Source organism: Sapajus apella, unplaced genomic scaffold (assembly GCF_009761245.1).
Source record: "Sapajus apella isolate SASKATOON/1434 unplaced genomic scaffold, GSC_monkey_1.0 scaffold11, whole genome shotgun sequence".
Classification (NCBI taxonomy): Eukaryota; Metazoa; Chordata; class Mammalia; order Primates; family Cebidae; genus Sapajus; species Sapajus apella.
The window spans coordinates 9,538,965-9,599,912 of record NW_022436951.1 but is presented as its reverse complement, the minus strand read 5'-3'; the positions used below and the strand labels follow the sequence as shown (position 1 = coordinate 9,599,912).

General features: G+C 39.4%; 1 long non-coding RNA gene across 1 annotated transcript; it reads right to left on the bottom strand.

Moving 5' to 3' along the window:
- Nucleotides 1–6,512: 6,512 nt before the first annotated feature.
- On the bottom strand, nucleotides 6,513–34,198 carry LOC116552302. Its single transcript, XR_004269316.1, has 2 exons — nucleotides 33,445–34,198; nucleotides 6,513–7,159 (listed from the first exon to the last, which is right to left on the bottom strand). It is a non-coding gene; the product is annotated as an uncharacterized LOC116552302 (long non-coding RNA).
- Between the last annotated feature and the right edge of the window lie 26,750 nt (nucleotides 34,199–60,948).

Here is a 60,948-nt window from a genome sequence, read left to right as displayed (position 1 = left end):
CCCACTTTTAATTCTTTTTGATATCTATCCAGAAATGGGAGTCCTGGGTCACATGATAGTTCTATTTTTAATGTTTTCAGGAAGCTTAGTACTATTTTCCATAGCAGTTGCACTATTTTATGATCTTATTGACAGTACACAAGGGTTCCAATTTCCTCACATCCTTGCCAACGCTTATTATTTTCTGTTATTGTTACTATTTTGATAGTAGCCATCCTAATGAGTATGAGAGGGCAATGTCTTTCTAATACTTCTTTATGAGATTCCTGGAATTATGGATGTTTTGAAACTATTTGATTAATTAACTTTAGATCTCTCAGTTCAACTTTCAAAGGCAGATGGAGATTCACATGCTCTTCAAAATGCAAAGCAGTTTTGACAAATTAAGGCTTTTCTGATCAAGAGTGGAAAACATTCAGAACATTCATGTTTGGTTTTCATCCAAAATTGTCACTCAGTTAACATTCACCACCAAATTCCACCTGATTTCATTATGTAAACTTTATAGAGCTCTCCTTATAGGTCTTCTGTCTATTTTGCTAATGACGGAAAGACCACTTCATCTTGGCTTCTGCTTTTCTTCTGTGAGCTCATCAGAGGGTCATTGTGTCACATCTTTCATACTCTTGGATTCAACTAGAGCTGCAGTAGTCTACTCCCTCCTGATCTAATTTTGGTCTTTCCTTAAACTGAAACATCTGGCATTTTTTTTTTGAGGTCACAAAGGTTACTTTGGCTACCTTTAAGGAATGACCACAAGCAACATATTGTTTTCACCCCAAATTACTTTCTTGTTCATCAGATTTTGTTTGCAGTTGATATTGAATCAGAACCTGCTGTATTTAGCTTAGCAACCTTGTGCTTCTGTTGGCATCATGCCATTCCCAAGGAGGGAAAGAGGGACACACCTTTGGATGTCTCATGTTGCCTTTTGGTCCAGTGTGACTCTCTTCTAATACATGACTCTAAATTTTTAAGTCATAATTCTTATATTTCCTTTTATTCATTATCTCAAGTTGTAGCCCTGCAGCTGTTCAACACAGCAAAGTACATAGCAAGGAGAGAATGTATCACTCGTAATTGATGAATATTTTATTTTTTGGAGAGATAGCCCAAAGGCAACATAGTGTGCCAACATATGCTTGACCAAACACAATTAAACATTTTAGTTCAACACAACTGAATGCTTCTTGCCTTGCAGCTCATTGGTTGCTGGTACTTTGTGAATAAGTTGGTATGAGATCATGTTAAGATTTGGCTGTGTCCCCATCCAAATCTCCACTTGAATTTTATCTTCCAGAATTCTTACATGTTGTGGGAGGAACTCAGGGGGAGATAATTGAATCATGGGGATTGGTCTTTCCCATGCTATTCTCATGATCCTGAATAAGTCTCATGAGATCTGATCTGCTTTTGCTTCTTCCTCATTTTCTCTTGCTGTCACCATGTAAGAAGTGCCTTTCACCTCCCTCCATGATTCCGAGGCCTCCTCAGCCATGTGGAACTGTAAGTCCATTTAAATCTCTTTTTCTTCCCAACCTTGGATGTGTCTTTATCAGCTTCATGAAAACAGACTAATACAGTAAATTGGTGCCAGTGGAGTGGGCATTGCTGAAAAGCTACCCAAAAATGTGAAAGCAACTTCGGAACTGGGTAACAGGCAGAGATTGGAACAGGTTGAAGGACTTAGAAGAAGACATGAAAGTGTGGGAAAGTTCGGAACTTCCTAGAGACTTGTTGAATGGCTTTGTCCAAAATGCTGATAGCACTATGGACAATAAAATCCAGCCTGAGATGGTCTCAGATGGAGATGAAGAACTCGTTAGGAACTGGAGTAAAGGTGACTCTTGTTATGTTTCAGCAAAGAGACTGGTGGCATTTTGCCCTTGCCCTAGAGGTATGTGGAACTTTGAACTTGAGAGAGATGATTTAGGATATCTGGTGGAAAAAAATTTTAAGCAGTGAAACATTAAAGAGTTGACTTGGGTGCTGTTAAAGGCATCTAGTTTTATAAGGGAAACAGAGCATAAAAGTTTGGAAAATTTGCAGCCTAAGTATGTGATAGAAAGGAAAAACAAAACAAAAGAAAACGTTTTCTCGGGAGACATTCAAGCCAGCTGCAGAAATTTGTGTAAGTAGAAAGGAGCCTAATATTAATCCCTAAGACCATGGGGAAAATATCCCCAGGCCGTGTCAAGGACCTTCATGGCAGTGCTCCCCATCACACCCCCAGAGGCCTAGGAGGAAAAAGTGGTTCTGTGGGCCAAGCCCTGGGTCTTTGTGCTGTGGGCAGCCAAGGAACTTGGTGCCCTGTGTCCTAGCTGCTCTAGCCGTGGCTGAAAGGGGCCAATGTACAGCTCAGGCTGTGACTTCAGAGGGTGCAAGCCCCAAGCCTTGGCAGCTTCCATGTGCTATTAAGCCTGCAAATGCACAGAAGTCAAGAATCGAGGTTTGGAAACCTCCGTCTGAATTTCAGAAGATGTATGGAAACACCTGGACACCCAGGCAAAACTTTGCTGCGAGGGCAGGGTCCCCAAGCAGAACCTCTGCTGGTGCAGTGAGGAAAGGAAATGTGGGATTGGCACCCCCACACAGAGCCCCGACTGGGGCACTGCCTAGTGGAGCTGTGAGAAGAGGGTCACCATTCTCCAGACCCCAGAATGGTAGATACACCAGCATCTTGCACAGTGTGCCTGGAAAAGTTGCAGACACTCAATGCCAGCCCATGAAAGTAGCCAGGAGGGAGGCTATACCCTGCAAAGCTGCAGGGGCAGAGCTGCCCAAGACCATGGACATTAAGTATGACTTGGATGTGAGACATGGAGTCAAAGGAGATCATTCTGGAGCTTTAAAATTTGACTGCCCCACTGGGTTTTGGACTTGCATGGGGCCTGTAACTCCTCTGATTTAGCCAATTTCTCTCATTTGGAACAGCTGTATTTACCTAATACCCACACCCCCATTGTATCTAGGAAGTAACTAGCTTGCTTTTGATTTTATAGGCTCATAGGTGAAACGGACTTGCCTTGTCTCAGATGAGACTTTGGACTGTAGACTTTTGGGTTAATGCTGAAATGAGCTAAGACTTTAGGGGACTGTTGGGAAGGCATAATTGGTTTTGAAATGTGAGGACATGAGATTTGGAGGGCCAGAGGTGGAATGATATGGTTTGGCTGTGTCCCATCCAAATCACAACTTGAAATGTATCTCCCAGAATTCCCACATGTTGTAGGGGGAACCCAGGGGAAGGTAATTGAATTGTGGGGCCAGACTTTCCCATGCTATTTTTGTGATGATGAGTAAGTCTCACGAGATTTGAAGGGTTCCTCAGGGGTTTCCGCTTTTGCGTCTTCCTCATTTTCTCTTACCACCACCATGTAAGAAGTGCCTTTTGCCTCTTGCCATGATCCTGAGGCCTCTCAGCCACGTGGCATTATAAGTCCAATTAAACCTCTTTTTATTCCCTGTCTCAGATATGTCACAAGAGCAGGGTGGTAGTTCTTAAAACTGCACCCTGGTGAGGCCAAAGACTCACACTTGACAATGCCTTGCAAAAATACCTTCACTATAATGACAGGACAAAAGAAGGGCACTTGGTAACGGTTTAGTAAGGAATTGATATGGAAAGAAAATATTTCCTTCATGACTACAACCATGGTGAGCACAAACCAGAAATCTTTAAGCAAAATTCAGTGACAACAAGAAAGAAGGAAGGAAATGGGGCTTTTGGAGATGTGAATGATCCATCCGAAGCCATCATTTTTAAGGACAGCTTGTTAAGTGACACCATTGTTATTGAAATCAGTTGAGTGAGTGATTCTGTTATTTGCAGCCAAAAAAAAAAAAAAAAAAAAAGATTTAAAACCATGCAGCCCATGTGTAGAATTTAGTCTCTAGCAAACAACGGAGAGCTGCTAAAGTGTTTTAGAAAAAGTATAATATTGTGAGATGTGGGTTAAAGAAAAACATGCTCCCGGGTATGGAGATTGGGTTGTAGGGATTTAAGAACCGGATGCAGGGGTAGGGAGACATGTATTAAAGAGGACCGGTTGTGAAGGGGCAGATTAGGAGGTAGATCTTGGATATGTTAAGTGGAAGCTGCCTTTAAGTTTTCTTAGTGGACAGGCCAAGGAGTTAGTGAAATATTTGCATCTGGAACTTAGAAATGAAATCCAGGCTGGAGAGAGATTATGTGTCATGAGGGAGAAAGAGAGAGAGAGAGAGAAAAAGAGAGAGAGAGAGAGTTACTGAAGTCATGGATGTGGATAGATGGGCCTGTGGTTAATCCTTGAGGAACTTTCATACTTAATGGCAAGGTAGATGGTGTGTCCTCAAAGGAAATAGAATGAAAGGCAATGTAGAGGACCTGAACACCCATAGACTTAAAGCAAGTCCGTGGATTTCCACTTTAGAACCCATGGGAGAGAGAACGGGACTTGATGATTCCTCAGAATTCTAATTCTGAAATACTTGCTTCTTAGATGATTCTGATTGTTCCACATTGTGATATCAATGATAAAACCATTGAATTGTTTTTTGACTCCTGCCAATCGCAAATAATCCCTTCTGCCTTTGAACTCATATTGCATATTATGTACATAAGATTAATATGCCATTCGTCTTATGGCATATTCTACCTTGTAATGTGCTTATGTGTAAATATGTCTCATTTATCCTATATGTTCTTAGAGGCCAGGAATTAGGTCTTATTTATTTCTCTGCCTCTTTTCCCAGACTACTCTCCTTAATTGGCAAAGTGTTTTTGTATGCTCTTGGAAATTAATACATTCTTTGGTGAATGAGTGCTTGGTAAGTAAATAAAAATACTTAGTGAAATTGTTAAAAACTTTCTTATGTTGAATTCTTGAATGTAAACTAGAACATCTGATTGAACTCCAAGGTAAATAAAAAGCCTACCCTGAAGTGATCTAAAGGTCACAGAACATGCCCCTGAAGTTCCCCAAGTTCCCCACCTGGTGAAAGTCCAGGTGTCTGTGTCAGGTTGTAAGGTTACTTACTACTAATCACTAACTTCCATATTTCTGATTAAATTTAATGATTAAAGCACACAGAAGATAAAATGGTCCTTATTCAAATCACGCATTCTTATGCCCCCAGAGTTGATCACTTTCCTATCATCTATAGATGTCCTGACTGACAGTGGTTTGACTTAATGATTTTTTAAAGAACGATATGCATTCAGTAGAAACTGTATTTTGAGTAGCCATACAATCATTCTGCTTTTTGCTTTTAGTACAGTAGTCAATTAATTACATGAGCTATTCGACATTTTATTACAAAATGGCCTTTACATTAGATGATTTTGACCAACTGTAGGTATTTAAAGTAGGCTAGGCTAAACTATGATTAGGATAAGTATATTAAATGCATATTCATCTTATGATATTTTCCATTTATGATGACCTTATTGGGAATTGAGGAGCATCTGTACTGCCAAATTGCATGCTTCTTTGGCTGAGGAATAAAACAATGTTGCAGTTGGCCAAAGCAGGCTCCAAATATGGGTCTGACATCAGAGGCTCATATAGTCTTGAAGATAGCAAATATTATCAGCTTGATCTTACTACAGTACTGTTCTGTGACTGTTTTTTAACTATCCATCCAAAACAACACATTTAACATTCAGCTAAATTAATTACAAATCCAAGAGTTGGCAAACAATTGATACATTATTCCTTTGGGCCAATTAAATAAAGCACAGAATGGAAGACAAAGACTAAATTTATTGAAACCCATTTGCTGGGCTTTTTAATATACCTATTTCTTTTAATAAGAGTATAAATATATGTGTATACATGCTTTTTGGTTTTGCCTACATATCCCTAAGTAATTAGAATTTGAATATTATTTGACTATTTATAGTCATTAATTTAAGGTTAGAAAAAAATTAAATTAAATGATTTAAAATCCCAGGTTTTTAAGAAATTTAGATTGGCTCTTCTGATTTTACATATTCAACAGTCCCTCAAAATTCCCTTTCTTAAGCCAGCAACCATTAAGTTACTCTTAAACCCACACTAAGTACTGTTTAACACAGGGGACAGCCAGCCAGATAGGTCTGGTTTTTAGTATCAGTAGTGTCTTTGTTGTGGAGAGATGTCAGTTCCCAAATTCTCACTACACTGTACAGACCTGTGTACCTCAGGCAACTTTATAGCTCAAACCCCATTCCTTGGGGACTTATAGCAACTTGTAAATCCATGAGGAATTTTTCAGCAAAGTTCTATTTCTTAGTTTATTCATGGATTAGGCTTGTAAGAGTAGATTCATTCTAAGCCTCTAATGAGCAGGGTTTTTTTTTTTTTTTTTTCACACTGGAAAGAACACTTGCTTCTCTTTTTCCAGCATTCAGCTTATGATGGTTTTAGAATTTATGTTCTCAGTTATATCCCCCATTGACTTTGAAATCTTAGAAAATACACACCACGCTTCTTTCCAGGATCCAGCACCATTCAAAGCTTTTCTTTATATAGCATTAAAATGATTTCACATGAGTTTTTTGGTATGCTTTACTTCTAAGATCATTGGTTCTGCTCTTCCAACCATCCAGAGGTCAAGACAGCAGTTGAATAACTGAGCAATGTCTGTTATTAGGAGCGATGAAGATAAGAGGATTTTCATGCTAAGTTTCTCAGATTAGGCTGGAGATACATTCTTTATTCTTTTAATGGAAAAACTTGAGTTACTTTTTTTTCTTTTAAAAAAACTAATAGATGCCTTCAGAAAAATGTCCATAAGAACAAGCTGGGATGCGCTAAAGGCTTCATTGACCACTCGGCTGAATACGCCAGCATCATGTCTCTGACTGGTTGGGTCATTTCATTTCATTGACTTCTATGGGGCTATCAGTTTATGGGCTTTTTTATTGTATACTCAAAGCTGACTTTTTTTTGTCTTCAATACTTGCTAATTTCTGTTCCATTATTTCCAAGCTTCATCCCTTTCTGTTTTACCTCAGTACAAATGAATTTCAAGGATACCTTCTTTTTGGACCATAGGACATAAACTCTCTTAGCTGAAAGGTCTCTTAGACTTCCCCAAGTACCATGTTCTCATTTTACAGATGAGAAAATGTAGGCACAGAGAAGGGAAGGGAATTGTCTTAGTTCCTAGGTCTTTGGAGTACTGATTCCATTACCTGCAAAAAAAGGCAGTACAATATGAAGTAGAGATTAGAAAAAAGGCACATGTCTGATCAGTTCATCCCACCACTGGATGAGCCTGTATTAGTTTTCTATGCTACATGACAAATCATCACAAACATAGCCTCTAAAAACAATGTATGTTTACTATCCCACAATGTCTGTGGGTCAGCAATCTGATCAAGGCTTAGGTGGAGTCTCTGAATTCAGGCTGCAATAATTAAAGTATCAGCCAGGCTGTGTTCTCATCTGAAGGCCTGACTGGAGAAGTTTACACTTCCAAGCTCCTTCAGGTTATGGCAGCATTTATATCCTGTGGCTATAAAACTGCAGGATCCAGCTTCCTTCTGGCTGCAGACTAGAGGCCATTTTCAGCTCCTAGACATCTTCCTCACTTCCTTGCTATCTGTACCTCCTAATGTTCCCACTTACTTCTTTAAAGCTACAAGGGAGAAAGTATCTAGCAAGATGGAGTCTTATAATGATGGTGGAATCACCTTATAAATCACCTTATAAAATGGTGAATCACCTTTGCCATATTTTATCAGTTAGAAGCAGCCCAAGTAGCACCCAAACTTGAGAAGAGATTATATGGGGGCATAAATACTAGAAGATGAGGATCTTAGGGTCTCTACACCATGATACCAAGCAAGTGATTTAAGTGATTTACGTGGGCTGACAGGTATAAATTTCAGGCAAACAGAATTTTCACTGTGAATTACTATTAATTTGCAAATAAGTTTTTAGTCATGTTTCTCTGGGCTCTATCCACTATGTCATTCATTAATAGTATCCATTTTATCAATGACTCCATGAAGATATAAAAGACACGTTTTTCAAATTTATGGATGAATCAGAATCTCAGCAAATAATTTGGATGACACAATTAGATTCCAATTTTATTTCCTTGCTAATGTAATGGGGATGCTATTTTTGATGTATATTAAAATGATCTTTGCATTTGAACTTACCTGTATGTAACCTTCTTCTTTTCAGCTAGAGTTATCCATTTGCTTTGGAGGAAACTGGAATTATTGCAGTAGAATGCCAAAAAAGGCAAAGCCTATATTTTAAATTTCAAAATGGAAGTTTTGAGCTCACAGACAGTATTCTGAAAGGCAGGCTATGGTGGGAAAGAATCGATTTTCTAAACTTTAGTTCTCAACAACATTTTTGATCACTGAGTTTCAGTTTAAGTAACAGGGAAGAGGGAATTTAGGCATGATGTCACAGAAGCCTCTGCTATTAAGGAATGAAGGTAAGTTTACCCCTTGGGATCCCAGTGGACTGTGGAAAGAAAAAAAATGAGATAGCGAGCGTATGGAGATCAGATGCTAGGGTCCTCAGAAACCTTATTTAAGATCAAAAGTCCAAGGGCTGTGGAAATATCCAGATGGGTACATGGAAATCCAGTCATACTGGGGCTGATTGGCCTTTGTTCTTAGGTGTTGCCTGAAGAAACCTGCAAACTTCTGGAACTGGCCTTGCAAGTGGCTGGGCAGCCATAGTTTCCAACATGTTGTATCAGACAGGTGGAGAGACAGAACTGAGGTACCACTCCCACCCTCCTATGATCTGTCTGTGTCATTCTTGGAATCCCACATGACCCAGGGAGGGTGTGAGGTACTGAGAGAGCTTGGAGTTAAAACAAAGGTTCATAGAGGCAATGTTGAAACTTACCTAAGCCCTGTGATCAATCGGAGGTTAAAAAAAAAACCCTCACACTCTGGTGTTCTGGCAAAGGGCTCACTGCCAAGAACCATCCTTCCCTTTAGGACACAGATAAGACTCACAGATACCCTCTACTTACCTGTGACAAGACCACCCACAGATCCTTCAAATTCCCATCCTTTGCATCATAAATAATTAGCCAAACTGCCTGTGTCTAACTGATAACTGGAACAAGAAACTTGTTCATTGCACTTTGGCTGGGATTCTCTCTGTTCCCCAGGCCTCTGAACTTTATCCCATGATCAGCTTGAAGCAGCATACAGCCCCTCCTAAGAGTAGGCTGCCCTGAGGTAAAATCTTATCTTCTGACCCATCACACCGCCCTTTCATCCCACTTGCCTTGTTCATTTGAGCCTTGTTTACTCCTCTGTGGAAAAGAAAACCTGCCTTTTACCTAACTCTTGAGAGGCTTGTAGAATGTGTAATCACTGTCCTCCCCCTATTACCACAGGATACCTTCCCTACTGCAACAGTGCCTTTACCCCTTTTGCAGTAATTATTTTGAATAAAGTCTCTTCTTACTAATCTCGATTTGCTTTTATTTGACAACAGCATGTGGTGAGTTTGTGACCAGAGGCAAATGGCCAGGACCACTGACTCCAACTGTGGATGCTAGGAGGATGCCCCAAGGCTCAGATGAGGCCCTCTGCACCTCAGGGACAAGATCAGATGAATTGCTCCATGGTATAGGCCAGTGAGGATCAGAGGATGTTGATTAGACTTGGAGCTCCTTTTCCATAGTCATGAGGTCTCATCATTCCCCCCTTCAACCAGTTGATGTTTTGGAGAACAGGGCTGCAGTGCTCCTGAGGACTGACAACTCAGAAGAAATAAATTGTTTCTTCTAGCTTAAAAGTCTGTTTGAATGTGATATTGTTACTGAAAAGTGTGTGTGTGTGTGTGTGTGTGTGTGTGTGTGTGTTACCAGCAAGGACTTATGAGTGTGACTAACTGTTAAAAAATTGACAAAAGCCACATTTTCTTAGTGCAGTTGACAGTAGTGTGTGCAAATTTGCCACCAGCTATACTAGAATTACGAATCAAAGAAAACAAAATAATATTCCACAGCAGTAAATGTAGGATCCTGACTTTGGGTTCAAAAACGTGTAAGTACAGGATGAGAATATTTGGTTTAGGAACGGCACAGCAGTACTTAGGAAGAAAAAATTAGGGGTTGTATTAGTCAGGAAGTGTTTGGTTGCAACTTACAGAAACCCAGCTGGGATTAGGCAAAAGGGCAAAAAGGGGATTTATTGGCTCTCAGAATCCAAGAACAACCAGACTAAGGGAAGGGCAGGGAAGGCTGCTGGGTTTCAGGGACAAATGGGCAAGGGACACAAAAGCCCCGGGCTCCCTCCACTTCTCATCTGGGCTGGCCTCTCTTTGGGTGGCATTCTCTCTTCTGTGTTTTATTCCTTCTAGCTACAGACCATCTTTCTGCATAGGGCAGGATTATGGCCCCTAAATACTTCTGAGTGTCATCTCTTCTAACTTTTGCTAGTGAACTTAGAAGAGGCTGGCTCTTTCAGATACAACCAGACAAGACCTGAGGAAGAATTCTGATAGGAAACCTGGTAAGGGCTCTCCTTGCAGCCAGGGAGATGGAATCATGTCAAAAAATGGTGGTTCTCAAGATAGCCATTTACGTGTGCTTACAGGGAGAGAGGAAAAGGAAGAGCTGTTTGAAATTTTCAAGAAGTAAGAGGAGTTTCTGGATAAATAACTCCATAAGGTGCAAGTATAAGTGGGTGGTCATGGTTAATATGAAGCCGGATACAGGGTGTGCTTTACAGAGACACTGGTACACTGGAGGGTGCGTCTGTGGACATAAAGATTAGGCTGCATCAGGTAGTGCACCTGGGGCTGGGCTTTTGTTTTGGGGGTCATGTTTAGAGGAGATGACGGAGGTTGTTGTGAGAAAAGCAATTGGACTGGTGGGATAATTCAAACTATTCCAAATTATTTGCTAATGCTTCCATCTTGAGGAAACCCTGAAAGAACCAGGAACGTTTAGACGGCAGAGGAGAAGGTCTGGGGACTGTCATCAGTGGCTTGCATTCTTTATGAACTAATATATAGAGGCTTCAGAGCCACAGACTTTCATGCCATATAAAGACATTCTCACCATCGAAATCATCCAGAGTGGATGGGCCTGTATAATGGAACAGTGAGAGAACAATATATGGCAGCACAGGATTCATTTATGCACTCCTTCATCCCTTCATTCATTCAGCAAATATTTATTCATTAACAAATAGACAACATTGGCAAACAGGCAAGTTCTACAAGAGCAGCTCATCACGGTACTCTCTACACCTAGCACAATGTCTAGTATAGACTAGCCCTGTATTGATATTTGCCATGTGAATTGAGAATATATGAATGAATGATGGGGTGTGGCCACTGTGCTGGGTACTGGAAATGACCACAGGACTCTCAAGGAACTGATAATCTAATACCATAGGCAGCTGATCAACCAATGATGATGCCTTGTATGCAGGGCTCTGAGGGACACGTGCACAGCTTGCTTTGAAAGGATGTATATTAGTCCATTTTCATGCTGCTGATAAAGACATGCTTGAGACTGGGTAATTTATAAAGAAAAGAAGGTACAATGGACTCACAGTTCCATGTGGCTGGGAGGTTCACAATCATGGTGCAGTGGCAAGAGAGAATGAGAGCCAAGCAAAAGGGGAAACCCTAATAAAACCATCAAATCTCATGAGACTTATTCACTACCATGAGAACAGTATGGGGGAAACCACCCCCATGATTCAATTATCTCCCACCGGGTTTCTCCCACAACAGGTGGGAATTATGGGAGCTACAATTCAAGATGAGATTTGGGTGGGGACACAGCCAAACTGTTTCAGGTTGGTGTTGGCTAGAATAGCTTTTGCCTTGTGGTGGGTTCTAAGAATATTTTTATTTTTTGTGTGTCCCATATCAGATGAGTGGAAGTCTCTCAGTTTTTCAAGTCTTTGCAGAAAGCAAAACAAAATGAAGTTATAACAATTGCTTCCTACTTACCTAAGAAAATGCTTTTTGCTTGTGATTTCCCCAGGACTATTCTAGGAAAGGAAGACTTGATCTGTGTTTCTAGAGTAGTTAATAATGCATATCTGACATTCACAAAAGCAAACGTGTACTTCCTACTGGAGTTTTCCATTTGCTGAAAACAGGAGAACCAACATGGCTTGCTTAAATTAAATACGGTCACTGTTTGAAGAATCAATCTTGAGGAAGAGAGACAAGAGCCACTAGTAGTATTGTAAAGCATAACCCTGTTCCCAAAGACACGCTAAACCTTTGAGACCAGGGCACATGATGAAGGAGCTGAAGAATGCTCAGAACTGTTCTCAATAATTATTCCATTTTGGGGCAAATGTACTTGAAAATGGTAGTACCAGAGAAACAGCTGTATGCCAGAAAAGCCCCAGCTCTGAAGAGAGGCACGCATAATTCGATTTCACTGAGTCAAGAGGATGACTGAAAATGCCAAGAGTGTAGGCTCAAGTGAAATAGATACCACTGGAAGTTCGGAAGGACGGACGTGAGAGTTTCTACCCTAGGGAAACCACCCAGAATTGTAAACTGGGTGTTTACATGATGAAATTGGCCTTGAGCCTGTGCCACCCAGATGCAAAAACAAAACAAAAGGAAACAAAAAGGCCCCAAAACTCAAAACAGTTCTTTGGCCAAATTGATAATGAGTAATGACTAACAAAATGTTCTTTTCCTTGGGGAGACGCCTGGAAGAAAGACTGTATTTCCTAGGTGGCTTAAAGAGGCCTGTGTGTTCTCATGTCCTAGGGAGGTGAAGGCAGAGCTAATACCTCTCCTACTGGTGAACTCCCTGGCTTAGGTAGTTGTTACGGGTCAGGCTGCCTCCTAATTACATTGTGATTATTTTAAAAGTGAAAAGAAAGCAGTGGCGCAGTGAGCAATTCCTCCCACGTCTCAGAGCCCTCAGACCCGTGCCAGTCGGTGGTGCTTTCATGATATAATATTCCCAGAGCTTCAGAACATATCACTGATGCTACCCCTGCCCCCCAAATTCCACATTACTTAGCCCCAACTAGAATACAACACACAGGAAGAAGCCACTTCTAAGCCTTATCCATTATCGAAATTTTAGTATGAAAGATTCTTACTTACGGAGGAGACAGTGGGGAAGGCTGGGAATACCAAATGTTATCAACATTTCTCTTGCCTTTGGCCCCAGGCAATTCAAGCTGACTTGTTCATGGTTTAATACACAAATAAGGCTCTATAAAGAAGCAGTGAAATTAAAAGTGGCAAGCAGGGTCCCAGTAGCTGCTATTTTAGGAAGATTCCAACCACGCTGATTATTGGGAGGAGGAAGGGTGACGCCGTTGGCCTTGACGACATTGATGGAGAAATGGCAAGCATAATCTTGTAAACAGAGACCTTTGCTTAGAAATGAATGGCCCGTCTCAGATTCTCACAGTTGCAGGAATTACACCAAATATGATCCAAGTTTCACTGGAAACAGTTTATGGATCAGAGAAGCATGTTTGGGGAGACAGTGGTAGAAAATTCAGTAAAAGGTATAAAATGTAAACGAAGCCTAAGAGGCTGGAGCTTTCCATGAATGCCTGCAAGGAGTCTTTCCCAACCAGAATTCTTTTGGAAAGGTGATTTTGGATTTCAGTGTCACCATTCGCAGCTGAGATGTGCGTCTCTCCTGTGTGGGTGCTGGGCGTGCATATCCGTAACATCTCTCAGTGTTCCGTGCTGCTTAGCAGAATGCATGAGTTTCTCAGATAAATGTCTGAAGGAAGAAAGGAAAATCTAAAGAGAAAGAAAAGGAAATGATTCAAGGGGGAAAATGGAAGAAAGTAAAAGAAAGAAAGAAAAAGATTTTAAAGAAGCAAAGGACTCAGAATTCATGCCTGAAGAAATGCAGGTTAGTTTAAACTATTTTAAGGAAATTCTTAAGGTGGCAAAGGATGTTTTGGTGGCATATACACCTTAATCTGTAGATGGGAGTGATTAGATGTTTAAAAGTTAAAATGTGACTGAAGAAGAAATTGAGTAGGGCAAGTTTTAAATGGAATTATTTTTCATCTTCAAACAGGCAGACCTGTTATCCTAAAAGCTGGGGATTTTAATGATCGTAACAAGCAAGCATGCAGTTCACTCCTTGAAAGGGTCTTGCCTCACCCAGGCTGGAGTGCAGTGGCCCTTTGAGGCTCACTACAGCCTCAAACTGCTAGGCTCAAGTGATCCTCAGCCTCACAGTGGACTTTATAGACAGCCTGATGGAGTCTCATGGCCCACAAGATTCAAAATGTCTCCAATTTTAATGAATTTCTGTAATCCAAAAAAACAAAGGAAAAAAAAAAAAGAAAAATAAACAATTCCAAAGAAATTGCCTAGAAAATAGAATGCAGGCAGAAATAGAGACAGGCTTCATTTATTCTGCTTCACAGCCTGGCTGCAGCCAGGACTCATGTCTACTTTCTTGTTCTGGAAGCAGGGGAGACTTTTTCTGTTTGGTCTCTGGGGTTATGACCAGTAGAGAGATTCTAGAATGAGCAGTGCACAGAGGAGACTGGCCAGGTGTAGCGGTCTTAGAGAGCTAAGAGAAGGAACAGATGAAGAGTGAAAGAGGGAGCCCAGAAGGCATTCTGTGGGAAAGAATCAGGTAAGTGAGTTTATTTCCTATACACACGTCATTGTGCTTTGCAGGTTGTGAGAACTAACAGTGGATATATGAGATTGGTCTTGGTCCAGAGTAGGCCCTCCATACACAATTCCTGGATGAGCTCTGATAATGGAGTCCAGCGGCGGCAGAGAAGTAGGCGCTAAAAGACTTAAGGGAATAAATGATTTTCAAGCATACGGGTTTCAAGTTGATTTGTCAATTACAAATCACTTTATTTGTTTGGTGAAGTGGATTCTGAAGGATCTTGTTTGCAACATGTTTTTTTTTTTTTTTGTTCTTCTGTGGTCACCGTGCAGACCACTTACTAATTCTAGACTCTTAAGTGTTTTCTTCTTGCGACTTAGAGGCCAAGCCAGAGGCATAGCTTCCTGCTGGCAACACCACTTCTGTAAGGGACCACCCTTTCCCCTCCTGTTTCTTCACTCCCCACTGCCACCACCCTTGTCACTCAGGAAGGACTGGGACTACCATGGAAAATGTGGATAACTGCTACTGCTTGCTTATGTTCACTGAAGACCTCGACTTCTGTTGCTGCCATCACCCAAAATGTGCTCCCAGAAGTTCCTTTCTGGAATCCCTATCTCACTGTCAGGAGGTCTGCTGACCACAGAAGGAACAGAAGGAAATGAAGGGGAGACCCAGCAACCACATCCTCTAGTTCTGAGTTGGAGCTTGGACTGTTTTTATTTTAAAAACACAGCTGCAATTGGTGATGAGAGTTCACGGTACTATTGGGTAGTACTCTACGTCAGGCACAAAATGAGTTAAGGAGGCATCTGGGGGTTGGTTTGGAATCTAACCACAATGTTTCTATGGCAAATTGGCTGCTAATTTGCCAATAATCAACTTAGAAAAGATGATTAGAGTCAAGACGTATTTACTTAGAACTAACGAAATTGATTACGGTCTAAAATTTCATATTTCAGATTCGGCAAAATCTCAGATGGCTCTAACTTGCCTGAATTAGGACCTGCAAATAAAGTCTATTGGATACATCCTATTCCAGCAGCCTTTCCCTCATCACAGGCAGCTTTGCCCATAGGGAAAGAGTCAATAAAGTTTAATATTCTGGTGGCACTAACACCTTCATGTTGTTTGTAGAAGCAGCAACCTTGCGCCAAGTGAACAAGAAAAGAGGAAGTTCTCGAACCACTTCCAAAGGGTTGAGGCTAAAGAATGGATGTCTACAGCCTGCCCAGAAGTCTGCCACATGGCCCAATAGTTCTACCGCTACCGAAACCCCAAGTCTACAACTCAGGGTGGTCTGGAAGTGAAGGATTGTTTTCTTGAGAGTGGTTTCAAGAATGTAGCTCCTCACCTAATAAAAGGAATGTGCAATGATTAACTGGCTCTACTATTAGTATCTGCAAACTAAAGAGCAATTGGGCCTGGTATGAAAGAGAACAAACCTTGCACGCACTCACTGCCAGGTAAAATCTGTTCTTTTTCAGTCATAAATCTTCCTTGGATGCCAGAGAAGAATTTTACTTCCGTCAGAAACACCAAGTCAGAAACATCAAGGAGAAAGAACACGTTGTTTTGGAGATGAAGGCATATTGAGTTGAGAGCTTTTGCTGTCTTTTCTGTTGGTTTTTCTGGCTTCTTTCGGATGGTGTCCTTGACTTGGTCATGGCTTACATTGTTTTGCACAAGATGGGGAGTACCGAGAAAAGGTTGGGATGGGCCATTTGCTTCAAGCTTTAGCTGTAGCCAGACAACTTTCGTCTGTTGTTGAATCTCACTGTTCTCCAGGGTGGACCATTGGTTAAACATCTTTGAACACCAAACTCTCGATAATTGTGAAGAATAATTAGATTTTAGGGGACAAAGAATAATAGATTTTAGGGCATTCCTAAACTCAAGAACACCACTAATCGAGATGCAGATGTTCAATAGATTAGTTCATCAGATAAGGCTACCACTCTTGCTGAACCAGAGTTTCAAATTAGTAGAAACCACTTTACTTATATAATCCAGTTTGTCTTCATGAAACCATTTGATATAGGGCAGTGGTTCTCAAATGTGGTCCTCACAACATTAGCATCACCTAAGACCTTACTAGAAATGTACGTTCTTGGGTCTTACCCTGACTTACTGGGCCAGCAATCTGTCTTTTATTAAGCCTTTGACATGATTCCAATGGTCACTAAAGTTTGGAAACCACAGGTGTAGGCAGTTACATATAATTACCATATAATTTATTATATGCCATCATGTCATGGATCTTTCAAGTCTGTTACAGCTAAAGCTTTCAATGTTATATTCCATATTTCTAAGGATCTTCAGTATCATGCATGCAGTAGGCAATCGGTAAATATTTCTTATAAATGCTGTCTCTCTGATGTAGTATACATCTCCTTCCCTCCCTCCTTCCCTCTGCCCTCCCTCCCTCCATTCCTCTATCCCTCTCTTCTTTTCTCCCTTCCTTCGCCTGACTTATGTCACTTTAGTGAATATCCTTTTCCCCTTTCCGTGTGTTTTAGATAGGGCTGACAATCAAGTGGATCTTATCTCACCTGCTACTTGGTAGCCACTTAATGCAGGCTGACTAATCAAATTATCCTACTCCCTCGACACAGTGATTGGTCCAAAAATTCTAGCAAGGCCACTGAAAATATTTGGGTGAGAAGAGTGAGATGAACTCTATGAAGGAGAGGCTCTCCCTATTCTCAGCTTTGTGAGCATCAGAAAACCAGGTGAACTTGGAGCTTCAGGAGGCACATTGACTTCCATGTGAAGGCAGTCTGCCTGGGAATGAAGCCAACACGGACAGGAGCAAAGTTAAGTATAAGTGAGACAGAGGGACAGGGAGCTAATGTCATCTTTTGAACTCATGGAGTCACCAGCCTTGAAGCCAGAGTCAGCTCTGTCCTTGGACTTCATATTCAATGCAACATTCCCTATGAATACCTTAACCTTGGATCCTTGGGGACATCCACATTAATTACTTTATTTTTCCTGACACAAAAGTAAGAAATACACATATAAATTTGAATTTAGTAGAATTACGTCATGTAGAAAATCAAAGTGTCTTGTGATCACTCTCACTTCCTTGAAAATGACTGCAAATACTTATATACATATTTCTTCAGTTTTTTCTACCAATACGCTAAGAAATGGGCTGTTAATTAAGATTTTTCTTGATGTCTCATGTTTTTCAGAGGCCCATAAAGCCAAGAACAAACTAAGAGACGCTAGTATCTGCTTTTTACAGTGAGGTTAACAGACCATTTATGCACGATTTGCGAAATTACTGATCTAGAACCCGGGTTGGCTTTAGTAGCTCATACAAGAGGTTCTATTAGAAAAGGCTATGAATTCACAGGAGGTTGACAAGGTCAGTAGGAGCACATCTCTGGAGAACATTTTCAGCATGGTGGGAATCATCCTCATCCTGGGGGTATGGGGACAGGGAGTACTTATTTCCTACCCTAAGCCAAGTAAGGGAGAAGGCTTCAAAAAATCACTGAGGACCTCATATGCATTTACTGGAATTTGGGAAGTGCAGTGCTTGGGACCTCATTAATTCCTAAAGTCGGCTGTTGTCACCGCAGAGAGATAAAACTGAACTCATAATTTCATTTGATTTGACATGATTTCCCTTTTGACTGTCTGCCAACTGTTTCCAATTTGGAACCATTGCAAACCATGAAATCATTTACCCAGAGCGCATCTATCTGGTTTGGTTGACACGTGGGAAACCTTCCTCTATCATACCCAATCATGCATTTCTCCTCTCAACCCATGTCCTTTCCCTTACACTGTCCCGAGTCATCTTTCCCATCCTGTGCTGCCTCCATACCACAAACTCAGGCACAGCACAGACGAGGATGTGATTATTGTGTGAAGTGATTCTGTAAGATGAGCCATGTGTGACAATGGAAGCAATTTCCCAGCAATTTCCAGGTCTGTGTTCCAGTTAACCTCAGAGCTTTCTAGAACTATAGCTCTTTTTCTAGATATTTTTTCCCATCCCCAGTTTCTTTTCTCTGCTCCCAAATGAACTCCACTATGTAAAATTTTTGAGTTCGGCCTATGACATCTTCCCACACAGAATCTCCTCTTTACTGAGCATTGATTCAGCTCCCAGGCTCTACTCTCTTACAAATATTGTAAGAACATTATTTATAACAACCATTTATTAACTTTAAGTGGGTGTATTTTTACCACATTATCTTATTTACTGCTCATGATATCCCTGTGAGATATTATTGTCTCTATTTTGAAGATGAGGAAATGGAGGCTCAGAGGAACCGAGTGATTTGCTCAGCAAGTTGGAAGTCGAGCCAGGATAAGAATGCAAATTTTCCTGATTTGCAAAGTCTACCTTGTTTTCCATACAACCTCGCCTCCTCAGCTACCTGCTCTCTGTAGCCACAGAATTACATTCAGTTCCATTAGCTTTAACCATTCCTCTGTTCTATACACTGTTTCTCTTTGGACTCCTTGGATTTTCTTCAAACTCTTTCAGAAGTTTCTAGCAGCAGAGTTATATTTCAAATATTTTGACACTCTGGCCCTGGTCAGACTGAGGGCTGCCACAATACAAAGAAATTTTGAAGAACAAATTTCTTTAGCCAATCAGTTCAACTTGAATATTTGAGACTTCAATTAACTTTTCCATAGAAGCGTTTTCTTTTTTTCTTTTTCTTTTTTTTTTTTTTTAGTAAAGAAAAAAGGTTTCCTCTCAACAGAAAAGAGTCTGAAATTCCCATTTGCAGGACTAGGGAGCTTTCTAAAAATGGCAAGGCTGTCTTTTTCCATAGCACTTGAGAAAATGCCAAGAAAATGTTGGTAAATTACTCTTAAAAATTGTTGTTTCACTATCACTTTGTATGTCTACGATCTATTTACTTTTTCTCTGCCCTATTATTCTTAGCTTACCTATTTTAATATTATATTTGCTCTATTTAATTATTTTGGTAGCTTTTCAGTTAAAAAAGGATGATCTTGAATGATATTACTTGATTTTGGTATATCCATCTCATTTTTTAAAAGTTGACATCACATAATAACAAAAATAAAGAGTAAATGTAACATGCATAAAGGGCTATTATTACTTGCATGTGATTATCAGAACAAATGCAACGTGATTTTTTACATCTGATTTCAAAATTTAAATTGTTCTTTAAAAAATACCCCTTCAAGTATATTAGTTTTTCATCTTAATCTGTTTAAATATTAGACTTCCTGATTTATATGTTCACTGAAAATGGCTTGGATTAACATTTATTCTTGGTTTTTGAAAAAAATGACAGTTTCTTAATTTTGTATGTCCAAAACCATGAGACAGAAAACAACATTTATAGTAAATGTTTACATACATAACCTTGCTTGACCTTCAACCCACTGAAATATTATCATTATTCACAGGGTGAGAAGCTGAAGGTCAGAAGGCTCTCATTCTGCAAATATTGATTAAGGTTTACAGGGCCTGCAGGAGGAGGTGTTCAATGGGACTGTTTGGTCCAACCTGCAGGCTTAAGAGGGATGTTCATTTTGGCTGCTTTTAAGTAGAGATTTTGTCCATGGTAACAGGGTCTGTCCTTGTTTCTGATGCCAGCTTCAACCTAGAATTACTCTTCTATCTTTCTCAAAAAGCCACATTGCTGTCATTTCAGAAACTATGACAGTCACTCGGAGTTACTGTGAGATGGCAAGCTGCAAGGGTTGCCAGACAAAATAGAGGACACACAGTTAAACTTGAAACAATGAATCATTTTAATACAAGTATGTTCCATTCGATATTGGGACACATATTTTAAAATATTACTTGTTGTTTATCTGAAATTCAATTTTAACCAGGTATCCTGTATTTTTATTTGCTAAATCTGGCAACCCTACAAGTCGGCTTCCCAGGCAAGAAGCAGTTGGTGGCCTGGCCCAAGCTTTAAGGATAGTGAATCCACTAATAACACCGTGGGAGGCAGAAAACTGGAGAGGCTAAAGCTGGACTCGATTGCTTGGAGTTTATATCCTGGTTCCGCTGCTCACTAGATTCCTGCATCTTCTGGAGTTCAGCTCCCTCCTCTGTAAAATGGTGGATCACAGCAGCCCCTGCTTTCTTAGGATGTTGTGAGAATTAATACAAATATCCAGAATGCCTATCACATTTTTTTTTTTTTTTGAGATGGAGGCACCCAGGCTGGAGTGCAGTGGCGTGATGTTGGCTCACTACAACCTCCGCCTCCTGGGTTCAAGTGATTTTCCTGCCTCAGCCTCCTGAGTAGCTGGGATTATAGGTGTGCCCCACCTGTAATGTATTGTACACTTTTAATATGTGCATTTGCTGAGTTAGAAACTATTGTTCCATGACACCCCAAATTTCCAGGATTTTAGTGTTAATTAAGAAATAAGCAAAAATGCAACTATTGTATAACTCTGAATAGTGAAAATATTGCAGTTTTAGGGATATCATTATCTATCATCTGTGTTTATACTTACATCTATATAACATAAACTCTTCTGGATTCATTTCTTTATCTTTTGACCCAAGGTATATAACTCTACTTGAAACTCATCAATCTAGTAATAGTTACAGATGAGGGTGAAAGAATAGAAAAAGGGACCTCAGCATGTATGAGATGTTTGAATTTTCCTGATGCTTTCAGAAGTCTGGTGATGACTACGTTCCTAATATTGTTTTAGGCCTTGTGGGAACATGAAAAGCTGAATAAGACCTAGGAGGTTTACGATTTATTTCAGGGTGGAAGGATGGGGAATAAAACATGCATATAAGTAACTGTGGTACAAAGCAGCACATGATAAAGGCCTTCCAATGAACACTGATAACATATGCCATAGGACTAGGTGTGTTTGTCCAGTTACAATGACAAGTTCCACAATGACAACTGCCACATTGAGCAATGATAACTTTAAGGTAAGGTACTTCCCTACTGAAGTTTAATTTTTCATTTCCTTTTTTTTTTCTCTTTCCTCTCCTTCCCTCTTCTCACCTTTTCTGATAAATACAGATAGTTACCTTAAGATCAACACAAAAGGTGCCATTTTGAAATAGTGTCACATAATATCACTAAAAAGCACACTTTAATGTTTTAAAAACTTGATGGTTTTTAAAACTGCAGAATAGCTGGGCATGGTAGCATGCCCCTGTAGTCCCAGCTACTTGGAAGGCTGAGGTTAGAGGATGGCTTGAGGCCAGGAGTTTGAGACAAGCCTCTGCAACATAGTGAGACACTTCCTCTTTAAAAAATTGCAAAATAGGCCAAATGTGGTGACTCACACCTGTAATCCCAGCACTCTGGGAGGCTGAGGTGGGTGGATCACCTGAGGTCAGGAGTTTGAGACCAGGCTGATCAACATGGTGAAACCCTGTTTCTATTAAAAATAGAAAAAATTAGCCAGGTGTGGTGGTGGGCACCTCCCATTCGGGAGGCAGAGGCAGAAGAATCACTTGAACCTGGGATGTGGAGGTTGCAGTGAGCTGAGACTAAGCCATTGCACTGAAGCCTGGGTGACAAGAGGAAGACTCCGTCTCAAAAAAAAATTGCAAAATATTTCAGACATACAAAAAGTGTATGAAATAGTATTTTAAACCAAATTAAAATGAAATTTTTTCATGTTAACTTTTTTCCCCATATTAAGTGAACACAACTATTTATCAGCACACAGTACTATCCAGTGCCTAAGCAGATGCAGTAAACCTGTCCTGTTGGGATTTGTTGGTGGCACTGAAAGTCACCACACCTGTTAACAAAGTAATCTGTCGGCCCTAACGATGTTTGTGTCTTTGTTTCAATAATCTTACATCCAAGCAACTAGTCTAACAATAAGGGAAGAGCCAGTTACACACACATGTAAATGCACGTGTGCACTTGTCCACCTGTTAATCTGCATCTACATGTTTGGTGGGGAAACTTGTAGTTTTTATGCTCACACAGTGTTTCCTGTATTAGAAGAGAGCAGAGCTGGCTTTTTGGGTGGGCCACCAGTGTGGCTGCATAGCATGCCACACTCAGAAAACAGTTCCCTACTTGGGGTTTAATGCTCTGTGATCTTGAAATTCTTTGTAGTTTTCTGTTCGGATTTTCACTTTGTAAGTGAAGTCTGATGGGACAATGGAGCATGCACAAGGCATTTGGAACCTTGATTCACTTGTGTCTGTCTCTTACTACCACCGTTGGATGGCTTCTCTGCTTCTCTCCCATGAGAGTGCCCAGTTGTTACTGCTGTCTTCTGCCTGCAGTGAGGCCACAGACCTAGGTGGAGGGAGGCTTGAGGTCAAGTGCATATGCCCCCATATTGCAGTGTCAGGCCCTGGACACCTGTGAGGGTCTCCATTTGCTCTAATGTTCTCTGTTGCACCGAAGGTAAGGCAACATTAAATGGCAAATTAAGAAAATAATGGGGCTGAGTGTGGTGGCTTATGCCTATAATCCTAGCATTTTGGGAGGCCAAGGCAGGAGGATCCTTTGAGCTCAGGAGTTCAAGATCAGCCTGGGTAGCTTAGCAAGTCTCTGTCTCTACAAAAATACAAAAATTAGCTGGTTGTGGTGGCTTGTACAGTGATACCAGCTACTCGGTAGGCTGAGGTGGGAGGATAGCTTGCGCCTAGGAGGCGAGGTTGCAGTGAGAAGAGATTGCACCACTGCACTGCAGCCTGGGTGACAGAGGGAGAGCCTGTCTTGAAAAAAAAAAAAAAAAAAAAAAAAACACTTTGTCAGGCCAAAAAGGAAACCGTAGAAGAAAAGAAGAAGAAGAAGAAAACTATTTTCCTCCTGCTGTTCTGAATAGGGGCCCAGATTTTTATTTCATACTGAGCTCTCCATAAATTGTGTAGTTTTCTCTGGGAGAAAAATGCTAGTAGGTAAAATTAGAGGCCTTGGGGTTCTAATACAGCTTTACTGAGAAGGTATTCTGGATAAAATGGCACAAAGGTAAATGCATCCCCTAAGCTGCAGGAATCCAGCCAGGAAGAGGGAGAATGCACTCTAAGCCCACGCAGTTCCCTCAGGCAGAGCTTATGGCTTTTCCCACACTAGGAAGACAGTGTCTTCAACTCTCGGCCTCAAGAATTATTGCCCTTCTGGGGTGTGTGTGTGTGTGTTGGGGGACAGGGTGGATGTGGGTGTGGGTGTAGAAGGGAGATGTGGAAGTCAGTGCTTCCTGAGTCACTTTCTGCGAAATTCCTTGTGGCATTCCTCTTTGTTTCCTTTTAAACTCTGTTTAAAGAAATCCTCCTATTATTTGTACTAGAGTTTCTGTGTGTGAAGGTTAGTTTTTTCAAAAAAAAATGAAGGTATGTTCAGCACGCCAAGCAGACCCATCAATCTCGTCTGTAATTGGGTCTGCCATTGGTGAGTAGCCACTTGGGAGGAAACTGCTCACCCATGTGGAGTGAATGAACTCTTTCAGGGCGCTGGGCCTCCACAGAGGGCTGCAGGGTGGCCTCCTGCCAGACAGTATCCTCATGGTGCCTGGCTCAGCTGCAGGCTCAGGTTCAGACCAGAGAGCAGTTTGTTCCTCTGGTCATGCAGATAAGCATCTGTTTGCTCTCCCTCTTCCTGGTTCAGCAGGGCTGGGGTCCCTTTAGAGAGGCATTGCCATTGAAATACATGAAGACTTTTGGTGACAGGAATAGGGAAACTGACTCATCAAGGGCTTTGAGTGCCTTTGTTTGGTGGAGGGAAGAGCAAGCAATAGTAGTTTCTTATGTCAAGGTGAAAGCTGATGAGGCCATTCCTCCTTCAGTCAATTAATCTCTGGACCATTTGAAGCCAACTGTTTATAAAGAAATGCCAGCTCCATTGGCAGGTTCTCCGTAATTGTTCTAAAGAACTGGCATTTCTTTTCTTTCCTCTAACATAGTCCAAATAATGCTTTGCTACCCACCCAGATCAACAATGTGAGATGGTCTCTTTCATTCATCAGAGACATTGGAGATAAATAAACTGATAAGGAAATGGAATTCCTGTGTTTATGGTGTTAGACAATTTAACTGAAAGAACATTAAGCTGCCACTTCTTCCTGTTTTTCAAGAACCTTCTGTTTAAGAGACCAACGACTGAGTTCACATCTTCCATATTCTGCATACAATTCTTCAGGAGGAAGCCATCTTCCTCTTGAATGAATCTCATGGCACAAAAGCCCATGTAGCTCTTAGCTACTATTTGGATGGAGTGACTTTGAATTTTGGATAAATTTCCTGATGATCTTTATGATATGGGAACTATAATATGGCTATAATAGAATCAATAATTGATAGCATTATGTAAAACATACTTAGACTTTCTAGGCCGATCCATTAGAAAGAATAGAGAATAATGCTTTCTTCGGGAAAGAACTAAGCTAAAGGAGAGATATTTCTATTTAAGCCTAGTAAAGAGTCTAAGAAGGCAAACTCACTGCGATGAAGCCATAATTTAGTTGAGGACAAGTTTGTTGAAAGTGTTTTAAAAGGATTTTGTTCCAAATCTCTTAGCAATAATCATCTTGGATTATGGTTTTGTGTTGACTTGTTGATCTGTCTCATTTGCTTAAGGCCTCTGAGCTTAATATCTGGAACAGATATAATCCTTTAAGGCTTAGTAAATGAAAGAATGACTGAAAGGGCTCATTTCCATATGTTGTGAGGTATAGAATGAGGAGGGGCGGTCAGGGTGTGGTGATACCCGGAGCAAAGCCCTTGATGTGTTCTTAAGCCTCTGCCTCAAACAAGCCAAGATGAAAACAGTACAGGGGAAAAATGTTCCCTGAAGGGAAGGCTGTATTGGCAACACCCAAAATGTCTTAAGCAACATTAAACAACTTACAGCTCTTGACAGATGAACTAGGAATTTGGAGCATATATTCCCTTGGGAAATCAGCCAAAAACATTGCATAGATATACAGATTTTAAATCTATAGCAACAGCTCAGACAAATTGAGATTTTTCTCCACTCTGACCTTCACAGAACTCCTCCCTGGCCAAAGCTGCTTTTCTCCCTTGGTGTTCTTATTTTGCTCTCTGGAAAAGAGCAAAATGTTCTGCATGGAATTTTATCTTCAACTTTCTGTGTCCAATGAAGAGAGCCCAAAGGTCCCTGTTCAGGAAAATGGAAGGATCCAGGTGTGAAGCCTCTTCTTTTTCACAGTGTCGTGTATTTCATACTTCAATCATCTAAGTTGAGCAAACCGAACTTGAAGCTTTTGTCTCACTTGGGAAAAACCATGTTTTTTAAAAAAATTCTATGTGGTTCAACTACAATTAAGCCTGTACCAGAATGAAAAGTCACAGTCAAATGTCCTAAATATTTCTGAACGCCTGTCTAAATAGATTCATGAGAAGACATGGTTGTCTGGAGTGATACTTGTCCCCAGGCCAACCTGAGCGAAGTTCCTGACAGGACAGGAACATTTATTAAAGAACAAGCTTCATGTCAGGTGTGAACATGTTCAGCTGTCACCTTCAACACTGTGATTAATTTTGTCATAACACAGGACTGTGCTTTGACACCTGGTTTACTCAGTTTGACAGTTGCTACTGAAGGATTGTAACAGCCTTCTGATTCCTTCTGTCTTACTCCAGTTCACGCATTACATAGAGAAGAGTATCACTTCTTGGGCTTGACTAATGTAGTGGGGGAACAAAAAGCATGAGAATTGGGAGTCCTTTCCTTCTGAGCATCTCAGGCAGGGCTGATTTATATTCATGAAATTGAGCAGAATGAAATTATGCCTTCTCCAAAATGGCAATTCCTCCGAGCTTCTGCTAGTCTGTATGTGGCCTCAACCCACATCTATTCCTCTAGGGCTGAAATGAGATGTATCTCTGGAGGTGGGACAGTTAGTGAACAGATACCTTCTCAATGGATAGCCTTCAAAGTAGAGAAGACAGAGCTAAGAAAAAGGCAGAAAGCTGCATGTGCTCACAGTGTGACTACGATCCAGAGGGTGAGAACTTGAAGGCCCCTCCCATAATCAGGGCATTCTCTGTCACGGCAAACCCTCTGAAGGCAGGCTGTGTCCTAGAGGAGGGCTTTCTCTCCTTTCCCAGTAGCTTCCCTTTGCCTAAAGTCTAAAGTCCCAGTTCTTTGACACAGCATTCAGTCTCCTTGCAATAATCTTGCTTACTTTTCCAGCTTAATTTCTTGTCTTTCAGTCTCAAGCTTTATGCACCAGCAATCCTTCTTCTTTGAGATGTACCATGACACGGTCGGTCTCAGCCTTTGTTCCTCACGTCCATAACGCTTTTGCATGCCATACCTCCTTTGTCTGGCTAATGTCTTCTTGAGCCTTTAAGATTCAAGTCAAGCATCGCCTTGTTCAGGAAGTTTCTTCAAGATTTCTAGGACTGGATTAGGTCATCTTTCTGGGCAGCCATAATACATTGTGTTCATCCCCATGTAATGGGGGGGAACTACAATGAGGGATACTGATTCCCCTAAGAGATGAAGAACACATTTCCTCAGATGCTGGAAGTACCACTAGACACAGCTGTCAGCGGTCAGCCCCTTCAAGGGATTGCCTTTGTTGGAAAGAGCCATGTGAGCCAAGTCACATCCCTTTTCTAGGGTGGTCAGAATCCAATGATTCATCAGCACAGAGGTGGAAAATTTTAGCTCTTTAACCCAGGTAAGTTCAGGCCTGAAACCTCATCTAAGCCTCAGAATGCTTAGCAGTGTTGGCAGAAGCATCCATTTGGATTGCATCACATCTCAGCTTCTCCCTGTGGCCAGTCCTATTTCCTTTCTGCCATTCCATGGGTGTGGATTCCAAGAGCTCCCTAAGAAAACTCCTGAATACTAATGTTCATCTCAAAATCAGCCTCCCAGTTTCCGGATATGGGTCACCCACCTTTGTCTAATCTGAGCAACTTGATGATGGAGTCTGTGCCCATTCATCTTTGTATTTTCAGCACCCAGTAGAGTGCCTAGCACAGAGCATGTTCTCAATAAATTTTGGTGGTCAGGTTGAATAAATGATAGAGTAAGAGACGTGTTTGGTATTGTTAAAAAAATGAGGGGGGCAGTCAGGCTTCCTCTAGAAGATGTATAGCTTTATTCATCTGATAGCCTCAGCTATTAAACAGGGGAAGAGGCCTGGACAGGTGTGGTTTGAACCCTGCTCCTCCCTCACTTATTAAGTGTGTGTATTGCTGGATCCTAGCAGGAAATAGATGGTACACTCAAACCAGGTGATTTGAAGAGAGTTTAGCAAAGGGGCTATTTACAAAGTGAAGGCTGGGTCCAGGGAAACTAAGAAGTCATAGTGCAATATTTGGGGCTATTGTTGATATTTCTCCTCTCTTTCTTTCACACTTTGGTTCTCATCTCCAGGCCTGAAGGGGCAAAGGGAAAGAGGCCATGTCTGGGACCCCGAGGGTCTGCCAGAGAGGAACTGTGGTGTGCCCAGCGGCCTTAAGATCTGGTAGGAAATGAGGAAGAGAAAAAACACCCAGGGCTGACTCTCCACTGTCCTCTTTCACTGATAGCCTACTGAGAAGCCAGAAGCCTGGGGAAACCTTGCTGCAATGGGGCCAACTTTCTAGGCACAGAGGATCACAGAAAACAGGGAGAGGGAGAAGGGATGAGAATGGAGCGAGCTTGGGTGGCAAATGGAAGATACCCAGCTCAGGGACCATGAAAACTTGAGTTTAACTGATTTGCCTCCTATCTGGGAAAGGGAGTTCCACCTTGCCTACTGGTTATGCTAAATATGTGAAACATGTTGTAAATGGCAAACTGAAATATATACATCGCATATGGTTTCACGGAAATATTGACTTCTTATTTCTGAGAATGGGTTTTCATACAATTCAACCCCTTTCCAAATCTGGGAAGAGTTGCAGTGAACAATGTTACTGAGTTAGGAGCAGGACATCACCTCCCTGCCTGCCAGCCACATTGTATTTGGATTCACAGAGACCAGGGGTGAAAACGCCAGCTTTCCCGATCCTGAACTCGTGCTCTCAAATTTCAGTTTTTCGGTTCATACATAAGCCACTGATGCATTTTCTTCCCTGAGGGGTTTCAGAATTATGGGACACTAAATGCTCCTGATACAAACAGTTCAGCATTACTTGAAAGAATGGAGTCACTAACTTAATTGCTCAATACCCATTTAAAATACAGCCTACTCATAGCTTCTTTAACTCCCACCTTAGCTTCTTACGCATCCAGGGAACACTGGGAGGATTTCAAATATTCTGGAATAAAGAAAACGTGCCCAGATTCAATATCATTTGGGGAAAATGAATATATAAAAGTCAAATGTATGGTTTTCTAAACCATTTTTTCATTGAATTAATTTCATTACTTTTAATTTTTGTTCTATTATTGTGTGTTCTATGTTTGTGTGTAGATACATGAGACAAAGAACCTGGAGAGTTATTTCCTGTCTTTCTTTTTCTCTCTCACTTTGTCTTTCCTGACTCACTCATTCCCTTCCTTCCTTCCTTCCCCTCTTCCTTTCACACCTTGGTGCATGCTTTCCATTAATACTTATTTACTGAACACTTTCTACACAACAGACGTTCTTCTAGGCAGTAGATATACTGTAGTCAACAAACTGAGAAAAATTGCTCTTATATTCTCATGGGAAGAAATAGAAGATAAACAAGATACGTGAGTAAAATATATATTATGTTAGATATTGGCAGTTCCTAGGGAGCAAACTAAAGTAAGAAAGAGAAACAGGGAGAATAGTATGGCGGTTTTTCAAAGGGCGGTCAAGGAATGCTCACATTTAACAATATAGATCTCAACTAATGTAAAATGAAGTTATGCTGAGTATTACAAACAAGAACAATTTGGAGTTTGAATCCCTTAACTGCACAGACACTTTGGGTCATACAGCGAGGTTCTCTGTGCCCTGCATTTCTCATCCCTAAAGTAAGAGCAGTGAGGCTGGAGCGGAGGAGGTACAGTTCTCAGCTAGTGAAATGACCTGGCGTAACAAGTAAACACAATACTCGAGATCATTCTTGCGTCCTCCTGTTCTTTCCCAGCCTGTCAGCAAATTCTCTTGGCTCTACCATCAACACACTCAGAGTCAGATCCCTGCTCCTGCCTCCCCTGTCACTACTTTGGTCTGAGCCATCATGATGTCTCCTCTAGATCATTGCAATAAACACTGACCTCTCAGCTCCTTGCCCTACACACATCAGCTAGAGCCAGACTTCAGGAAGTCAGACCGTGTCACGCCTTTGTTCAAACCCTGCAATGATTCCCATTGATGTAGGGGACCCACCAAGTCCTTCTTGAAGTGGCTTTGGAGGTCACTCTGACTTTGTCTACAGCTCCTGCTCTTCCTCCCTCCTCTCCCACCTCTTCATTCTTTCCTAAGTGTCATTGTGTTGTCCTGCCTCTCACGCCTTTGTTTTATCTTCCCTCTGCCTGCTGTGCTTTCACTGGCTTATCCCCCTCACTACCTCCCTCAAGCCTTGGCTCAGTTCTCTCCTTCACATGAGGCCCATGTGGATTACCCTAACTGAGCTTCTCAGCCTCCTCCCTGCACCATCCCTACCCCTGGCCTCCACAGCCTGTTCTACTTCCTTCTTATTTCCATAGTGCTTATCCCTTGTACACATCTGATAAAATTTACTCACTCTGTTCATGTTTGTCTCTGCCTGCTGGAAGGTGAACTTCATGAGGGTAGGAGCCTTGTCTTTTTTGTTCACTGATATACCCATGTGCCTGGAATAGTGCCTGGCCCACAGTGGGTACTAAATTAATATATGTTCAGAAATAATGTCCTCTTTCAGGAGAATTGCTTGAAGCTGGGAGGCGGAGGTTGCGGTGAGCCGAGATCACACCACGGCACTCCAGCCTGGTGCCTAGTGACAGAGTGAGACTCTGTCTCAAAAAAAAAAAAAAAAAGAAAAGAAGAAAAAGAAATAATGTCCTTTCATGTACTACATGTGCACACTCTACACACACACACACACACACACACACAAACACACACACATACACACGTACACATACACCTACCTATACATATACAATTTTCTTACCTCCTTATTTTCTCTCATGCTGCTTAGGTCTGCAGTGCTTTCCATCACACTCTTTAGACATATCCCCTTGTTAGGGGCTGAATGTTTGTGTCTCCACAAATACATACATTGAAGACTTAAGCCCCTGTGTGGCTGTATTTGAATTTGAGGCTTCCAAGGAAGTAATCAAGTTTAAATGTGGTCATAAGGGTGGGGCCCGGATCTGATAAGATTAGTGTCCTTGTAAGAAGAGACACCAGAGAGCTTGCTCTGTCTTTCTGTGTGCAGGCACCAGGGAAAAGCCAAGAGAACACAGAGCAAGAAGGTAGCCTTCTGTGAGCCAGAAGAGAGCTCTCACCAGGAACCAAATTGACCAGCACCTTGATCTGGGACTTCCAGCTTCCCAAACTGTGAGAAGTTAAATTCCTGTTGTTTAAGCCACATAGTCTGTGGGGTTTGTTACAGCAGCCTGAGCTAAGACATGAACCCATGCTCTTAGACTTACCTTGAATCTCTCTATTCCTCTATTAGGTCATTGCCAACTATGCTAGTCCAAAGGGGGTTGCAGTCACCCATTATCTGACTTTCTACCAAATTTTTAGATTCCCCACAATTCTTAGAAGCACTGATTTGTCCTCTATGTTGTGTGCGTGTACCTAGTCACCCAAATAAAATATAACCTGCTGTATGGGGATGGAGGCCGAGACAAATGCAAGTCGATGGTGCTAGGTTCCCCTTGGAGAAAGCAACTGCATCTTCTTCACAGGGTGTTATAGAATTATTTTGTTGCCCAAGATCATGTTAATGGTGTTGAAACAGAATTGGAGTTGATTCTCATAAATCCTAGTCCAGGAGAATACATAGCAAAAAGGAGAAGAGGAAAATTTGTTGGGTATCAGAAAGAGGAAGCCAAAAAATTTAGAGGAAGAGTGACTTTATGTTAAAAAGAGAGGGTGCTTGATGGGGAACTAGAGAAGCATGAAAAAGGAAAGATTGGGTGTGTGGATTGTTCAGTGAAAACGGATCGGATGGTTTTTGTTTGTTTGTTTTGCCTATTTTAAGGTATTTATCGCCATACTTCAGTCTGCTTTATCTGATTTGTACAAATATCTGGGGTACATGTGCAATTTCTTTTACATGCATAGATTGCATAATGGTCAAGTCAGGGATTTTAGGTATTTGTCAGGAGGTTTTGATCTTTTGAAGTCCAGCTAAATCTGGGTTTACATATGGGTCTGGAAGCTTGAAAAAATTTACTCCTTTACCTTCTGTCTTAATTTCCTCATCTATAAAATAAGAACATCCTTTGCTGGGATTTTAGATAATCATCAGGATGTTTTGAAGTCCAGCTCAATCTGGGTTTGCATATGGCTCTGGAAGCTTGAAAAAGTTACTCCTTTACCTTCTGTCTTAATTTCCTCATCTGTAAAATAAGAACAGCCTTTGCCTCATTAGATGGGCATGCAGATTCCATGAGAGAGTGTAACTGAGGCTGAGAGTAGGGGAATGCATAAATAAGAGCCCAGGCTGCTGCTTGCTGTGGGCCAGTGGGGCAGGAGGGTGAGGGTGAGGCTGCAGGAGCAGAGACTGGGATTGGCAGGTTGCTGACTGGAATGCACTGAAGCAGGAAGGTGACATGAGAGAGGGCTTGGAGAAAAACTTTCCTAATGGGGGAGGAGAGCAAGGGCATGGATGGGCTATTCCTGGATTAAATTCCTGCAGCGGAGGAAATAAAAGCATAATGGAAAGTATTATACTGTGCTCTGTTCTGCAGTAGAATTTAGCAGAGCCTCAGTTCTTTTTTTTTTTTTTAATTGATAAAGTACCATTGTATCTCTGGGGTCTTTATCTGTAAGCACTATTGAGTTGTGAATGTTAAAAAGAAATTAGGGTTCTAGCCCCAGGGCACCATCTCTGAAGACCCTTGTGCCCTCAAGGAACAATGGGAGCATTGCTCTGTAAAGCTCTGTATCTATTTATCATCTCCCCAGGGGCTGTTGTAGCCAAGTCACAGTGAAGACCTTTTCACATCTTCCCTAAAAGCTTTGTACCCAGTTTGACTAATTCACAGCCCAGCTCTTCCAGCCTAGCTTTTTCATCTCTCTTGGCTTTTATTTACAGAAGTTCTCAATTAGGCTTTTGGGAAAGGCCATCAGGAATAGCAGAGATTTTTCAAAATACACGTGCCAGTAGCCTGTCTGGACAGGCTTCGGTCATGGGGCCCTCACTGAGACAAACTGTTGATCACATGCAGGCCTAAACTTTCCTTTCACAACTTGCAGTCACATCTCTGCATCGGGCACCACTTATTTTAACCTGAACTTGGGGACACCTTCTCTTTGAGTCCTCATCACCAGATCATCTCTCATCAGTCCTTAATCTAAATTCCCCAATAATCTCAGGGATTCAGCTGCATTCCATGAAGAATGGGCTTATAGCTTGGCTCCTCATATTTTCAAGAGGTAATTGTAAGTAACTTTGCAGCTATTTTAAAACTTCATTAAAAAAGAACTGCAGATTCACCAGATGACAGGATTCAATCTCCCAACTTTTTGCAGAGACTAAAATTTATGAAAAAGAACAGGGAATTCGCTTGTGAACTAGTAGTGTGACCAGTACTACTCCCTGGGAAGGGAAGAAGAAATCAATGGACAAGGGACCTGAAGGGAGTGGTCAGACCCCAGGACACTCTACCTAGGGGGCCAGAGTCATGACTATTTTCCCATTCACTTGTAGGCAGGTCCCACAGTCCAAGGCATGGCCTAGATATATTGTTTCCAAGGCAAGAAGAACACTCTGGGGGTATTGAACAGAATATTCTAAGAATCTTTTAAATCAACAGCTCTGCCTTTTGAGCATGAAGAATGTGCCCTCCCCAGGGATGCCTGGAGAAGACGGAATGTGCACCCGCAGCGGAGCCTTACCTCATCCTCCTCCCGTCTCCGTTGGCCTCTGCTCTGCAACGTGATAGCAGGACCTTTGTGCTCCCTGTGTCTGCTTTCCTCCGGGAGAAACTGTGAGCTGGACTAAACTTGCCATTCATTTTATCCATTTCCACCTCCAGGGACACTCCATACCCTTATGCTGCCCCCTAGTTGCTCGAAGCATATTTTGGGGGAAGGCAGTATATCAAAATTTGCAAACTGATAGACCACTTACAGAGGCTTCATCTCAAGTCTTTTTTATTATTAATTAGAGGTAATTACCAACATTTGAAATCCAGGAGATAAAATTCCACATTCCCAGGTTCTCTTGAAAACAGCTTCAATTTCTAGCCTCAATAGACCACATTTTCTCAGGTCACAAAGCTATCCCTTTTGGTTGGGTCTGGACTCTTGAGTTCGCCTTTGCTACAATCCTTACTCCTCCCTCTTAATTTAAATGGATCTGCTTTACCAGATTATGATGATTATTTTTACAATAGATCATTTTCTACCTCCAGTGTACAGATATGATTAAGCACACAGACATTCATCAGATTTGAACCTCAGCCTTAGTGATGGAGGGAGTGTTACTTAACACCAGACATCTTGTTTTTCTCATCTGTGAAATGGGGATAACACCTACCTCATAAGTTGTTATGGGAATTAGATGATTTCTGCATAGCACCTAAAAATGGTGACCGGCTCATAGAAGACTTCCCATTAAGGACAGCTCTTTCTAACACACCTAGCAGGGCATGCCTAGAGAAAGCTGTTCTGAGTGTCACGTACCTTTTTTAACCCCTTCTCTCAACTCTCATCTTCTCTATGGTTGTTGCCAACTCACAGAAGAAATTAATCAAAAATTTTAGTCACTTATTCAAAAATTTGGAATCAAATAGATACCAGGTACCTAATATCAATGTGTTAGGTACTGGGGGAAATGGGGTGCAGGGGAGATATATCTCCATGAGTAGGACACAGTCTCATGTCTCAAGGAGCCAATGACCTATTATATAATAATACTATATGTGATCAAAACTATAATTGAGCTATGCATTAGGCCGTGGATCACTAAGGAGGGCACGGCACCCTATTTGGTTGTTATAATCACTTGTATTTGTAAGTAGTGTGCTCCTAAACCAGCTCTCCTCCAAAAGGAAACAAAACAAAACAAAACAACTCTCTGTAGCATTTGCCAATTTCTGTAGTGTAAATACTTCTACCATGGCCAATTTCAGACACCAATGCCTCAACAATTGACTCGTGTGGCGCCAGCACACACTGTACGTACCTTTTACCATACGAAGCCCCTTTACAAGCACTCTCCTCGCCATCACTCTGAGCAGGCACAGCTTGGATTATTATCTATTTCAGAAAGAGAAACTGAGGCTCAGAGAGTTGTGTGACCTTTCCCAAAATCACAGAGGTGGTGAATACAGTACGAGAGATCAAGGCTTCTCACTTGAGTGCAGCACTGCCCTGTACAGTGCTCCTCCAACTTTTTGGGGCACTGGAGAATTAAAAAAATTTTCTACCTATGTATCTTTTGTACAAAGTTACAAAAAGACATGTTTCACTGAAATGTGGGAGTAACTACGAAAGAGGAAGAATATGATGCAGGCAGTAGGCATCCTGCACAAGAGAAAAATGCAGGCAATCTCAAAGACGGCATCGCGTGTCACTAAAAAGTCATCTTACGGGGGCAGCCTTGCAATAGGTCTAACATTCAACAAATTCAGACTGGAGTATGTCAGAGGCCCGGGAGGAGAATTTTTTCAAGAAGAAATTAAATAAAAAGTTGCAAATGTATTCAGAGGAAATTTACCAAATTGGGAAGAGCTTGGTGGTAAATAACAAATAGATGCAAAAATAAGCAAATGAAAACACACAATAATGATTAACTCTAGGAAAAATCAAAAGGAGGACAAATAAGGTAATATCATTGTAGCATAATATAGATTGCAGATTCAGTAGCAATTACATAATTAGAATAATGTAAACATTAAATATTGATTCAACCAATGTGATGATTTAAACATATTAGGAGAAGAGGAAGTAAGAGTGTATTCAAGTGGTGGAGTTGAGGTGTGTGTGTGTGTGTGAACAATTAAATATGATCACAATTTAAAACTAAAAATGTAAAATCAAGGGATAGCATTATGAGCATACATTTGACTAAATCAAAATGAAAATTTTTATATATCAAAAATTTATTGTAGGTAAAGTCAAAGGGCAAGATTGGGAGATAATATATACAGCATATTTAGCAGATAATGAAATAGTTTCTAAGTATTTAAAAAATTTTACATGTAGCTCATGGATAGGTAGAATCAATATTGTGAAAATGACCATACTGCCAAAAGGAATCTGTAAATTCAATACAATTCCCATCAAAATACCACCATCATTCTTTACAGAACTAGAAAAAAACAATACTATATAAAGAACCAAAGAATATCCCACATAGCCAAAGCAAGACTAAGCCCTTTATTTCATGCCTTTGTGTGTTTAGGTGTGCTACTGGGCTGACTAGAAATCACAGGATAAAGTTAAAGAAATTGTACTAGCAATTAAAATGTCAATTTATGTGAATTTAAAAAATAAATAAATGCATAAAAATCCTACATGTAAATAAGAAAAAATATACAACTCAAAGGAAAGTAGGCAAAGGCTATGGACAGGAAATACAGAGAAGAGTGATATATGGGTACTACATATATAAAAAGATATTTAGCTTCATTAATGATCAGAGAAATAAAGAAATAGAATACAATTTTACATCTGACAGACTGGTAACACACACACACACCCTCAACTCACTTGAATACACTCTTACTTCCTCTTCTCCTAATATGGTTAAATCATCACATTGGTTAAATCAATATTTAATGTTTACATTATTCTAATTATGTAAATGCAACTTTTTTTGTTGTCAATTTTAATTGTGGTTAAAAAAAGTAACAACGGTTTACCATCTTAACCATTTTTAAGTGTACAGTTTAGTACTTTAAGTATATTTTCATTATTGTGAGCAGATCTCTAGAACTTTTTCACCTTGCAGATCTGAAACCCTATACCCATTAAACAAAAACTTCCCTTTACCACCCCCTGCCCCCACAACCTGTCCCTGGTAACCACCATTCTGTTTTCTGTTTCTACATATTTAACTACTGTAGATTTCTTATATAAATGGAATCATGGAATATTTGTCCTTTTGTGCTGGCTTATTTTACTTATCATAATGCCTTCAAGATTCATCCATGTTGTAGCATGTAACAAGATATCCTTCCTTTGTAAAGTTGAATAATATCCTAATATATATATTGTATTATATAACATATAACATAATATATGATATAATATAATTATCCTAATATATATACACACATATGTACATATACGTATATGTATACACATACATATATATACAGACCACGTTTTGTTTATTCATTCAACCATTGATGGACATTTGGGTTGTTTTCACCTCTTGGCCCTTATGAATTGTGCTGCTGTAAACATGGGTAAACACATATCTCTTTGCTTTCCTTTTTTCTCAATATCTACCAGAAATAGAATTGTTAGATCATATGATTATGCCTTTTGATGCACAAAAGTTGTTATATTTGATATGATTTCATTAGTCTATTTTTGCTATTTTTGCTTTTGTTGTCTGTGTTTTGGTGTCAATAAATCACTGCCAACCAAGTCCAATGCTATGTAGCTTTTTCTCTGGTTTCTATTTTTTTTTTTAGCAGTTTTATAGTTTTAGGTTTTATGTTTAGGTCTTTAATCTATTATGAGTTAATTTTTGTATGTGGTATAAAATAAAGTTTAAATTTGTTCTTTTTCATGTAGGTATAAATTTTTGCGGTATCATTTATTGAAGATAATAAAGAAGTATGGGTTATATAACTTTTTTTTTTTTTTCAAAATTATTGTGACTATTTGGGGTCCTTTAGCTTCCATCTGAATTTTAGGACAAATTTTCCTATTTGTGAAAAAAAAAAACCACTGGATTTTGATAGGAATTCTGTTGAATCTGTAGATTGCTTTAAATAGTATGGACATCTTAATAATATTAAGTTTTTCAATCCATGAGCATGGGATGTCTTTCCATTTTTTTGTGTCTTTTTCAATTTTTTTCACCATTGTTTTATGGTTTTCAGTGTACAGATTTTTCACCTATTTGGTTAAGTTTTCTCTTAGGCATTTTATTATTTTGACACCATTGTAAATAGGATTTTTCAAAATTTATTTTTACTTTGTTCATTATTTGTGTATTAAAATGCTACTGATTTTTGCATGTTGAGCTTGTATGCTGAAACTTTACTGAATTATTTATTAGATCAAATATGTGTGTAGAATCCTTGGGTTTTTTTTTCTTTCTTTTTACACATAGGGCTATGTTACCAGCAAACAGAGAAAATTTTACTTCTTCTGTTCCAATTTGGGTGTCTTTAATTTCTTTTTCTTGCCTAATTGCTCTGGCTAAGATTTCTGATACTATGTTAAATAGGAGTGGGGACAATGAACACCCTTGTCTTGTTCTCATTTTAAAGAAAAAGCTGTTAGTCTTTTACCATTGAGCATAATGTTAGCTGTGGGCTTTTCATAAATGACCTTTATTATGGTGGGCTAGTTTTCTTTTATTCCTTGTTTGTTAAAGACTTTAAATAATGTCATATGATGTCAAAGATGAGATGCAATTCATTTTTGGAAAAGCCTTTCTGGAGAGCAGTTTTATAGCATCTATTGAAATGGAAAATATGTATACTTTGTGCCCCAGAAGTTTAACTTGTTAGCGTCTACTTCTAGTACACACTGGCACTAATGTGCAAGGGAATAGATATGAAAGGTTCATTGAATTATTGTTGTAATAGCAGAAATATTGGCAGCCACCACAATGGCCATCTGTTTTACTTTATTTTTTAATTTTTAAAAAGTTGAAATTTGATTTCAACTTTTATCTTAGATTTGGAGCTACATGTACAGATGTGTTACTTGGATACTTTATGTGATGCTGAGGTTTGGGGTATGATTGATCTTGTCACCCAGGTCCTGAGCATAGTAGTTTTTTAACATGTGTCCCCCTCCTTCCTCCTTCTAGTAGTCCCCAGTGTCTATTGTGGCTATCTTTATGTCCATGAGTACCCATTATTTGGCTCCCACGTATAAGTGAGTAATTTGGTTTTCTGCATTAATTTACTTAGGATCATGGCCTCCAGCTGCATCCATGTTGCTGCAAAGGACATGATTTCATTCTTTTTTACAGCTGTATAGTATTCCATTGTGTATAAGTACCACATTAAAAAAAAAATCCAAACCACCATTAATGGGCACCTAGGCTGATTCCATGTCTTTGCTACTATGAATAGTGCTACAATGAACATACAAGTTCATGTGTCTTTTTGGTAGAAAGATTTATTTTTCTTTGGGTACATACCCAGTAATGGATTTGTTGGGTCAAATGGTAGTTGTGTTTTAAGTTCCTTAAGAAGTCCCTAAACTGCTGTCTACAGGGGCTGAACTAATCTACATTTCCACCAGCAGTGTAAAGTATTCCTTTTTTTTCCTGCAGCCCCACCAGCATCTGCTGTTTTTTGACTTTTTAGTAATAGCAAATCTCATTGTAGCTATTTGATTTACATTTCTTTGATGATTAGTGATGTGAAGTATTTTTTCATATGTCTGCTGGTCGCTTGTAAGTTTTGAGAAGTGTCTGTTTATGTCTTTTGCCCATTTTAATGTTTCTTTTTTGCTTGTTTAATTTTTTAAAGTTCCTTATAGATTCCAGATATTAGGCTTTCATGTGGCACAGTTTATGAATATTTTCTCCTATTCTGTAGGTTGTCTGTTTACTCTGTAAATAGTTTCGTTTGCTGTGCAGGAACTCTTTAGTGCTGTTTTGGTTACTGTAGCCTTACAATATAGTTTGAAGCTGTGTAATGTGAGGCCTCCAGTTTTGTTCTTTTTGCTTAGGATTGCTTTGGCTTTTGGGCTCTTTCATGGTTCTATATAAATTTTGAAATAGTTTTTTTCTAGTTCTGTGAAAAATGATCTTTGTAGATTGATAAGAATACTGATGAATCTGCAGATTGCTCTGGGCAGTACGGCCATTTTAGCAATGTTGATTCCTTCGATACACGAGCATAGAATGTTTTTCCATTTGTTTGTTTCATCTCTGATTTCTTTCAGCAGTTTTTTTGTAGTTCTTCTTGTAGAAACTTTTCATCTCCTTGGTTAGAGGTATTTTTAGGTGCTTCATTTGTGTGTGGCGGTGTGTGTGTGTGTGTCGTAAATGGGATTGTGTTCTTAATTTGGCTCTCAGCTTGAATGTTATTGGTGAATAGAAATAATACTGATTTTTGTACATTGATTTTGTATCCTAAAGCTTTGCTGACATTATTGACTAGTTCCACACTCCTTGGAGTCTTTAGGATTTTCTAGATATAGAATCACATTGGCAGCAAAGAGATAGTTTGACTTCTTCTTTCCTATTTAGATGCCTTTTATTTCTCTTCCTTGCTTGATTGCTCTGGCAAGAACTTCCAGTATGTTAATAGGAACGGTGAGAGTTGGTATTCTCATCCTATTCTAGTTCTTAAGGGGAATACTTCCAGCTTTTACCTGTTCAGTATGATGTTTACGGTGGGCTTTTCATAAATGGTTCATATTATTTTGAGGTATATTCCCTCAATGTCTAGTTTTTTTGTTTTTTTTTTTTTGAGGGCTTTTATTATGCAGAGATGTTGGATTTTATCAAAAGCATTTTCCATGTTTAGTGAGATGATCATGTGGTTTTTGTTTTTAATTTTGTTTATGTGGCAAATCACATTTATTGATTTGCGTATGTTTAAACAACCTTGCATCCCAGGAATGAAGCCTACTTCACCATGGTGATTTAACTTTTTTGTATGATGCTGGATTCAGTTCACTTTTATTTTGTTAAGGATTTTCAGATCTATATTCATCAGGGCTATTAGTCTCTAGTTTTCTTTTTTCATTACGGTTTGCCAGGTTTTGGTATCAGGGTGTTGCTATCCTTGTAGAATAAGTTAAGGAGGAGTCCTTTCTCCTTGATTATTTGGAATAGCTTTTGTAGGACTGGGACCAGCTGTTTTTTGTACATCTGGAGGAATTCAGCTGTGAATCCATCTGGTCTGGGCTGTTTTTTTTTTTTTTTTTGGTAGGTTTTTAAATAACTGATTCAATTTTGGAACTCGACATTGGTTTGTTTAGGGTGTTAATTTATTCCTGATTTGATTCTGAGTTTGTGTGTTTCCAGGAATTTATCATTTTTTTCCTAGATTTTATAGTTTGTGTGGATAGAGGTGTTCATTATAGTCTATGAGGATTTTTTGTTATTTCTGTGGGATCAGTTGTAATATCACCTTTGTCATTCTGATTGTACTTACTTTGATCTTCTCTCTTTTTCTTTGTTAATCTAGCTAGTGGTCTATAGATCTTGTCTATCCTTTCAAATAACAAACTTTTGGTTTTATATATTCTTTATGAATTTTTGGTTGTCAACCTCACTCAGTTATTCTCTGATTTTCTTCTGCTAGCTTCAGTGTTTGTTCTTGTTTTCTAGTTCCTCTAGGTGCGATGTTAGATTGTAAATATGAGATCTTTCTTTTTGAAGTACGTGTTTAGCACTGTAAACTTTCCTCTTAGCTCTGCTTTTGTTGTCTGTCAGAGATTTTGGTATGTTATCATTCTGTTTTCATTTATTTCTAATAATTTTTTTGTTTCTACCTTAATTTCCTTGTTTACCCAAAAGTCATTCATGAGAAAGTTGCCTAATTTTCATGTAATTGTGTGGTTTTGAGAGATCTTCACGTTGTTTTCTGTTTTTGTTTCACTGTGGTCTGACAGTGTGGTTGGTATGATTTCAGTTTATTTTTATTTTTATATTTATTTATTTATTTATTTATTTTGAGATGGAGTTTCACTCTTGTTACCCAGGCTGGAGTGCAATGGCACGATCTCGGCTCACTGCAACCTCCACCTCCTGGGTTCAGGCAATTCTCCTGCCTCAGCCTCCTGAGTAGCTGGGATTACAGGCACACGCCACCATGCCCAGCTGATTTTTTGTATTTTTTAGTAGAGACGGGGTTTCACCATGTTGACCAGGATGGTCTCCATCTCTTGACCTCGTGATCCACCTGCCTCGGCCTCCCAAAGTGCTGGGATTACAGGCTTGAGCCACCGCGCCTGGCCGATTTCAGTTTTTTGAATTTATTGAGACTTGCTTTATAGTTGAACACATGGTCAATCTTGGAGTATGTTATGTGTGCATATGAAAAGAATGAATATTCTATGGGTGATGGGTGGGGTGTTCTGTAAATGTCTATTAGGTCCAATTGGTTAAGTGTTGAATTTAAGTTTATAATGTCTTTGTAGTTTTCTGCCTCGATGATCTGTCTAATGCTTCCAGTGGGATGTTGAAGTGCCCCTCTATTATTGTGTGGCTAAGTCTTTTCATAGGTCTGGGTGCACTTGTTTATGAATATTGGTTCTCCAATATTGGGTGCATATATATTTAGGATAGTTAAGTCTTCTTGTTAAATTGAACCCTTTATCATTATGTAATACCTTTCATTGTCCTTTTTTACTGTTGTTGCTTTAACATCCGTTTCATCTGATATAAGAACAGTGATGCCTGCTCTTTTTGTATTGTTTGCATAATACATACTATGAAATATTATAAGACTCTTTAAAAGGCAGGAGGCCAATCTCTTTGTTTTAACATACATAGAGTTTCAAGACATATGTCTGAGTGAAAAAGCTACACTGCTCAAAGCCAATGTACATAGTGATAATATTCACATGTAGGTAGGGCTGAGCCTCAGCTTCAACCAAGGTAGCTCATATTGTCCATGTTTTTTTCCCCATCTAACTCTTTTAATGGTTGTATGGGGTAAAAAGAATTATCTTCACTTATTTACAATGAGAAACTGAGCTGAAAGAGGTTAAGTAGCTTAAGTTTACACAACTAGTCAGAGATTAAAACCTCAGTTTCACCACAAAGCCTGTACCCCTAACCATTATGATATGTTGTCTTTACAATTTAGCTGTATTTTGGTCAAATGAGACAAATATGGGAAAACACTGTAAGACTGTAAAAATGTAGGACACTAAGAAGGAACTATAAAAAAAAAAGTTGGCTTGGTGTTGTGGCTCACCCCTATAATCCAGCATTTTGAGAGGCAAGGTGGGCAAATCACCTTGAGGTCAGGAGTTCAAGACCCACCTGGCCAACATGGTGAAACCCCACCTCTACAAAAATACAAAAATTAGCCGGGCATGATGGCAGGTGCCTATAATTCCAGCTACTTGGGAGGCTGAGGCGGGAGAAGCACTTGAACCTAGGAGGTAGAGGTTGCAGTGAGCCAAGATCACATCACTGTGCTCCAGCATGGGTGACAGAGCAGGACTCCATCTCAAAAAAAAAAAAAAGTTGAGTCTGTGAGTGAGAATAAAGGATGTCATTGTACCATTTGAGAGGGTATTTTAACGTATTTTTTTAGTGTCTTATTAAAAATCGAATTCTGTCTAGGTTAAATAATAATATTTGGTCATTGGGAGCCAACTTAGCATGGTTTTATTTTGGCATTGATATGTGAGATACACAAAGGTTAGAAATTTCCTGAAAGATACAAGTACTGTAAGTCTTCACTTAATATCATCCATAGGTTCTTGGAAACTGTGAGTTTGAGTAAAACAACTTAGAACAAAACCAATTTTGTTTTTCTCATCAACATGGAATAAAACAAAGTAACTTGAGGATCTTTTGTCAGTCATTTCACTTAAAGTTGCAGTTTCCAAGAGCCTATAAATGAGGTTAAGTGTGGATTGACTGTAGAGGTAGAAGAGAACAGAGCTTGAAGACCAGCATCTAAAATCTGAATCCTTCCCAAAGAAGGGCAATTCTGTTTCTTATTGATATTAAAATCTCCTTAAGAGGTGTGGGGAACATTGAAATAAAAAGCAATTTTGAAAATATCGTATATACCCCAGAGAAAAGAAATTCCTTGAATGCCAACAGCTGAAGGTAGAGGACAGTGGTAGAAACATATTTTATTCAATGATTCAAGAGTTTGATTCATACTGTAGGATAATTTATTGACAACACTGATAGAGGAATCTATCACAAAATGTGATATTAACAATCTTTCTTTGTATTTTTTAAATTTACTGATCTGAAATTTTGAACTGTAAAAGAATGAACAGATATAACAAACTAATTTCTTTTTTATTTCTGTTAGCCATGAGCTTAGACTTCCAAAGGGAACAAAAATGTAAACATGCTAGTAAACATTTGCAAAGTTTCTACATCTCTTTACCGATTTGCAGGAAAGAAAAGTAGAATTTGTATTTTGCCCATGAGAAAACATATTAGACCAACTGTAAACAAAATATTACATAGCAATTCATAAATATTGAAGAAATATTTTAATCATAGGAATTACAACAATGATAACTGGAGGGTGTAATCTAGTTTATACATTTGATTAATATGTAATTACTGGGTAGTAATATTAATTTAGAGACATTCCCTAGGAATAATATAGAAATTTACATTAGTATTCTTGTGATTTCCCTACTTTTCTCTCATTCATATAAAATCTAAATTTTGAATTTTAAGGATGAATAATCATGATACATGTGTTTCTGGTATTCATTCATTCGTTCATTGATTCAATCCACACCCAAGAGACTAATCTAGCACAGGTAATGTGCCAGGCACTGTTGTAGGTGTCGAGGACACAGCAGCAAAAAGGTAGAAAAGGATTGCGGCATCATCTAGCCCAGAGTTGATGACACTGGACAATTAAATAATAATGAGCAAAGGTTGTTATAGGACCAGTCTGTGAAACATACAAGGGTGGAGCAAAGGTTGTGATGGGACCAATCTGTGAAACATATGAGCATGTCATAGGGCTTATTAAGAAATATTTGTGAAGAAGACTTAACTTTTGAAATCACACAGGAAAAGGGTTTATACTGTTCCTTGTCATTTATAGGAGGGCCATTTCTCCTGAAGCTAGAACTTGGAAACATCTATAACGTTTACTTTAGAAGAAAAATTAAACATTTCCCCTAATTCAGGTTGGCTTTTATTTTAAAGGAAGAGAGTTGAGATGGCTGCAGACTTGTGCCATGCTGACCCAAACCTGTGGCACTAACTGAACATCAAAGAATTTATCATGCTAAAATTAAAATATCCCTGCCCAACACCAAGACTAAAATATCCCTGCCCAATACATGAATGGTTATATGTGTTTAACACCAGGAAATCAACATTTAAAAATGCATTTTAAAGGAACCTGGAAAATCCTGTTAAAATTTAACTATCAGTTACATATCTTTTTTAAAACTTGTGACTTTACAATTATATTTAACTTGGAACAAATAGACTCCTTACTCATTTTAAAAGAAGATGAATGTCTTAACTCTTTTGGCCAAGTTCAGTGACAAAATACCACATAATGAACTATTGGCTGTCAAAAAACCAAGTAATACCAATTGCAAAATACCAAGAAATAGAAATTGGGCAATGATGAAGTGTTCATTGGCTTAATCCTCCGAACCAATTCTGCATAAAATTTAGAACTTCCTGAAATTCAAAACCAGGGAAGAAAACATCAAGACATGAAAAACTATGCAAAGATAAAGATTGTTATACCCTTTCCTTTATACATGATTATCCTTTTAATACATGTGTTGGTAATAAATTTGTGTTGTATCTATGCAGAAGAAAGTAAGAAATTGCAGGATTTATGTTTTTCATGTTTTTATCCTCTTATAATGGCCATATTAATCCAAATTTAAAAGATGCCAATAGCTGGGTTTAAGAGACATCATCACACTGAAAAGGTGGACTCTGTTATAACCACTTATTAAAAACAAACCAAGCCAAACTTGTGGTTTAAAAATTGAGAACAGATGATGCTTAATAAGCATGAAATGCTTTTGGTGTTACAAACGAGAACCAGGTGTGGAGATAAGCAGCCTGGAGCTGAGCACGGCCACCTACAAGCAGGGCTCATCCTCCTCCCAGGAGGTGACGGTTGGTCATCAACTACATAGTTCATTAACTGCACAGCTTGGCCACCATGTTGTCTTCCTGGGGTGAGATGTCCAACTGCAAGGGAAAAATAAAACATTGAAAAGTAGAGAACGTGAAGACTGTCTTTCAGAAAATACATATGTGTTCTGAAATCAAACTACCTAAGAGAAGACAGAGAAGAAATATACGAATTACTCAATGGCAAAGCAATTAATAGAACTTTTGGATAAGTGGCTACTTCTCCCACATCCAGTACCTAACTGCTCAGTCACGATGGGAGCCAAATTATCAACAAGGTGATTCTGACTTTCTTAATAAACCTACTGGGTGACCTCAGGCAAGTAAGTTCATCTCCCTGGGTCTCAGTTTTCTCTTTTATAAAATGTGGGGGTGATTATCTAAGGTCACTCTCAGCAATAGGACTCTATGGCATTATCGCCAAAATGTGTATGTGCAGGGAAACAATTAAAAGAAGATTTTTCTATTTCACTAGATGTTCAGCTTTAGCCACCAAAACTTTCTACATTACTGTCTCTGACTTCAAAGGAGCAAGATAAACAAATATATTGCCCAAGAAAAAAACCAGTCCTGCTCCTTTCCCCTCTATTCATATAAACACATTAAAGAAAAGTTCTCTGAGCCTGTTTCCCAGCTGTTCAGCAATGGGTCAATATTAAATAATCTACACCTGGTTGAGAAATGGTAGAAGGTAGAGGGTCTATGGAGACATGGACTCTGCTCTCAAGGGGCTGACAATGCTGTGGCCCAGCAGTTTTCAGTTTTCACCAGATGCTAGAGTCGTCAGAAGGGCTTATTAAAACACGGATAACTGGGAACTACCTTTAGAGTTTCTAATTCAGGAAGTCTGGTGTGGGGACCAAGGATTTGCATTTCTAACAAGTTCCCAGGTGATGCTGTTGCTGCTGGTCCAGGACTCTCACTTTAAGAATGATTGCACACTGAACCTAAAGATGCCAGTAATCTAGGTGAACAAACATGACATTGTTATCTCAGCATCATCGTTATTTTTTTTTGTTTGTGGCTTAGATCATAGTACTCTGTGAGGAACCATGGAATACAAACAACTTCAAATATGGAGATATCTTTCAAACTATATCCCTACTTTTTTCTGTATTTGAATAGGACTAAAGACATACTGAAGAGGAGTCATTATTGACAAGCAATAGTGTTGACATTAAAGCTGAATCAGCTGCCACCCCTAACTCTGTTCTCAGAATGACTACTCCTTGACCAGAATCATGACAGTAACAGAATCTTGACATTAAGAATGTCAAGACAGTAACGATAGAGCATTAAGCCAAGCATAGGGCCCTGTGTGACTGTCTAGATCTCATGCCCATGAAACTGACCTGACACATTCTTATCCTGTCATTCTAAGAACAAAAGTATAGTTCTATAAGAACCAGCTGCGAGGAGTCTAAGAGTGGCTTTGAAGGACAGCAGGGAAGGCAAGGACAAGTGCAGCTTCCACCTGGGAGAACTGAGAACATCATCAATAGCAACTATGAAATACCTACTAAATTCAGTCCATTGCATCATTCAAAGAGAGTTAATATGCAGCTCTTACCCTACAGGAATTCTTAATTTGTTTGAAAAATATAATATACATTTAAGGACTGATATATTTTAAGCTCCATCAGAACAAGGACATATCAGTTTTATTTATCATTGTATACCTAGGATCTAGCATGATGCTTAAACAAAGTTGATGTTCATTAAGTATTAAGTGAAGGAGAGAATTTATCTCTAGTGGCTATCCTCTGCCAACAGGCAGGGTATCCAGTTGAAGAGTGGGAATTCTCAGTACTTAGAATGAGAATGTTTACTGATCCAGGACAGAAAGCAGTGAGTTCCTGTAACATTTTCAGTTCTTAACAAATATTTACTGAATTAAGTTGGATTGAATTGCAGAAGACAACAGCACAAAGCAGTGAAGAAAGAAAGAAATCATCAAAATAAAAAATACGACTTGAAGCCATAAGACCTGGGTTTGAATACCAGTTTTATCAATCACCATTTGTAAAAGTTAATACCTCTGGCCACTTACCTGGAACCTCACTTTTAATCTTTTGACCTGAAGAAATGAGAAAAGTGAGAGAATATATGGTGGCATACCCCAATTTCCTGGAGACCTAGTTGACTCTTGTTCTACAGAAATACAAAGAGATGAGGAGAGTCAATTTCAGGCTTTGGTAGTTGGTGAATTCTTCCTGGTATGAAAAGGGCAAAATTAGAGATGCAGAATTTAGCTGTGAGAGAGTGGAAAAAGATGGAGGTTATGGCTCTTGAACTCAAATACTTATACAAGGCCCATTGAAAGTCACATTAACTAGTTGGAGCTGTGGCTTGAACAGTACAAGCCCCATCTATAAGTAGTAGTCATTTGTCATTGAGGGTCCACCATGGCCCAAATTTATACATTCACATGAAATCTCCCAATTTTTAAATGCTGGCAACTAACTTGAAGCTAGAAAAACACTATGGTGTTGGGAAAAATAGTACTTGTAGGCAATATCTAGACTCTGGGCTGCAAGTAAACCATCTCTGGCTTAGAAGGAGGGATACGCTTACAGTGGTTGAGCTTAGTTGAAGCCGGACAGGGGTGTGGCCAGGACAGTGAAGATGAGTCAGAATCCTTGAGTGGCAGGCTCTGTTGGACATCAGAGATCAAAGACAATTTTTTGACATGTATTCCACTCATATATTCATTCATTCATTCATTCATTCATTTGACAAATATTTAGGAATGTTAAGCAATGAGTACATATAATTGAGTGTCTTAGTTGTCTTGGGCTGCCATAATAACAGAAATTTATTTCTTAGGGTGCCAGGATGGTCAGGCTCTGGGGAGGGCTCTTTTTCTGGCTCTGTGCTCACTTTACCTTTCCTTTGTGCATGCTGAGAAGACAGAGAGAAATAAGAGAAAGATCTCTGGTGTCTCTTCTTATGAGGGCACTTATCTCATCCGGGGGCCTCATCCTGATGACCTCATCCAACCCTAATTATCTTCTAAAGGTCCCAATTCAAAATACCATCACATTGCACATTAGTGTTTCAACATGGATGTAACTGGGGGCACAAACATTAAGTCCATTGCAATGGGTAACATGTGACCCTACTCGAAAGCAATGTTTAGTCTAGTTAGGAAGATTAGATTATATTTTTATTTGTTTTTGAATCTTTGGTAGAACATGCCATACAAAGCTACAGATAAACCTTTGAGAATCCAGATAAATAATTTCTGTGATATGCTGGGCTAGGAGAAGATATCTGAAAAATATTTAAGGAGAAGGTGGTTTTTATGTCATGTCTCAAGTCTGTAAATTTAAACACAAAGAGATGGGTGGGGATTCTAGAAAAGGGAACATCATGAATAAAGACTTAAATGTTGAAGGGAAATAATAGTTATATTTGGCTGAACGCAGGATGGCCATTGGCCAGATCCTGGAGTCATTTTAATTTTGGGCTAAAGGGTTTGGATTTTATTGTATGGGTAGTGGGGCCATTGATTTTTGGGTGAGGAGTAATATAATAAAAACCATGTTGTGGGATGATTCATCTGAGTGTAATGCATAGGATGATGTGGAAGAAAGGGAGAAGAGAGCCATGAAATTCTTAGAGATCCTAGTCATACTCTTGGTGAGAATAATAGATGCTCGACCAGTGTAGTGGCAGACAGAATGGAGAAGGAAAAAATTACACAAGATATTTCGGGTTCCAGATGGATTTGCTAACAGTCCCACGAAGGGGCAAGTGGAAGAAATAAATCAAAGACGACTCTGGGGTTTTGAGTCTGGCTAATTAGATGATGCTGGTGACCCAAACACAAACTGGGAATGTAAGAGCAGAAGCAGGCCTGGAAGAGGGCCTGGGGGAGAGTAGGGGTACACATGGGGAATTCTATTGTGTGCATGCTGAGTTTGAGGTACAGTATGACAGATTGAACAGAGAAAGAGATAATAATAGAGAGGAGAGGCAGGGCCACAGAAGTACATTTGGGAGTCATTTACATAGCGGCAATCTTTGATGTCCTGGTAGGGAATAGAGTGTCCCAAGAGAGAATGAAGGAGGATGAGAAGATGGCTAATGACCCAATCATGCTGATGGGGGAATTCAGTCATTTACGGACCAAAAGAGGTTGAAGATCAGGGTAAGAATGGTAGTCAGGGAGATCAAAGAGTCACCGTGGTGCTGGGTCTCATATGCTTTTGCAAAGAGTTTCAAGAAAGAGCAGGCAGATGATCAACGGTATTGAGTGCCACCAGGACAACAAGGAGCCTGAGGACTGAGAAGTGGCCACCAGGTTTGGCAATGAGAAACTCACTGGTGACTTTTGAGAATAGCATCAGAAGCAGCTGAGTTGCAACGTTTTCCCTAAGCTATAAAGAGGTCCTGCTTTGAGTGCCTTTCACCCTCACAGGTAAGTAAGTACATGTGCATTCACGTAGCAAATTCAATGCACACACACACAACAGATTCAACTCAATGCAGAAGGGGAATAGACATTCACAAATGCTTTATACAATTTTTCTTGTCATCTTAGGCAAAAGGGGCGTACAATGCTCTGGTAAATACAGGACTAAAGACCGAATGATGGTATTTGAAACTAACCAATAAATAGTGAAACAATTCTTTCAGTTCCATTCCAATTCAGAAGATCTATGCAACTCAAAGAACACAAACTATGGGCTGGAGCTGCCCTGTTAAGTAGGACCCTCTGCCTGAACAATTGCTCAGTGAGCAGCCTCTTTTCTGTGAGCTGGGTCTGGCAGCCAAACATGTTTATGAGACTTTTTTGAAGCCCTGCAAAGGCCTAAAGGCTGTAGGCATACAGAGAGGACATGTATTTACCCTGTAACGTCATTATGGAGATCTCACTCATGTTCCCGCCCTTACTGCTATGGGACAGGAAAATTGCAACTGAAGACAGTTGGAAGCGCCAACAAGTGCTGGGATTTTCTGCACTGGGTTTTGTTTTCAAAAGTGCTGAAAGTGTTAATGTACCCAAAAGCTGCCAACTGCAGCCTCAACCTGGATGAACCCTGTGCTGGGAGAGAGGGGTTGGAGTGCCTTTTATTCATTTGGTAATTATACAGCAATGGGCATTTCATGCATTTTTAGAAATGGAGAGTGGAATGAGGAGAGAAAGGCAGGCACTTAGTGCAGTGAAAGCTCTGGTCGCGTGGCTTGGCATCATGGGCACCACCGCAGTCTCTTTGGGGGCAGCCTGTTCGGCCCTGGCCCTGGCTGGCACAGGGCATGAGAAGAAATGAGAGGGCAACCTGGCATTTTCTTATTTGTTTATTTTAACCTCTCAGGCCTGCTGAAAACAACTGGAATCTTCTGAGTTGCTGAAAGCACATAGGCTTCTTTGATGGAGCTCTTGGCCCCTGCCACCCTAAAGCCAAAGGGGCTCATTGATTAAGTTGTCGGGTGACCATGCCCTCTGTGAATTCAGGTCAGACCAGAGGCCATGAGGCAATGGTGAAGAGCTGGAAGGTAACCGTCCCTAATGTAATCTTTACTATAGCCTCCAAAGCGAACACGAAGGAGTATTCCACTGAAATCCAGACTGCAAGTCAGGAAGCGTTTTGAGTCTGGGCATCTGCCTGTGTTACTTAGCAAAGGAAAGGCTGGGAAAGCAGAGATAAAAAGGTAGAAAGGCATGATTCAACACAGCTGGAGAGAATCCATGCAGATAGCCAGGACAAGGGTTAAAGGGAAATCCAGGGCCTTTTTGTTTTTTTTAATGATGATGAGGAGGGGCTCAGGCTGGGGGTTGGTGGACTGTGCACACCAATTCATACCACATGCAGGCTACTGATCAGATTCTCTTTGGTGATCCCATGGAATGAGCTGGTGCGCCAGCAACCTCCATCGGACTACCTTTTGTGCTTCTGCTTTTCTTCTAGAAGGAAAGGAGAAGGGACTCAGAGAATAAGCTGTTAAGTTATGGGCTCAGTAGTTTAGGCTGGCTTTGACTGAGTCCCAGGCATGTGAGGGGTCTATACCCCTTCAGCTCCCCCGTGTGCTTGTGGATCCTGTTGACAAATCGAACCAAATATTATAGAAGCTCATCAGGTTCCCAACAGGTTTATTCTAAATTAATTAGATCAGGTTTATTGCTATTGGGAAAATTCACTGGGCTTGGATTTGGGGAAATCTGAGAGTTTCAATACCCCCACGCATTATTGGAAGGTTAGATTTACCAATAATTAGCAATAAGTACCAGACCAAGCTATTTATTTGCTCTTTCTCAGTGATAAAGAGCTGCAGTATACTGAGCATTTGCTGCCTACTGAGCATTGTGCAAAGCACTCTACTGGAATTACCCATGATTTTCTTCACAGTACCCGAATGACAAAGGTACTTGGTTATCTGCCAGTCCCCTATTTTACAGAAACAACTAATTGTATGAATTTGAGACTCAATTTATCTTCCATAATATAAGGGGCTGGAATAGAATGATTTAAAAATACCTTCCAATTCTGATACTTATCTGGGGTTTAAGCTGCAGAAGAGTACCAACAATTATTTTCTGGAAATTAGCAAGAATCAATTGGGGTGGAGGAAAAAGTGATCTAAACAACTTGAAATCATTTGTAGATAAAATATACCCTGCTATCAAAAGCAATTTCTTACACATCTTTAGTAATTAATAGTTTTAACAGTAGACTTTGCCATTGTCCTAGTTTTGTAGGGCTACCACAATAAAATAGCACAGACTAGGGGGCAACAGAAATTTATTTTTTCACAGTTTTAGAGGCTTGAAGTGCAAGATCAAAGCGTTGGCAGGTTTGGTTTCTCCTGAGGCTCTCTCCTTGGATTGAAGACAGCTGTCTTCTCACAAGTCCTCTTGTGGGCTTTCTCTATGTGCACACATCCTGGTGGCTCTTCCTGTGTCCAGATTTCCTCTTTGATATGGTTTGGCTGTGTCCCTACCCAAAATTTCATCTTAAATTGTGATCCTAATTATAATCTCCACATGTTAGGGGAGGGACCTTGTGGTAGGTGATTAGATCATGAAAGTATTTTTCCCATGCTGTTCTTGTGATACTGAGTGAGTTCTCACAAGATCTGATGGTTTTATAAGGGGCTTTTCCCCCACTTCACTTTGCACTTCTCTCTCTGGCTAACTTGTGAAAAAGGATATATTTGCTTTCCCTTCCACCATGATTGTAAGTTTCCTGAGGCCTCCCCAGCCATGTGGAATAGTGAGTCAATTAAATCTATTTTCTTTATAAATTACCCAGTCTTAGGTATTTCTTCATAGGAGTGTGAGAATGAATTAATACACTCTTCTTTTTAGGATACCAGTCAGATTGGATTAAGGCTCATCTGAATGGCCCCATTTTAACTTAATTGCCTCTTTAAAGTCTCTATCTCCAAATATGGTCATATTCTGAGGTACTTGGGGTTAGAGCTCCAACATATAAATTTGAGAGTTGGGATGCAATTCAATCCATGACAGACACATCAATCAACATTGAGTATCAGCAAGTCAGATAGTATTTTTGTGGTTATTTTACAGGTGAGGAAATTGAAACCCAGAAATATTAAGCAATAAACCTAAAGTTTTACAGTTAGTAAGTGGCAAGACTGATACTAGGACAAAGTTTCCAGACTCAAACCTAATGACCCTTGTATAAGACCGCACTTCTTGAATGTCATTCAGAGAGTCTCCCTTACTCCCTGAATGGCCAAAAAAATTTCTTCTCTTAAATATGAAGTGATAAACTTCTGGCTGTTTAGTGGTCACTTCCAGCTTGGACATTAAGGAAGAAGTTGAATCACATCTGCTTTCCATGAAAAGAATTGCTGTTAACACAAAATCCCAATATAACAAGATCGAGAGAATGATACAATTCCAAATTTTCCTCTGAGGTTTATGATACCCTATGTTTTATGTAAGCATGAAAATATTGTTCCAAAATCATTAAAATTGTCTGAATATTATACGCTAAAGGTGGCCACAGATACAGCCCAATTCACATCTTGGTTTTGGGAGGCTTTTATAAAGGAGAATAACTCAAGTAAAAAATTGTGTGACAGTAAGTGATAGAAGGAGAGGAGCAAAAATAGTCAGCGGGAAGTAAATATTAGATCCTCCTCCCATCCCACCAATATAAGTAGTTTGCTGTAGGTTTCAACATTTATGGGAGCCCCTTTGAGAATGTTTTTGCAGAAAAATGTGCATACATATACTAAATATTGCTGCAAAATATTGGAGGTTCACAGAGCTCCTAAAGTTCATCCATAAGCTTTTTCATTATGGGAATTTGAGGATGTTTTTCTTGATTTGGACATAAAACAACTCTGGGAGTAGAAAAAGTATGGTGTGGTGGAAAGACAAGAAATCTAGTTCTGTCATTATATTGTATGACCCTCAATGTTTCAGTGTTCAGTTTTCTCACTCATATAAGGATAAGGATAAGGTATGACTTCTAAGGCTATACTAATTAATCTTTCATGAATCTGGATTTCATATATATCAGAGTTGAATATTGCCATTTCTACAGTAGATGATTGAAGGGGTGTAATAAACCACTAAATATTTGTTTTACCTCATGTTCCTAGAAGTGAGAGAAGATAAACATTTATAATCAAATACCAAATAAGTATATTACACCAGCAGCTATTTAGGCCTGATTGCTATAAAATTCTAAGCAGACAGCTCTGAGTACCAAGTGGTAACCCTACCCCAGTCCTTCTCATACGACGTAGTTTCCCTTTGAAAGAGCTTGAGAGTATTTCTCTGTCTTTCCAAGAAGAGGGAGCAGTTTTGCTAGATCCCTTTTGAGGAAAGACAGATCTAGGGACCCTGGATATTTCAGGCCAAGTTTCATCCTGAGAAAACTGGCACCTGGGTGCAGATATCTGATGTTGAACTTACTGAGGACACTGAAGGATTTTTCTTAGATCTTCTCTTCTTGAACCACAGAATCTTTTTCTTTTCAAGTTCCCCAGAAGACAGCCTCTGAGGTCCACCAAGTACCCAATGTTCTCTACTGAGTCTCAATTGTTTTTTTCATTTTGGGACGGAGTCCTGCTCTGTCACCCAGGCTGGAGTACAGTGGTGGGATCTCAGCTCACTGCAACCTCCACCTCCAGAGTTCAAGAGATTCTCCTGCCTCAGCCTTTCAAGTAGCTGAGACTACAGTTGTGTGCCACTATGCCTGGCTAAATTTTTGTATTTTTAGTAGAGACAGGTTTTCATCGTGTTAGCCAGGATGGTGGTCTCAATCTCCTGACCTTGTGATCCGCCTGCCTCGGCCTCCCAAAGTGCTGGGATTATAGGCGTGAGCCACTGCACCTAGCACCCTGAGTCTCAGTTTGACTCACCAAATTGACTCCTGCTGCCTCTCCCAAGCTACAAAATATGGTCTTCTGCCTCTCAGCTACAGAACCTGCCTACTTTTCTCAGGTGACATCTGTCTCTCCATGTCCTAAACCCTATCCTTTTGGTTCTTTAGCATCCCCCAAACAAGTGCCAAAGACTACTGACTCCCTTGAATACTTCTCATGTCCTAGATACACTGAGTCATGTTATGCCAAGTTGCCAAATCACATCAGTTTACACGCTACCAGTGTGATTTGGAAGTAAACCAAATTTACTTAATATTTAAGAAATTTAAAATTATGTAATAGAAATTTTCTAACAATCAGATAATTTTAAACCTCCTAAAATGTTAATCAGAAAGTAAAAAATGTATGAGTGTGTATATATACATACCTAGGACAAGCTCTGTCAACCATTCCATGTCTCAGTCTCACTGTATTAGCCTCTGCCTGTTCCCATTGCCTTGGTGAACCATATTGTCTGAGACCATAGCTCGTGAATGCCCAAGAATGGCAGGCTGCTTTCTAGTATGCAAGTAACTCCTCTCACTGGCTGAGCTGATGCCTGCCAAACAGTCTTCTTAGGTTGATTGTAAATGTTATTTAAACTACACAAGAGAAATATTCTATACATTGATGAAATAAGAGGGTGAAAAGAGAATTAATGCAATACTTTAAAATGTTAAATGAAAATAAACTTGTAAGGCAAATGCTATTAAGTCAGTACAGCTAGTGCTCTACTTACGACCACGGTCGGGACCGCGGACCGGTCGTAACACGATTTGGTCGTAAGTTGAGTAGGCTATATGTACAGTTGAAATGGTGCATGCGGAGATGGTAGTGCTGCCGGAAGATGGTCCGCACTGTTGTACGCCCAGCTGGGCAACGTCTGCGCTGCCAGACGCGGAGCAGTCGTGGCTAGCGATTGTGGTCGTAAAGTCGAATGGCCGTAAGTTGCATAGGTGGTAAGTCAATCAATACCTGTATTGGCAAGACAACTTGAAAAAGATCGGAAAAGACTAAAAATATAGAAGAAACCTGCACTTCTATTTCCACTTTAAAGAAGCTGAAATTAGAAATTATAGATGATGGACTGGGAGGATGGTATATACAGAAAAACTGTGTAGAACTCTAATTAGAGAATTTATATTTTATATATGTGTTCTGGATACTACACCTTCATCAAATAGATGATTTGTAATGTTTTTTCATTCTGTGGATTGTCCTTTTCTTTTTAAATATTTATTTCATTTTTTAAATTGACACACAATGATTGTATGTATTCATGGTGTATGTAGTGATGTTTCAATATACAATATATATAATGATCAGATCAGGTAATTGGCATATCCATCATCTGAAGCATTTATCATTTCTTTTCTTTTCTTTTTTGAGACAGAATCTGGCTCTGTTGTGCAGGCTGGAGTGCACTTTGTTTTCCAGTTCAAGCAATTCTCCTGCCTCAGCCTCCCAAGTAGCTGGGATTACAGGCATGAGCCACTGTGCCTGGCCCAAACATTTGTCATCTCTTTGTGTTGAGAATATTCAATATCCTTTTTCTACCTATTTGAAAATTGATAATATATTATTGTTTATTATAGTCATCTTATAACAGTATAGAACACCAGAACTTTCTTCTCCTATCTAGCTGTAATTTTGTAACCTTTAACAAATCTACTCTGTTCCCTTCCCGTCATCTAGAACAGGTGTCCCTAATCACCGGGCTATAGACTGGTACGGGTCCATGGTTCGCTAGGAACCAGGCTGCACAGCAGGAGGTGAGCAGCAGGTCAGTGGGCATTGCTCCCTGAGCTCCGCCTCCTGTTAGATCAGCAGAGGCATTAGATTCTCAAAAGAGCCACAAACCTCACTATGAACTGCACATATTAGGGATCTAGGTTGCATTCTCCTTATGAGAATTGAATGTCTGATGATCTGAGGTGGAACAGTTTCATCCCAAAACCATCCCCCAACCCCGTTTCCTCATCCATGGAAAAATTGTCTTCCATGAAACTGGTCCCTGGTGCCAAAAAGGTTGAAAACTGCTGCTCTAGAACTCTCTGCTCTACAATTTACTTTTATGAAATCAACTTCTTTTAGCTTCCACGTATAAGAGGGAACCTGTGGTGTTTACCTTTTTGTTTCTGGCTTATTTTACTGAACATATGTTCTTCAGTTTCATCCATGTCCTTTTCATGGCTGAATAGCATTCCATTGTGTGAATATACCACATTTCATTAACCATTCACCTGTTCTTGCGTGCCTAGGTTGATTCCATATCTTGGCTATTATGAATAGTGCTGCAATAAACGTAGGGGTGCAGTTGTCTTTTCAATATATGAATTTTCTTTTCTTTGGATAAATGCCAAGTAATGGGATTAGTGGATCATATGATAATTCCGTTTTTAGTTTTCTGGAGGAAGCTCCACACTGTACTCCATAGTGCTTATACTAGTTTACTCCTACCAACAGTATATAAGAGCTTCCTTTTCTCTGCATCCTCACTAGGCCTTTGCTATTTTTTGTCTTTTGGATAATAACCATCCTAAGTGTGGTGAGATGATACCTCACTGGGGTTTTAATTTGCATTTCCCTGATGATTAATGATGTTGAGCATTTTTTCATCTATTTTATTGGTCGTAGGTATGTCTTCTTTTGAGAAATGTATGTTCAGATCATTTGCCCATTTTTAAATGGGATTATTTGGAATTTTTTTGTTGTCATTGAAATGTTTGAGTGCCTTGTGTATTTTCGATATTAATTCCCTGTTGGATAAACAGTTTGAAAATATTTAATTCCATTCTGTAGGTTGTCTTTTCACTCTGTTTCCTTTGCTGTGCAGAAGGTTTTTAGTTTGATATGGTCCCATTTGTTTATTTTTGCTTTTGTTACCTGTGCTTTTGAGGTCTTATTCATAAAATCTTTTCCCAGATTAATGTCCTGAAGCATTTCCCCTATGTTTTCTTATAGCAGTTCCATAGTTCTATGTCTTATATTTAGATCTTTGATCTACGTTGGGTTCATTTTTGAATAGGGTGAGAAGTGAGGGTCTACTTTCATTCTTCTGCATGTAGATACCCATTTTTCCTAATACCATTTATTGAAGAAACTGCCCTTTTCCCAATTAGTGTTCTTGGCACCTTTGTCAAAAATTACTTGGCTGTAGATACCTGGATTAATTTCTGGGATCTCTATTCTGTTCCACTGGTCTTCATGTCTGTTTTTTATGGCTTTACCAAGATGTTTTGGTTCCTATAATTTTGTAGTGTATTTTAAAGTTTGGTAGTGTGATGGTACATCCAGCTTTATTCTTTTTCCTTAGGATTCCTTTTGCTATTAGGGGTCTTTTGTTGTTTCATACAAATTTCAGGATTAAAAAAAATTCTGTGAAGAATGTCATTGACTTTCTTCTCTCTATCTATCTATTTGTATCTATGTCTATGTCTATATCTCATCTATCAATTGATATAGGAATATCAAATAGACATCTATTGGTAGACAGATATTCTTCAAGAGACAGAGTCTGGTTCTGCTGCTCAGGCTGGACTGCAGTGGCATAATCATAGCTCACTGCAGCCTTGACTCCTGAGCTCAAGTAATCCTCCTGCTTCAGCCTTTCGAGTAGCTAGCACACCAGCACACCTACCTAATTCTAAAAAAAGTTTTTTCTTAGAGGTGAAGTATTGCTATGTTGCTCAGACTGGTCTTGAATTCTTGGCTTCAAGTGATCCTCCTGCCTCAGCACCCTGAGCAGCTGGGATTACAGGTGTTAGCTACTGTACCCAATTATCATTGGTGTCTTGATAGGGATTACAATGAATCTATCACTTGCTTCGGGTAGCATGGTCTTGTTAACCATATTGATTCTTCTGTTCCACGAGCATGAGATGTTTTTCTATTTGCTTCTATACTCTTCAATTTCTTTCATCAGTGTTTTGTATTTCCTTATAGAAAGGCGTTTTACCTCCTTACTTACATTTTTCCTAAGTATTTTATTATTTTGTAGCTATTGTAAATGTGATTGCCTTCTTAACAACTTTTTCAGCTAGTTTGTTGTTCATGTATAGAAACACTACTGATTTTTGTGTATCAATTTTATATCTTGCAACTTTATTGAATTCAGCTATTGATTCTAAGGGTTTTTTTTTTTTTTTTTGTAGAGTCTTTAGGTTTTTCTGTACATAAGATCATGTTATCTGCAAACAGGGACAATCTAACTTCTTCTTTTCCAATTCAGAAGCTCTTTATTTGTTTCTCTTGCCTAATTGCTCTGGCTCAGACTTCCTGTACTATGTTGAATAAGAGTGGTGAGAGTGGGCATCCTTGTATTGTTTTAGTTATTAAAAAAAAAAAGGTTTCAGGCTTTCCCCATTCCGTATTATGTTGGCTGTGGATTTGTCATAGATGGCCTTTATTATGTTGAGACATTTTCCTTCTATACCTAATGTATTAAGAGTTTTTATTATGAAGGGATGTTGAATTTTATCAAATGCCTTTTTTCTGCATCTATTGAGATGATTATATGATCTTGCCCTTTATTCTACTGATGTAACATCTGGTGTAAATTGATTAGCATATGTTGAATCCTTCTTGAATTCTTGAGATAAATCTTACTTGATTATGATGTATTATCTTTTTAATGTGTTGTTGGATTCCTTTTACCAGTATTTATTTGAAGATTTTTACATGTATATTCATTAGGAATACTGGATGATAGTTTTATTTTTGTGTGTGCGTCCTTGTTTGGTCTTGGTACCAGGGTTATCTTGGCCTCATAGAATGAGTTAGAAAGAATGTTCTCTGCTTCAGTTTTTTTTATTCTTACTTTTTTTTTTTTGAAAATTATTCTCTAAAGTTTGAAGCAGAATTTGATGGTGAAGCCATGTGGTCCTGAACTTTTATTTGTTGGGAAAGTTTTTATGACTGATTCAATCTTGTTACTTGTCATTGGTCTGTTCAGGTATCCTATTTCTTCTTGACTCAATCTTAGCAGGTTGTACGTGTCCAGGAATTTATCCATTTCTGCCAGGTTTTGGAATTTATTGGCACATAGTTGCTCTTAGTAGTCTCTAATGATCCTTCGTATTTCTGTGGTTTCCATTGCGATGTCTCCTTTTTCACTTCTGATTTTATTTATTTATATCTTCTTTCTCTTTTTTTTAAGTCTAGCTAATGATTTGTCAGTTTTGTTTATCTTTTCAAAAAGCCAACCTTTTGTTTTGTTGATCTTTTGTATTTTTGTAGTCTCAATTTTATTTCTTCTCTAATCTTTATTGTTTCATTTATTCTAGTAATTTTGGATTTAGTTTGTTCTTGCTTTTCTGGTTTCATGGATACATCATTAGGTTGTTTGTTTGAAATCTTTTTAGTTTTTTGGTAGAGATACTTTTACTATAAACTTGCCTGTTAGTACTGCTTTTGCTGTGTCCCATAAGTGTTAATATGGTACGTTATGTTTCTATTTCCATTTGTTTCAAGGAATTTTAAAATTTTATTCTTAATTTCTCCTCTCACCCATTGGTCATTCAGGAGCATGTCATTTAATTTCCATGTATTTGTATAGTTTCAAATGTTTCTTTTGTTATTAATGTCTAGTTTTATTCCATTGTGATCAGATAAGGTACTTGATACAATTTCAATTAAAAAGTAAAGACTTGTTTTGTGTCCTAGCATATGGTCAATCCTGAAGAATGTTCCATAGGCGGATGAAAAAAAAAGTGTATTCAGCTGTTGTGTGAAATATTCTGTAAAAGTCTATTAGGCCCATTTGTTATATGATGAAATTTAAATCCAATTTTTTGGTTGATTTTCTGTCTAAATATCTGTCCAATGCTGAGAGTGGAGTGTTGAAGTTCCCAACTGTCTTGTACTGGTGGTCTATCTCTCCCTTTAGATCCAATAATATTTGCCTTATATCTCTGGGTGCTCTAGTGTTAGATGCATACATACTTACAATTGTTATATTCTCTTGCTTAATAAATCCCTTCATTATATAATTTCCTTATCTATTTTTGAAGCTTTTGACCTAAAATCTGTTTGTCTGATATAAGTATAGTTACTCCCACTTGCTT